The 71,651-nt window shown below is 45.4% G+C and overlaps 1 protein-coding gene across 2 annotated transcripts; it reads left to right on the top strand.

Annotated features, from left to right (window-relative positions):
* The first annotated feature begins 46,409 nt into the window (after positions 1–46,409).
* On the top strand, positions 46,410–63,775 carry GATA6 (GATA binding protein 6). Of its 2 annotated transcripts, none has more exons than XM_065752618.1 (6): positions 46,410–47,181; positions 49,473–49,639; positions 52,541–52,666; positions 54,049–54,136; positions 54,230–54,336; positions 62,240–63,775. In XM_065752618.1, the coding sequence occupies exons 1-6, from the start codon at positions 46,425–46,427 to the stop codon at positions 62,405–62,407; spliced, it is 1,413 nt and encodes a 470-aa protein (XP_065608690.1). In that variant the 5' UTR covers positions 46,410–46,424; the 3' UTR covers positions 62,408–63,775. The 2 variants fall into 2 exon arrangements, with proteins under 2 accessions (XP_065608690.1, XP_065608689.1); XM_065752617.1 differs by having other exon boundaries at positions 54,230–54,363.
* Positions 63,776–71,651: the final 7,876 nt, after the last annotated feature.

Raw genomic sequence — 71,651 nt, 5'->3', positions numbered from 1 at the left:
TATCATTCAGGTATCACTCCCTGGTTTGAAGAAACCCTGCTCTAATATATACTGAAAAACGAGCAAAAGATGGCAGGGCTGAGTGGACATCTGGAATAACAGTAGGCTGCTGGGAATTTTGTGGATCTTCCCACCAGTCAGAGCTGCAAGACAGAAGCAAGACTCGTGGCTTCTCTCAGACAGAGACAGTTCATTCACAGATTACTAAGTCTTTTAAATGATCTGTCTCCAGGCTGTGCTTCTTGAACTTGAGTATCTGTGGACTGAGGCCCAGATGCAGAGGAAGAAATAAGAACAAGAAATATGCAAACTAGCAACAGCTAACCAACAGATGGATGCTTGGTAACCACAGGATATAATAACACCTGGGTGGAACAATTTTTCCCTTCAAAAATTCTTCACACTTCATGGAAAATTTCCAGTTCTGATGGTGCTGGGTACGATGAAACAAATCATTAAGCCTTCTGCACTTCATGTGAATGATGAGGTTGAAAAATTCTATTTCTGCTTTTGCCCCAAGTAGCTGCATTTTCAGTTTAAATGTTGTGTTCCAGTTTCCTGTAGCCATCCCAACAAAACCCACCTGAATTTTATGATTTAAAATAATTCAGGTTTTCACTTTGGTATCGGAATGAAGCAAATATTTTTGATGGTAAGAAATATGCAGAATGGAAATAATCTTTTCTAACCACTTCTAATGAGAAAGAACAACAATCCAGGTCTGGCAGAGCTGTTACACCTGTAATATCCCTCAGATAGGACAATGGCTAGTACATACCTGCAGACCTAGGTAAATGTTTAGCTTCTGCCCTGATACACAGAGATGTTGGTCTCCTAAGGATGACGAGGACTTGCTCTCAGGGTGCATTCCTACAGCATGCTCCGGTAGAGACAAAGTATAATGAAGACAGTTCACAGAGAAGATTTGGAATTCAAATTAGCTGTGTACTGGAAGTCAACAGTTTCCCATGCAATGCTGCAATTGACGAAGAGAAATAAAATACTTAGGTTGTGCAATTCAACCTCTCTGAAGTGCTGCCATTTCTGTCCTGCTTTCTTTCTGCTAAACACAGAAGCCAGAAAATATGGCCAAAGTAACCTTGAGAATGTCAGGGTTAAATAAGCCCAGGGGCACAAGCTCACAAGTAGGCCTTTCCTGGTGAACAAGGCAGAACTCATATGTAGATGTGAAAGGTGTCCCTCTGCTCCATCTTTCCATGTTCACCAGCATTTCCTTCACATTTTGCTGGAATCTGGCAGTCTGAACATATTGCCTTCCTAATACTGAGCATTTCCCCTCCACTAGCAAAGGATTACCAACATTTATCACAATAAATGTTCCCCAGCTCTCAGAGAAACATGACTTCACAGACCCTTACCCCTCTTCCTGTTAGGACCAGTCACATTGCTGCAGCACCTTGAGATGTGGACTCTACTTGTCTTGCTGTCTCGCTTGCATGAAGGCTACATTGCAACATCTAGGATGCTTATTAAGCAAACACCATGGAGTACAGCCAAATGAGCTCATGTGATATCCCCATAGCAGGTCAGGTGGAGGCAAGGGACAAGACCTGAGTTGCAAGATTCCCATCCTGGTGGACTCAACTTTCTACTTGTGGTGCTTTCCCAACACCCAGCTTCACTCTGCATCCACATAGCAACAGGCAGTGCTCCTGAATGACCTTGTCTCTTGGCTTCTTCCTCATCCTATAGTGGTTCTCAGATCTCCAGCCTATTGGCACCACCTTAGTTGCTTATAACTGCAGTCTTCCCTCAGGAAGCATCAAGCACCACTTTGCCTGCAGATTCCATGCTCACCTTTGCCCAACATCATCCCCCCCTTCCCATTCCCTCCTCAATGGGTGCACTTTCAGCTTCAGTCTTTCTGCTGGTACTTGCTGCATAACAATGAAGCAAAGAGGATGTCCTGCTAAAGATAACATACAGTGTATAATCCACTACTGACTATCTCACCTGTTAACTCTTAGCAATGTTTTGCAGGCTGTAGCTTGCCCCAGAGGAGTCTCTTCCTCTTGTTCAGAAGCAGTAATGATGTGGAGCTGGCTGTCATCCAGAGCCTACAGGACATGTAGTCTGAGCAGGATTAATCCTGTGCAATTGTCTATTTGTAATGGTTCCCTGCACAGTATAGATATCTGAACTGCTCTCTGTGAGAAGGTTTGTTGCATCCTAAGAGGGCTCAGGACTGAGCTGTGGAGCGGCCTTGATGGGTTATAAGTGATGTTAGTTAGATCACTGCAAACCCTACAAAACAGATCAAGCACCTCTTCCAGGAATGAATGACTTCTTTATTTTTTTTGTGTGTGCACTACTGAGAACAGAGGCACATTCATGGTTAGTGGTGACTTCCATTGTCCAACGACTTACCTATGTATGGGTCAGAGGAAATGCTGTAGCCTTCTGAATCCGTGTTTAAATAATACAGAGAGCTACTGAGGTTTCTGAATTGATTCTGAAAGTCTGAATTTCAGTGTGAGCATGCACATCCTAACAAAAGAACATTTTGAGTTCTGCACTTCTCCTTCTTGGAAAATCAGTTCAGATGTTCATTGCATACACAGTTGTAGGTGCTCATCTTCTATGCTGTGATCCAAATACAGGAAAGTCTTACTGGAACAGCAGTTCTGTGTTTTTTTTTTTTCAGCAGGAATAGGATAAAATATGACTGCTGGTTACAGCAACATCTGCAGGATCAGATCCTGCAAGAGATTTCTGGAATGGAAAATGCAGAAAGCCTGCTCTTTGCAGAAGCTCTGGAATGGAATAGAATGAGAAAACAGGAACAAAGAAAAGTGTAAGAGCGCACCATGAAAAATAAGAAGTAGACTAAAATATAATATGTAGCCTTAAAGTGAGCCAAAAGAAAAGATCAGAACTGAAGTGAGAATCGTGCGCTCTCCTCTGAAGTTGTATAGCCATGCCACTGAAATCCCAATACGCCACTTCTGCCTGTAGGCTTGCTGATACCCAATCTTTTCCTTGTGATTACTTATCTCTGCTAAGGCCCTTGTTCTACAGATATTCAGGTGTGTGAGTTCAGTGGCATTTACAGAGTGTTTCTTGAGAAAATTACGTTTGGAGATAGAACCTCTGTCATGGTTCCTGTAAACAAAAAAAAAACAAAAAAAAAAACAACCAAGCAGTTAAGGTTAAGAAACGTTTTACAGAAATAAAACTATTTTGATTCCAGTTAAAGGCAAAGGTGTGGCTCAGGTTCATTTTTCCAAAGTCCCTGCAGCATTCTTTTGAGCTATAAATGTTGATTCTTTATGGGGTAGTTGTGAGCAAGGAGGACAGAGAAGAGCCCAATCCCAGGGTTTGACTGTGGGCTGTATGGATATCAACTCTCATGTTGTTCATGTGTTTCCAAGGAGAGCTGGACCTCCATGTGTAACTATAAATGTTTGTCATTTGATTCAACTGGTGCATTTTCTATTAACCACATGCTGCATGTTATACAGTTGTAGTAAATTAACTGAGAAAGTAACTCAAGGCATGCCAGGACCATATGTACTTGCCCAGCTCAGGGCTAGGCACATTGAGGAAAGCTTGTCACCTTGGACCCAAGGCTTGGGCTCTTCCTGTGACATGGTTCATTTCAGTCAGATGTAGGATCTGTGTTCTGCAGTCACTACCTGAGGAAACATTATCTTGGGTTAAAGTAGACATGTCCAGCCCATAGCCTGCAGGCCACAGGCAGCCTCAGCCCAGCCTGCCTTGTGGCTGCACTCTGCCCCAGGGCAGTTTATGGTGTTGGCCCATGACATCAGAAGTGGATTCATATTTACCTCAGTAAGATTCAGGTGTGGTTGAGCACCAGAGAAAATAGCTGTAGTTTTAATATCAACTCTCTGAAATTGTTAGCTTTTTCTACACATCTAGAAAGGTTAGGTTTCTGATGCTTCAGAATAATTATTTCCATGAGAAGTGCTTGTTTCTCGGCAGTGCGTGGTGATGGGACAAGGGGACGTGGCCACAATCTGAAGCATAGAGAGTTCCGCACAAATGACTGAGGGAACTTCTTCCCAGTGCAGTGACGGAGCAGTGGCACAGCTGCACAGAGAGGTGGTGGAGTCTCCTTCTCTGGAGACGTTCCAGACCCGCCTGGACGCCTACCTGTGCAACCTGGGCTAGGGAGCTGCTTTGGCAGGGGGTTGGACTCGATAATCTCTAGAGGGAGGTCCCTTCCAACCCCTACAATTCTGTGATTCTGTGACACTGGTGGTATGACAGTAGAGGCTAAACCTTCCCACCAGTATCCTGTTACATGTTGTTGCCATGTGACAGATGACAGCAGCGGTGCAGGCTGACAAAGTGGCATCTAATGTGGAAGTGCATTTGAAGCAGAGGTGTGTCACTGAATTCCTTCATGCAGGAAAAATGGCATACACTGATGCTTGGTGAATGTTTGTAGAAACCAACCAGTGGCTGTGAGCACAATCAGGTGGTGGATGGTGCGTTTCAGCAGTGGTGACAGTGGGTTGCCTCCAGTGATACAGATGTTGATGAGCATGGCATACAGGCTTTTGTTCATTGCTGGTGAAAATGTATAGCAAATGGTGGTGGCTATGGTGAAAGATAGCATTTTGTAGCTGAGAACTTGCTCTATCAAATAAAGTTATTGTGCTCTTTGTATTTGTTTCTATTGTCCTGAAATAAATAGGAGGCATTACTTTTGGTGAAACCGTTGTATATGCAGCCCAAGGCAGTTCCACTTCACTCACTGCAGCCCAGGCTAGCCAAAAAGTTGGGCAGCCATGAGTTGAGGTATTCCAAATCCAGGCTATGTGGAGACCTTCCAGTGCATGAAGTTTTCAGAGTAACGTACTCCTGATGAGCTCCTCATCTTCCAGAGCAGCAGATTCCCTGCCAAATCCACGTGATCCCCTTTAGAGCTGTCTCTGGGGTTCTCTGAGCACCGTGCCTGGTCTTCAAGGAGAATGGCCAACGATCCTTAATTAGTCTCTTTTCTATTTATTTATGCATTTATTCAGACTGCATGTTCATTCACATTGTATGTATTGAGCTTTGATCAAATCCCAAATCACCGTCTGTCTGCACACAAGTATTTATCTAAAGGTATGGGTTTAAACTGATTAACTTTATGATTAACTCAGACTGGTGCAAGCCCCAGTGTAGGCACCGATATTGGCTTAATACCTTACTCAGAGCGCTCTGAAGTTGGCTGAGGTCTTGTAGGGATCCTCTTCTTTGGGAGTAAAGTGTTTGCACAGTGGCAGGACTGAGCTTTGCTGGGTTGTACAATGGCTGAGCTCAACTGATACGGTGCTGAGGTGCTGCAGTCAGCGTCTGCTGGAGATCTTCAGGTGGAGGATCTTGGCAGTGGAGGCTGACTTTGTTCTTTCAAAACTCTCATCAAGATAACACTGTTTCAAATCAAGGTGGGCAGAAGCTGCCGACCGAGCGATGTGTCCTCACCCTGCTGTGGAACAAACTCATTTGCTTAGCAGAGTGCTTACAGATGCCTGGAAATGGAAACAGAAACACGCCTGTTCTCCCTGGCTGCAAATGAAGTGCTTGCATGTATCCTCTTTCCCTGGGTTGGTTTTCCTTCTCGGGTGGATCCAGGCTGCCTCCTGAGCCATTCGGTCCTCCTCACCCATGGCAGACAGGGCCGGCAGAGAAGCACCCGGCTTTATCAGCCGCCTCTCTTCCTTGCGCTTATCACCAAACGAGCTCCCAGTTGGTTTTGTTTGACTTTGCCGGTTTATTGGATTTGCTGCTTCCCTTCTTCATTTTCATATTAAAGGCTGGCGCGGGGCTGTGATCCCGCTCAGCACAGCACTGGTGTGCAGGGCTCTAATTGCTCAGCTGCCTGAGGTCATCGCCGGGAGCTGCACCGTGTGTGGCGACGGCGCTTCATATTTTCTCCCCAGCCAGATTAAAAAAAAGAAAGATTCAATTGGCTCTGGGTCTGTCAATAGTGACTAATCAGGTGCTGTACAATTAATTATGGAGGGGTGTCATTTTAAAACAATTCCAAGGTGGGAAAGAACAGGCCCAGGCCCTTTACCTGTTGGCACTGTTTGTGTTGCTAAGCCAATCCAGGCTGCGTCCTCCATTTCATTTACCTTTTAAACTATTGCCCCCGCATAAGTAAACACTTTCTATAAAGTGTGTGTGCACGCATGTGTGTAAGTGGGTGGAGAGTGATCTGGGAAGCTCTCTACCCTAGAAAAGATATTAATGATGAAGGGAAAGAAAAAAGAAAAGGAAAAATCATAATTTGGCAATAATTCCAGAGAATAGCAGAAGATTACAACAGGTGAATGAGACATTGATAGCATAACTGAGGCTGAATCCCCATAACCTGAATTAGTATGAGACAGGGTGATGAGAGGTGTCCTCACTGTGCAGATGTGGGGCTGCCCTGGTGCCTCATGCTGGGCTTCCCTGGCTGCTCCAATACAGGAAATTGGAAGTGCCCTGTCACATCGCTCACCTTGCTGATCCAGGAGCTCCACAGCCAAAAGCTGTACCTGCAGCGGTGTTCTGCTCCATGGGCAAAAATATGGATTCCTGAGTGTGTCAGTATGTGACTGCTTGCATACTAGAAAATAGATTTTAGGAGCAGAGTTCCAAGGTACATCATAGTGCATCTTACTTTTTGTTGTTTTTAACTTTTCAAAATTAAGGATGTTGCCCTTCCCTTACTTTCCTTTTTTATCCGGAATCAGATTTCACTTCATTGAATAACATATTTCAAAGGAACAGATTAATTAAATATCAATATACGTGCACATTTTACTTAGAAGACTTCTACAATGTTATTCAAAGCTATTTTCACAGCTTTGCTTTTAAGTTTCACTGCTTAGACTTCTCTCCCTCCCCCAGTACTAGGCAAAAATACATCACATTGGCTTTGTTAATGGTGAAAGATTTAGTTCACTTAACCTCAGTTTCTTTCAGTGTTTTGATGACTGATGCCCTGCTTTCCAGCCATGATGAAGTGCTGGGGCTGGAACTCCTTGTTGGAAGACCTTGCAGTATGAAATGAGCAGGTGCAGCCCACGGAAGCTGTGTAACCAAGGTGCTGCCATCTGGTCTAGGACAGAAACCTGATTAATCCAGTATCCTGGTTTCAAAGCAAGGAGAAGTTGCAGAAAGATTTATACTGAGCGTGTGAGAAATAGGAGGACTGCTCCCAAAGAAATGCCTCCTGTTTTATTATGTTGGCCCATGACATCAAAGGCAGATGTTGGTGGTATGGCAGTAGAGGTTCAACCTTCCCAACTATATTCTGTTACATGTTGTTGCTGTGTGACAGATGGCAGCAGTGGAGCAGTCTGACAGAATGGCGTCTGATATGAAAGTGCAAATGAAGCAACAGAGTGTCAGTGAAATCTTTCAAGTGGAAAAATTGGCACCCACTGACATCGTAGAAACATAGAATCATAAAGTTGGAAGAGACTTAAGATCATCTTGATCTGAACCTAGGGGAGGTTCAAGCTGGATATCAGGAAAAAATTCTTCTCCAAAAATATGGTGAGGCAGTGGCACAGGCTGCCCAGGGAAGTGGTGGATTCACTGTCCCTGGAGATGTTAGGAAAAGGGTGGATGTGGCAATGAGGGCCATGGTCAGTGGGCATGCTAGGGGAGGGCTGATAGCTGGATGAGTTGATTTTAGAAGTCTTTTCCAGCAATAATGATTCTATGATTCTATGTTTCTATGATTCTATGTTTCCCTATTCAGGCAAGGAGAGCAGTGGCACAGTGTGATGGGTAACACGGGTTTTATGGCCAAGTGAAATAATGGATGTTGGAGTGGAGGTTACAGTGTAAACATGCACTCAGATACCAGAGTAATGAACATAGCATAAATATTTAGATGTGTTCCTACGTCTAATTCTTGGCCTCATAATTCTTGTGTCAAATAGTTTATAAAAGACAAAACTTTATTTCAGTTACAGGCACGGCTTCATAATTCTTCAGGTTAATTAAGGCAGCCAAATGTGCTTCATGCCTGTCTGCTGTGGCTTTGTAACTGTACAAAGTTGTGTATCATTAAAGGCTTTTCCTATCAGTGACTGTAACAGCGGTGATTGTCAGCACATATGTATCTGAGTGTTTAGCTGAGGTGACAAGCAGCAGCAACGTGCGCTGTCTCTATGTCTCATACAAACGTTGTCACTTGTATGTACACAGCAAGTAAAGGAAGAATTAAAGGTGGTGTTAGATCCTGTTATGTGATGTGAGCACATCTGAAACACAGGTAGCACAGAAGCAGTTGTGTGCCCCAATGCCAGCCTGTGTCTGTTTCTCCCTCCTTCAGCTGCCCCTTGCTGTTCTCTTGAGGACAGTGAATGTCCCCCAGGCTGGGGTTGGCAGGGCTCAGGAATGCCCCTGGCAGGGCTGCATGGACAGGCCAGCACCATGCCACAGAGCATCTCCTGGAGCCTGAGGCTGAGCTGCTCCTGATGTCTCAGTGCCTCCCACGTGGGATTAGCTGAGTGCCAGGCAAGGAATCCCCCACTGCCAGGGGAATCCCAGCCTGGCACTTCACAGTGTTTTTAAGGATGGCAAAGAGCCTTATCGAGCCTCCACATCTGCCCCAGATGCTTCGCATTCCAGCAATGTGCCGCAGATGTGCCGAACCCTACAGCATGAACACTACAGCATCTCACTGTCCCCAGGGCCAGCATCTGCCGGTGGGCTCCAACCCAGGAGCAGTGGATTGGAACAGCTCCACTGCCAAGGATGTCCCACTGAGTCAATAGCAAGTGACACAGCTCTGCCCCTCACCTGTTTCAGCTGGACCATGTGTTGGGTGCCTCCTGTGCAGAAAACAGCAAAGTTCATACAAACAGACAGTAGAGGAGGTTTTCCAGTGCCCAGGGGGCACTGAGAACACATTGACCATCCTTGGGTTTCAGCTTGAGTTGCTCTGGAGTGGGGCATGCCCTGGGGAGCACCATGCTCCCAGAACACTCAATAATTCAGCATAGCATCTTCCCAAGTGCTGGTGTCTGTCACACCCTGTGTTTCACCACTTCATCACTGCCCCAGCGCAACTCGCGCTCCATCCCTCTATCTTCCATTTGTCGGTGCTGTGCCATTTTGGGGCTTCTTTCTCTTTAAGAGGAAACTCAGCGGAAGCCGAGCTATTCAATATTGTTTCGTATTATTTGGTTGTGAAACAATTTAATTTGTTTATGGCTCTAAAGGTCAGATTTGACTGTTGCCCAAATTTCTAAAGAATAAAGAATGAATCAGGCTGAAGGGGACTTTGTGGTATGATAAAATGGAGAAAGAGAAGGGGGCTAGTGAGAATATTTAACTGGAACAGCAAGGCAAACTTACCTTCAGCTCAGGTTTAAAAGCCTAGTCAATCATTAGACATTTTTTATTATTTACCTGGTGCAAAATCCCCCCAGGAGAAGAAGTAGAAAAACTCACAGGCCACATTCTTGCAAATTTTGGTTGCTTGTGCAACGATATACATTTTTTTTTCTGTAATTAGGGACATTTTGAGTGGTATGGATTGCATAGGTGCATTCATAGATCAGAAATAAGGAGGAAGCACGCGGTGACTGCAAATCCAAGCATGGGATATTTGTAGCAGAGATGAGAGCAGGGCCAGCCAGGGACTTTGAGAAGGAAGGTGATTCTCACACAGTGAGCAGAAGACAAAGGTTGCATTTACACCTGGCCAGAGGTTTAATCATCTACCATTTCCAAACATTGCAGGCTCACAATCTGTTGTGTCTGAGATCATAAAACATATCACAAACTGGAGACAAGGGAGCTGGGGCTTGATTGACCAGAGCTTATCTGTTCTTTTTTCTTCCTTCTTATTTTTCACTCAATTTTCTGCTTAAAAAAAAAAAGTGTTTTTAAAAGGACTTGTAATCCCTTAATTCATACCTGGTATAGCAGGAAACATGATGCAAAGTAATTCTGAAAATCAGGGAGGGAATGAGTGATTTCTGTTCCTCCCTGCCTCATCACTTGAGGTGCCGGGGAACCCACCTGGCTGCCCAAAGCTCCCTCCCAGGCTTTCAGTAAGAAGAGAAATCGAGGAAAAGTGACCAGAAAGTGGAGAGAAATATCCAAAGACGAGTGTGTAGAAACCACTCACAGATAAGTTTTCTAGGTCCTAACTTAAAAATATCTGAACCACCTAAACCTGAATTTGTACGTGGCTTTAATCTCTCCTTTTGGTGTGTGGATGTTTGAATTATGGCAATGTTTTAAGGAGAATCTGGATGTGGTGGGAGGGATTTTTTGGAACATTTGCACCATTTTTGCACTTCTCATATGCAATTGGTTTCTTCTGTTCTCATAGCCCAGTGCTGCCAGTGAGGCTGGCAGGTTTGTTGGGTGACACCAGTGACTCCCATTGCAAAGAGAGGCTTAGGGAATACTATTGCTGCCTTCTTCTCCTGATGGCCTCTGCAGGGTCATCGCCCTTAGCTGAGCAACTGCGGCCAGGCTGTGGGCAGAACTGGGGACTTAAAGCACATGGTATTTCCCACTGATAGTTGTGATGAGCTGTAGGAGAGTGGAATGGCCAGGGCATGGCCACAGCTCCATTGTCCCTCCTGAGGGTTGGGCCTGTGGTGTTTGGGAGGGACCTGCAAGAGATGTTCCTTTGCACCTCGTTTGGGTGCTTCAGAGCTGATTCATCAAAGCACTTAGCGCCAGGAGGAGGAACCCGCCCTGTTGGGATGAAGGTTTGCACTGCTGACTTTAAAGGGGGCCCCATTTAACCCTTTATCGTCAGTGGGGTTTGGGCCCCTGTTTGGAGGTAAGCACATGATGCTGCTGGGTTGGAAGGGGACACGAATACCTTGAGCATCTTGAGTATCATCATCGTGGTGCTTTTGTGAGTGTTCTGCCTGTCAGAACTGTAACCACTTTAAAAAATGGAGTGGGAGCAATGAGAGCTTCCCCATGATAAGCTCATCAATCAAAGCAGGATGGAGGGCCATCTGCCCCTGGCATGGCCAGGTGCCCTCAGGGTGTCCCTTGTCTTCCTGGGGCTGCCCTCGACCTGATAACAAGAGTGGCATCTTTGATGTCACCTGGGGCAGCAGTTGCACACAATTGCATAATCAAGGTCGCTGGAAAATTACACAAAACTTTGCCCACGTCTATTGGAAAAATCTGAAGCACTTGCAAAAAAAAAAAAGAAAAGAAAAAAGAAAAGAGAAAAGAAAAGAAAAGAGAAGAGAAGAGAAGAGAAGAGAAGAGAAGAGAAGAGAAGAGAAGAGAAGAGAAGAGAAGAGAAGAAAAGAAAAGAAAAGAAAAGAAAAGAAAAGAAAAGAAAAGAAAAGAAAAGAAAAGAAAAGAAAAGAAAAGAAAAGAAAAGAAAAGAAAAGAAAAGAAAAGAGGAAAAACCCTAACCCCAAACTCTTATCAATGTCACCATCACACCACACTGAATGGAGTGCTGCAGTGCTGAGCTTTCCCTTTACCGTACCCTAGAAGTTTTTATGAAAAAATGTAATATGGGCATATAGGCAATTAAAAGTTCTCACTGACAGCCACATTAACTCAGCTCTGTGGTTTTCCCTCTCTCCTCTTCAGATAACATTTCAGTTACATGATGATAATGTGAGAATATAAGATGCAATCATCTCATACTTCGCATTGCTGAGTGCTGGCTGTCTGAGGGTTTTAAGGGGTGAACTGGATTTCACATGCCCTCAGGAGCTACTAAGTATTTGCTAGGCTGCTTGCAAAACAGAAATAGCTACACTGCAAATTTGTATATGAAAATGAAGAGTTTTCAGAATTTGTCTAGGAGAAATTTCTGCTCTTCCCTCAGTGTTTTCCTGTCTTAGTAAAATTTACATTGAAAAGCACTTCCCCCCCTCCCCTTATTTCTTGCCCTTTTGTCTTACCATATTTCTCTGCCTTCTCTTTTTTATTTTTATTTTTTACTGTTCTCTTTTGTTTGTGAGAAAAAGATTGTGGAGGTAGCTTGCAGCCAAGAAATTAGTAGCATGAAAGACGCCAGGGCTAGGAAGCAAAGCAAGAAAAGCAAAAACTGAAAACGTTTTACAAAATAACTAGGAAAAAGCTTTAAAAGGCTTATAAAGCCAGAAAGGTCTCATAGGTGGTGAGGAAGCCACAGGCCCAGCCCTGTTTGTCCAGCTGGGATGATGACAGCCCAGTTTCCCAGCTGCCACCAAATGCTCTCATCTCCTGGTGATTCAGCATCATGCCATGGCATCAGGTACAGGATGAAGCTGTCTGCAACACTTATCTTTCCTCTTTCTGTCACTGGATAGGAGAGGGTGACCAACATGCCACAGATTTTACATCACCAAAATCAGTGTGGCGCAGAGATTCAGGAGGATTTGCACAATGTGTCGTGATGCCAAAACTCTCGAGCTTTTAAGTCTTAAGGCTGAAACGTGCATTTCTGATGAGACTCTCTCACGTCATAGTCCTGTTCCTGTATTCTGAGTGGATTTCTTCCAAATTCTGATCTGCTGAAACTCTCCTCAAAGCCTCTTCCACCTTCACTGACTGTTGGTATTTCTGGTCAAGAGAATATTAAGGCAGAATCTCTTAGCTTCTTCCACAGACCCACATAAATTAAGAACTCAAAATGTCACTGCTTTGTAAGTTCTCAAGCTGTGACATGCCAGAAATGATCTTTTATCCTAACTATAAAAGTAGCTCAGTCTTTTTGACTTTCACATCATAACTGGAAGAGTGGCCTGCATCTGTCTTCCTAATTTTAGAAATTCAATGAGCCCTTTCTCCCACACTGGGGAGAACTTGTGAGGAAGCTGTTAATAATCATCCACCTTGCTTTCCTATGCCCTGATGTATGAATGACTGTCCCCCTTAACCACATCCATAAACCAAGTGGCCTAATGAAGGTACAGGAGTTTAAGTGTGGACACAATTCATCCTTACTGAGTTTGCGCTGTGCTTTAGAAAACAACAGCAACAACAAAAGTTGGTCCAGGTAAGCCACCCAGAGCAGGGTCACCAGGCCCACGTCCATGTGGCTTCTGAAGGTCTCCAAGGAGGAGACCCCAAAGCCTCTGGGCAACTGGTGCCAGTGCTCTGTCATCTGCACAGCATGGAAATGCTGCATGGTGTCCCACCTCTCTCAGCCTGCCCTCACAGAAAAGGTGCTCTAGCCCCATCACCATTTTCATGGCCCTACACTGGACTCTCTTCAGTATGCCCACATCTCTCACACTGGGGAGCCCACAGCTGGACCCAGCACTCCAGGTGTGACCTCACCAGTGCCAAGGAGATGGGAATCAACAAGAATCTGGTGAAACACACTCATGGTCCATGGGAGTGGCAGGATGGCTGCTTGGCTGTAGACAGGATACATTGCTGGAAAGCCAATAAGTTCAGCAAGGCCGCTTGGCTGCTTTATGCAGAGATGTAATGGCACTGGCTGGAGTATTCTGCTTCTTTACATACCTCTGTCACCCGCAGAACATTTCCTGGATCAGCAGAACTGTTCATCAGCTATAATTTTTGTTGAAATATCTCGCTTTAAACTCAGAGAGCACCAATGGAGGCCTCAAATCTGTAAATCAGCTGCACTTTGGAAAAGAAATCATTGCGGTGGAGTTTTGCCAAGCTAATATTCTGCGATCGTTCATTATTTGGTTTTCACTTTCTGAGCTGATTTAAAAAGACGGTGCTCTAACTGTACCAGTTGCCTCCAAGATATGAGCCTGATTTACACTTTGAAGATGTGGGCAGCCCCTTGGCTGTGTTTCCAGGTTGAAGATGTGCCACAGTGAGGAGTTTTAGGGCAGCAAACACAGTACCTTTGGACAAGATCTTGCAGGTTACTTCAGCTTACCTGTTCAGTCTAGAGAGGTATTGTCACTGACACAAGCAGTGATCTTTCCATGAGCTATGGTAGTGACTTACAGAGAAAAGATGGTAAGACATTTCCCACTGTGATTTCCTAGTGGGACTCTGGAAGAAAATACAGTGGAATAAGTACCTACGAGAGTAAAGCAACACCTGAAAAAAGGATATCAGATGAGATGCAATGGAGACATGGCATTCACATCTACAGTCCAGAAAATGGAAAGGGTGAAGAGGAAGCACCATGGGAAGGATGGGAAGAAACCAATGGAAATGAAATAGTTATTTGAGCGGTCAACCAAAATGCAGCTCAGTGAAACCAGGACATCATCCAGGTGTGGTTTCACCAGTACCGACAGCAAGGACTTCCAGCATTTTTTCTTGTGTTTGGAGGTTTCTTTGGTTCTGAGGTATAGCAGATCTGGTAAAAACAAAACAAAACAAAACAAAAACCTAATTCAAACACCAATCCTGAACCATAAATAAATGTTTTTAAACTTGGTTGTGTGCTTAGCAGAAATCAACCTACTAAGAAAATCTGATTTTTCAGCCTTCTAAACATTTCTTATTTTTCTTTGACCAGAAATGCAGGGAAGAAGTGGAGAGATCAGATTTGTTTAATCACCATAGAAGTCCAGAGCTTCACCTAGTTTAACTTTATTCGGGTCACAAATAACAAAATATGGAAGTTGAACTGCTGTCCCATCCTATTTTTTGCAGTTCCTGTAAGTCTGCACAATTAGACAGGCTTTGAGACGAGCTCCAGATTCTCCTTTGCTCATGTGAAAGCCTTTCAGGGCTTCCTGAAGGTTATTACAATTATGCTATAGTTGCATTTAACAAATACCTACCACTTCCAAGAACACAGCTATTTACACGTCACAGGCTTTTTAAAAAAACAAAGGGTCTTCCTTCAAAGGAAAATGGGCTTCCTTGTTATTATTGCTGCATCCTTGTTTCCCTGTCTTGGTGCACAGGCAAAACTTGCATACAGGATTTCTGTCTTGGGTACAGCAATATAAAATTTAGATCTGGACTGTGTGGATATCTGAAAAATAAAAAATTGGGCTTCTAAAATTCTCGCCTTTCACATTTGTTGTGGCATAGTACTAAGGAGATTTAAAATAGATGAACAGGTTCACATAAGAACAATTACACCGTCTTTCGTTTATATCCTCTTTAAATTTGTTGTGTTGCCAGAAGCAGAATGAAGAAGCCTTTGTGTAGGCTTGTTCAGATCTCCCATGCTGAGATTGCACAGACCTTAACAAGGTACTTGGAGGAGCAGCTGCTGAAGTTGATAGGACCCTGTATATTCCAGTGTCTGTGGAGTTTCAGGTACACCTCTCCAACAGTAAACAGGTAAAACCAAAGCTCATGTGTGCCTGTGGTTTCACCTCCCAAATTTCAACCTAAGAAATTAGACTGTAACCACCAGTGAGTCTCTTCTTGAATCACAGACGATCTATTTTTTTTGCTAACAGGCAGTAGGTCACTGCAGATATCTGGCACTCACGCATGTGGACACGACACTTGGTGCTTTTCCAGGGAAGACACCAGCTTACAGTAAACTGCTGAAACATATGCAATAATTTTCCTCTTATTTTTACACTGTGAAAAATCAAACTCATTTATGTGAGTGGGGCAGGTACCTGCAATTTGTGATGCACTCAGCGTAACAGTAATGTTAACCACCCCCTCTGGAAATCTGAGTGATAACAATGCTGGCTCAGCCCTGATGCTCCTGCTGGCCCCACAGTTCATGTCATAGTCATTAGCAGCATGCCCACCATCCTCTTTCTACAGAGTTTGTTGCAGTTTGGGATGTATCCTTCTAGAGCTTCATCCCTTGAGACTGTTATCTGCATCTCAACCTCTCCATCCCTATTGGAGCTGCATCTTCCTAGCACCTTCTTCACTTTTACTGCTTCCAAGAAATCCTCCTGATGAGACATCCAGGAAAGGGATGTGGTGCCAGGGGCATTGTGAGCTCCCCAATGGGACAACTGCCTGCATTTTACAAGAAGGAGCAGCATTGTGCAAGGGCAGATGGCTGAACCTGCAGAACTAGTTTCAGCCATAAATGCTCAGAGCACCTTGAATGTTTGGTGGCTGTTTTTTTTTTTTTTTCCTGAAAGCTGAAATATATTTGGGAAGTACTTGTTCAAACTACAGACTCAGTCAAATATTAACAAGTGGAAAATGAGGGAAAAAAAAAAGAAAAAAAAAGACACTTTGAAGGGCTGAAGCTTGTGTGGGTTCTTGCTGTATTTGCCAAACTACAATCACTGGGGCCACACTTGCGACAGGCTAAAACGTTGCTGTGAATAGAAAGTACATCATAAGGGTTCTCAAATATGAAAGTGGGGCTGGAACAAAGGGCAGGCACCAGACAGACTTCCCCTGCTGCGATTACCAGCGTGTCACCCTGGTGCCAGCAGTCTGGTGGCGGCAGCGGGCGGCCTCTTCGCACCGAATACCACTGGGCAGCTTTGAAACCATGCTCAGCCCCGCTCCATGCAGCGGAATGAGCTTTATCTCTCCTATTCTGAGAGTGTTTGCTTTAAAGACGATTTACCACACTTGACAATTACCGAATTTCCTAAATTGAGCCCGAGGCTTGATTGCTATTCTGTACTTTACTGAGTGTGGAGCAGTGTCTAGGAGGTCTCTTAATCGATGGGTAGCATCTCCAAAACAATACCTACACATCAGCAATGGATGTGACCAGTTTGGGTGCTAATGAGATTTATTCACTATTAGTGTTGCTACTCCAGTGCTACATGAACACTCTTCCTCCACTTGAATGTGAGGTAATACAAAGAGGTATTGTTTCATGTTTATTTTGTTGGGAAAATTACCAAACATTTATATTAGAACATTTGACAACGGTGTCAACAACGTTTCCCTAGATTGCTGCTTAATATATCTTAATTATTTGTTTTCCATGTGGTGTTTCTTTTAATCTGTTCTTATTAAAGTCTTCCACGTTCCACTAATATTGTCACTGTGTTTCTTTTGAAGGAAACAAGTGTGTGTACTGAAAGATTAGATTATCCTGCCCTTTTTTTCCCTTTTTTTTTCTTAAAAAAAAAAGAAGGAGAAATGTCTTCAAAATGAAGTACATCAAAAGTAAAAGTAGGTGACAAATGTTAATATTTGCAAAGTGCTTCTGCTTTGATCCCGCATTTCTATTTTTTTAGGAGTTTGACAAATGTGTCCTGTGGTTTGGCTTCAAACCTCTTTGCCTAGTGCTTTACTTGACCCACAATCCATTTGATCTTCCACTTGTTTTTTCTTCTGTCCAGGAGGCCTCTGGGCTCGATAAAGGATAGTTCTTATCTCCCACTCGCTGCTGTTCAGAGGCATCATTTTTTATTTTCTGTTGGATTAGGATATTGCGTCTGTTTGCTTAGGCAATTTCTAAAGAGATATTCATATTGCTGTTATTCTTCTTGATGGTTGCCATCCCATTTTCGAGCCAGTAACAGCTAGATCCAATCAGGACCTGGATGCGCCCACTGATTCTGGCATGGGATGTGAGGCAGCAGGGCTGGTGGGTTCCATCACACAATTTCTATGCATACTGTCTCCAATACCAGAGTAGAGAGGCTTTCTATTAGTTAATAACCAGATCCTGTTAGGAACTCTGTGGACAACTTGTTGGGGTGCAGGGATTCTAATGATCTTAGTACTGCCTCAAAACCTAGTCGACCAATTCTGATCCTGACACTGGTATCGTCCCTTATGTGCCTGACCTCCTGCATCTCTATATAGCTTTAAAGAAATGGAGAATAAAGCACAGCCTGAAGTGGATGAGTGCTCACCTGTGTGCCAATGTGGGAAGCTTCCCTACGAGTAGAGGTGCCCCTACAGTACTTCAGGTGGTGGCAGCAGGGTTACTGCTACCACACTTAAGGACAGCCCTCCTGCCAGGCTCCTGAGTGCTGGGTGTTCATTTTAGGATGCTATATTCCTTGCAGGTAGTGGGGCTTCAGTGTCTTGAACTGCAATTCTGTCCCTAGAAAAAGCATTGCTGCAGGTGAGATTAATTCCACTAACATAGCAAGAGATATGTGTGCTTTAAATAAGGGTGGACGTGAGGAGAAGGGGAGCTTGCTTACCTTCACCAAGTGGGGTCATTAGCTGGGGGTGTTAGAACAGTAAAAATATCTTTACTGCTATATTTCTTGTCTTAATGTGAGTGTGACAGCTGTCGGCCCTCTGTCTCATTCCTTCTCCTGCAGAGCACATGCTGTGGGAGCGGGGAAGGCACGCAGCAAGGCATGGAGATTTTCATGGGTATGGTTGGGTGTCCATAAAAAAAAAAAAAAAAAGAGCAACATGAAAAATCCTGAGAATGAGGAAAATGGTGATGATGGCACTCAGAGATTCAGGGAGAGCCTAGCTAGGTAAACACTTCATCACTGCACTGGCCTCTTCTGTGTTTGTCTATTGCTTTCCATTCTCTCATTTTTAATGCAGAACTATTTCCTTTTGCTCTTACAAATATAGGAATCCTTCTGCAGGCAGCTTTGTATCTTCTAACACTTTAAACTTAATCAGATACTCTACCTTTTTCAGAATGCTTTTCTTCTGGTGAGAACAATTTTATTTTATTTAGAAAAAAAACAGCCACCAGGGTACTGCACATTTTTATTTTAAGGAATATCTGCAGCCAGATCAGCTCTTGCTTTCCAATGCTGTTTTCACAGGCATTTCCTGAAGACAGACTATCAGATAAAATGCTGACTTTAGCCTTTTCTTTATCCTCTGTGTTGGGTATTATTTTATTCCTCTTGTTTGTTTTTGCAGTTTCTTTTTCTGGGTTTTACTGAGAGCACTCTGCCAGAGGATCAGGAGGTTCAGCACCAGCAGTGTGTCAGCTCAGAAGCTGCGCGTGTCTCTGCTGGAGCCATCCCTCAGCTTGCTTTATGATTTATGGCCAAACTAAGATAAACAATTAATCATAATTAAGGAATGAATCAGATAAAGAAATTTCTCTGCTTGGGGCATTCTTGTAGCCAAAATCTGCTGTAATGTCCCTCATTCCATCTCTCAGCTTGTAGGAGTCCAAATGGAAAAGTAGAAATAACCAATGCTTGGTGCTGTGCTAGCTTCACAGAATGGTTTGGGTTGGAAGGGAACTTAAAGCCCACCCAGTCCCACCCCGTTCCGTGGGCAGGACTGTCACCCAGCAGCTCAGCTGCCCAGGGCCCCATCCAATCTGGCCTTGAGCACCTCCAGGGATGGGGCACCACAGCATCTCTGGGCAGCTGTGCTAAGTGCCTCACTGCCCTCTAAGTAAAGGATTTCTTCCTAAAATCTCTTCTAAATTTCCCCTTTTTTACTTTAAATCCATTCCCACTTTTCCTATCACTAATAGACTGTAAAAAGTTGGTTCCCCTCTCGCTTGTAAGCTCCTCTCAAGTTCTGGAAGGCTGAACAAGGTCTCCCCTGAGACTTCTCCAAGCTAGTCTCAGGGTGCCAGAATTGTCATCGATCTACCTCTGAGCATGTCTCATTAGTCCTGAATTATTCAGCAGCTTCTGAGTCTGGAAGACTGCCACTTTTCCTCAATGGTTGTTAGCAATGGGATGCAAGAAAATGTGGTTTCTCCTTAAGCACAGTCTTACCTAGTGGAAACAAACAAACAAACAAACAAACAAAAAACCAACATGCAAAATGGAGAATGCAATCTAATAAACACTATTGTATTTTAAGAAGTTTCTCCTCTCCTCTCTAGCCTTCCTACTCTGGTGCTCTCTCTCTTACATGTGTACACAAATTTCCCAGCATTTCCTGGGGTGACTCAGAGAAGAGCAGGTGTAGTGCTCATGTTCTGGGCACTGGTGGGCTCAGCAAAAAATTGCCTGATTTGCCTGAAGATGTGAGAGGGAAAGGTATACACAGGATGGACTTGGGTGCCAAAAAGCAGCCTCTCCAAGGAACTCACCTCTTCCTTGGGTGAACTGTCTGCTGCATTGTTTTGTTAAACTCCACACAATAGGGAAAGATGTCTTGTAAGAGACAAGAGATGTTAAACCACATCTAAGAAGCTAATTGCTCAGGGTCAGTGATGGCTATAGAGATTGAAAGGCAGGAAGCAATGTAACTCTGTTTTAGACTGGACACTTACAATAGGATTAAACAGGTCACCCTACAGAGGTGTCCTGTCCCTGGAGACACTCAGGTTCAGGCTGGACTGGGCTCTGAGCAACCTCATGTGGCTGTAGCTGTCCCTGTTCACTGCAGGGGAGTTGGACCAGATGGCCTTCAGAGGTTGTTTCAACTCAAACAACTCTATGATTCTATTTCCCCATAAAAAAAAATCCTAGCTTACCTAGATGCATCACACTTACAAAGCCGACAATCCAGCCTCCAAATACTTTACATTTCTCACACAGCCCATGACTTTAACAGATTCTTTGTTCCTTAAACTGCTTTTGCTCTGCTGGAATGGGAGTGCTCTGGGATTACAAATATATGGCAGGTGTGGCTGTGCTGCGGTGAGAAGAAGAAAAGAGTGAGGAATGCAGAGAGATGGACCCAGTGCATCTCTTAGGAGTGGTCCTGAGCAATAGTGCTCTGCACACCTGTGTTGCTGCTCTGCTCACCTCTGATGTTTTGCCATCCACTCCAAATTTTTCATGCTTTCCTGATGCAGCCAAATGGGCATCCCAAGAGTTCAAAATCTGCTCTGTGTCTGTTGCAGTAAGGCCCTGCTTTCCTATGTCTGATTTTAGAGTTACATGTATGGGTAAATCATGTCAATGCAATGATGTGGATTGACCCCTGTCATGGGTATGGACTAACCCTAATCCCACTAAGGATTTGGTCTTTGCGATGCACTGCTGCACCTCTAATCTATGCCTCTGCTCCTTTCTTTGTCCTGTTTCAGCCCAAATGTGACTCTTTCTGGCAGGAGGCTGCCCAGCAATGTGTCTCAAGCAGAGCCTGTCCCAGGAGGGGCAATGCCAGCCTTGGTTGTGGTGGAAGGCTCACATTCACTGGTTCTCCCCCACACCGTGCAACAAGTGGAAAGTCTGCCTTTTGCTTTTGCATTTGTGAAAGTGTGACTGGCTTTTTGCCCTGATGCTAGAAGAACTGAGAGCCTCCAGGGAGGATGGAATACCAGGAGGAAAAGTACGCACAGCAGCCTGTGGAATGGAAACCTTTGTAAGTGAGGCAGTTTGGTGTTGTTACAACACCTGTCAAGAGTAGGAAATAATACCTTGACCCCTTCCTAGCGCTGCTCAGGCAGGTGCTGATACAGTGATGGATGTTACTTACACAGGGAGAAGGGGGAGGCAGGAGGAGGGGCTCATTTTTTCTACAGAAATGCGTACAGTAAGAGGTGCAGATTTAGCAGGTCTGGAAATGCTGGAAAGGGCATTGAAAGATAAACATGTCAGAAAGGATGTTAGCAGGAGGCAAAAGAATATAACTTAAAAATAAGTGAGTATGTAGAGTTAATTTACAAGTCCAACCTGAACCAACCTCATATGGAAACATGAAGATTGAACATGCATGGATAGTTTATATGAACAATTTTCCATTTTAAGGAATGGCTGTCATTTCTCGGTCTGGATAGGATTGGCTTGCAAGGTGTAGCACTGTCAAATGATCAGGCAACATTTGTAGCCTGCCTTGAAACGGGAAATACTGAAAATCCCATGAGAATTGGTGGTGGGTTTTGTAGACACAAGAGATTTGGTCTTGATCCAGCAAGGCAAGTAGTTGTGTCTGACCTTCCATGTATGAGTAGCACCTTTATTCTGTGGGACTACGCAGAGAGATACCCCACACAATCTTTTCTTCATATGGTCTTATTAGGTATCCAGCCTTTTATGAAACATCCAAAATGAAGACTGACATCTTGTGAAGTTTGTTCTCACTTTAGGCTCCCTAAGTTTGCTCCTTTGCCCAATGCTACTAATATAAGCAACAGAAGTAAAACTGATAATTTTGGTTTCATGTCAGCCTTTCATGAATAGTTTGTGGATGTCTTCAAACAAGTACTAACCAGAAGTGTTATCTGAACCTTACATATTACTTGAGGCATCTACTTAACTATAACCAGTCACTGAACAAGGAAAATACTAGAAAGGATTAAACTAGAAAATACTAGAAAGGGGTAAACAGGTAATCTATGGTCTGTCCCTTTTGCTGTTAAGTTTGTCTTCCTGCTTGATGGTGAAGATAGAAGACTCTTTCTGTTGTCCTCCCCAGCAGATGACCAATGAAGTCCATAACCATAATCACTGGGTTCCTCTGCACCCCAACCTTTCTCCTTGTCTCATTCTCTTTCTCCTCATCTTCTGTTTGCTGCTTTCTGTAGCATGTGGAGCAGAGCAGGTGAAATTACCTTCTTTTCCCCATCATTCTTATCTTCCACTTGCCCTTGTTTCCTCAGAAATGGATAACCCACTTCTGCCAAAGAGCAGTTCTGGGTAAACTGGGTCTTTTGTACAAGACTCTCATAACTATCTTGGGGAAATTGTCATTGTGGCCTTTATTTAGGACAATAGTGTGACTTTGATCCCATCCAAATCTGCAGCAAAACTTTCTGCTTTGAGCATGACAGCACTGGCAGTTTGGCATTCTGCCTTATTCAGCTCTCTCCTGGGCTTAAATGACAAAACAACATTTAAAAAACACCCAAAGGGTTGTTTGTTTGTTTACTTTGTTTTCCCCAGAATAAATAGACTTCCATGAAGTGTACCTACAAATTCCAGGAAGCCATCTCTTTTGTAATCCATCACACACAGTATTTTACCCGTCACACACTGCATACCCAGTGTGTTTCTTCTGGAGCAACCGAGGAGGTTTTATTTTTGCCTTGCTTCTCCCTTACCTTCCCCCACATCCCCACTTTTCCTCTTCTATTATTACCTTAAACAATGCCTTATTGGAAAGTGTATTCCTCCTGAAGTTGCTTTGTTAAAAAGCAAAACAGAAACCACATAACAACAGCAAATAACAAACTTCCCCCAAATTTCCCACAGAAACAACTTTGACTTTGAAACTGGAAAGCACTGGCACATGGTGCTGCTGGGCCTAGATGTTACATCCTGGGTAAACCACAGTTACCCTCTGGATGCTCTTCTTATTTTTCCACTTGATGCTCTTCCATTGAGCCCCAAGCCTTTCAGTCTGATACCAGCATCCACAGAGACCAGCTAATTGGCAAAGAGAGACTGGAGTGTATATCAAAATCATATTTCCTCTGCTTCCTCACTCCATGTCTTTCTACCCAAAAGATGCCAAATTGGGCCAGAGCTCTAAAGGAAGGTGCCTATAGGGAGAAAGGTGCAGTGGAGATTATATTCTCATAGGTTTGTTGATGAAGGGATTCTGAGAACGACCCCTTGAGTTGGAGCCACTGGCATATATCTGGATGAATTTTTTCCCCAAAGAGCCAGGAGCTTCCTGGGAAGAAGAAAAGAGTATCCCACAAGAGTAGAACTACACACTCCTGATTAACCCTGGTGCCTTGTTGCAGGCAGGGGACTGGTGAGCTCTCCCCTTCAGGCAGGACCCTGAAGATCCCTCTTACCCTGCAGCCAGACTCACAGCTGGTTACTTTATTGTGGTCACCCACAAAATGACCACACCACAGGAAGGTGTGGGCTGCTGCCCTTTTTGTGCTTCCTGGTGCTTATGACGGAGTGAAAGAAGGGAGCTTAAAGGAAAAAGAATGCAAAATCCATCTCCATTTCTTTTTTAAAACATGCATGTCTCTTGATTGTAGAATCATACAATTGCTAAGGTTGGAAAAGACCTCCAAGATCATGTAGTCCAACTATCCACCTACCACCAATATTTCCCCACTACATCATGTCCCTTAGTGCCACATGAAAACATTTCTTGAACACATCTGGGGAGGGTGACTCAACCACCTCCCTGGACAGCCCATTCCAGTGCCTGACCACATAATGATACATCCTTACAAAATAGTTGAAGGCTATATTCATTTTCTTATTTTTGGAAGGACCTTAGGCCTAGCAGATTTATTATATCATTGTTTCTAGAGGAATTTCCATGCTTTACACTGTTCTTTGGGCCCAGAGCTGTGTAGAGTGCTCAACCACCCTCATCTTACTGTGGTGATGATGAATATGTGTTAATTTTTTTAATATCCTGCCACATGTGTGGTGTTGACATCACAGGAATGACTTCTCCTGGCTGATACTCCGGGGTGAATCTGAACTAGCTCACACGAGCACCGTGAAGCACATACAACTTGTGTACAGGCAGTTGTATATGGCTTTTTCTTGCATTGTCCTACCAATGACCCCTTCTGTAATCAGGGAGAAATCATGCTCCTGAAGAGTGGGAGGTAGTGCTGCTTCCATGCTGGCCTGTTCCTGGGCCCCCACTGCACAGACATTGCCAACAGTAACAAATTGCTCTGAGTTATGTGCGGCAGTTTAGTGATGTGGACTGGTTATTTATTAGAGAGGAAGCTGAGACAACAGCAAAGGGCAAAAGTAGGAATTTAAAAAATATCCAAATCAAATGAAATGGATCTGCTTTGGTGAGAAGGCTGGTCTTCCATTTCTCACTTCTGGATCTAACTTCACTTATTTAATGGAGGAGTACATGCAGAATTTTGAATGCAAACTCCCTACAGATAAATAAACGTTCCCAGTGGTTGTGTATGAAGGTGACAGGGTTGGACTAAACTGCATATCCAGAGGTGACAAATTAGTCTTTCATTGTTTTGTTAGTCATAGTTTCCTAGGTGTAAACCTGGCCGTGATACTAGTTGCCTTGCTCAGAGGCACCTTTCAATTTGAAGAAGTTTAATTAAAAATAAGAGACCTCCTCCCATGCTCTTGAAAGGAAAAACCAGCGTGAGTGAGGACACTGTTTGGTGGAAGTCAGGTCAGTGGAGGTCACTGGAGCAATGTTGATTGCCAGGAGCAGAGAGCCAGATACTGTGTTTGTTTTGACTTAGAAAAGAAACATCTTTGTTTAATGTCATGAGTCTATAAATTCAGGGTTTCAAAAATGAGAGAGGAGCTGTTGATGGTGACTCTTTAATGGCTGTATTAACACGCAAAAGCAATGCCATTAGACTACTGGTCTGTGCACATTTCACCCTCAGTACTTCTGCTTGATGCAGAGGTCTGAAATGATGAAGATGCTTTGGAGAGGTACCTGCTCAGCGGGAAACTGCCAGCTCCTGAGAAGCGAAGGGTTTTGCAGGCAGACCAAGATCTGGCAACAGTATGACCTGTGAAGAAGAGAGTGGAAAGAGATGTAAACACCAAGGAAAGAAGCAGGCTATGTTGAATAAGAGCCTCTCTCTTTCCTGTGTCCCTGCTTGGGAAGCAAAATTTACTTCTGTGAAGTAAGTGTGGCACATTTCCCTGGGAAAAGAGGCCTTGGGATTGGCTGCTGCCATTGCTCATTGCTTGAGGCTGTCCTTCCAAAATCTCACAACACGACAAGGGAGCAACTTCCCCACCACGCAGAAGGAGTACCAGATAGATACATTTTAATGTAGATGATGACCAGCAGATGCCACTGGAAAAATAATTCTAGTAGCAGCTACAAGCTGCTGCTTGGATCTACCTAATCATTCTGGGGACTATGTCTTCAGGATCAAAGTCTGCAATAAAAACTGAGATTGGCTTGATTCATGTTGAATCGGCTCCTCCTCAACAAACATTAAGGAGTGTGCATGACTTCCACAGGCACCACCCTCCACAGGCAACTCCTATCAGACCACTTGTGTCACTGAACTTGGTTTTGTAACCACAAAGCATACTGGAGTATCTTTTTCTTTACTGCTTTCTCTATTTTTTCTTTTTTTCCTTTTCTTTTTCCCTATTGTCTGATTTCCTGAATAATGCGGCATATGAACTCTTTTAATTTCCCTTCTTTAGCCTTTCCCTGATATTTCTGCATTTCCTTGGATCAGAGGCGCACCGATCAGTTAAAGCAAAAATAGGTGGATCTTGGATGTGTTTTACTTACCAGGGAAGAAAAGTTGCTGGAAGAGAGAATACAACTTTTTGAAGTGCTTTACAAGTACAAGGTCCCAACATCTTTTGAAAGGAAAATCTGGTGACATCTGAAAAGTGGATGAAATATCAGAAGTCTAGCTCACTGCTGAAATGGTATTTCTGTTACTCAGCCACCATGAACAGACAAGTATAGGATGCTTCTCACCATCTTGTGAGCATACAGTGAAAATTTATGGGCAACTGCTGTGTTTCCAATCAAATGTTATGACTTTAATACATGTGTTTGGTTTTTTTTTTATACACATGAGTAACAATATGTCTAGATCCGCTCAAAACTCCAAAGCCAAATCAGCTTTGGGATGGAATAGAGGAATTCGCTTTTCCTTCACTTTCACTGCTGGGACAGACAGCCTTCCTCCCTTATGAGGTAATTTAATTTTCACATTATGCTTTATGGGATATCCTTTATTTACCTAATGTTTTCCTGTCAAGTCTTTTCAGACTATGAATCTTGTATATTTTATATACACAAAGGTGACTTTTCCTTCCTTTAATGACCATGGCTTATCAGTGCAGGCAACCGATACTGGACTCATAAATATGTCACTCTCCAGTCTGCAGCTCCCTTCTGCTTCGTAAGACTGCTTCTTGCTGCTCACTCCTCCTTTGATCCCTGTGTCTCCATGGTCCACTCATCCCCTCAGCTCCGCTCAACTCACCATTGGCCAGTATAAATAAATCACTGATTTAAGCTATAGGTGAAAATCATTGTGAAAGGAGCACGCAGAGGAATGTAATACAAGGTCGGTGGAGCCAGCGCCTTCCGACTCCAATTAAATATTTCCTGTAAGTCGGTGCCAATTGTGCATCTTGTAAGAACATTTGAAAGCAGGAGCTTGAACTCTAAGGGACCCTCTCGCCTCAAAACCTGTTTCCTGTTTAACAAGATTTAACAAGCAGAATCTAACATGCGCCATCAGCAACAAAAGTCATTGTAAATTGCTCCGATGTGCAAAGGTATTGTGTTTCCTCTCTGCCCTGAAAGCCTTACCAGCTCTGCCAGCCTGTCAGCAGGTGGCTGCGGAGTGATACCTCAGTGCCACAGGACATCACAGGCTTGTGTAGGCTCAGCAGCTTTGCTGAGAGAGGAGTAAAGGAAGGGTGAAAATACAACCTTTTCCAAAGGGATCAAAGATCATTGGGTGGAAGCTTCAAAGCTTCACCCCACCCCACTCTCTGAGGAATTTTGTACTTGCTGTCTGTGTTAATACTACCAGCCTTTGGGTGTGCAATCAGTTACAGGCAGAGAGGCTGTGATGACCTCAACTTTTAGGGAGCCTATGTGATGCCCATTTGTGACTGTGGCTGCTATGAGAATACTGAAAGTATGTTCACTGTAGCCAGGCACTCAGTACACATGCCTTAGAGCTGTACAGTGGTAATAAACATCTATCTATATATCCATATGTAAAATAAATATGTTTTAAAAATGTATATATCTCTTTATATATTATAGATAGACAGATATTTACTTTACATCTATCTATCTATCTATCTATCTATCTATCTATCTATCTATCTATCTATCTATCTACCTATCTATCATCACAGGTACTAACTTCAATGTGCTATGTTCTCTGTACCTCTTGCTATAAGCCAAATAGTCAGGACTTGGGATATATCTTCCAAGTGCTCCTGAGATAACTATAACGATGTCTGGGGCAGAAATCCTATTGTTTGTTGTGAATGCTAGAAGTATTCATACACCCTAAATAAGCAAATCTGACTGAAGTTTCCAAGTGCATAGCCTGTGTCACACCACTACCTGGGATCAGCTGCTACTCCCACCTGTGACACCCCAACATCAGCCAACAAACAGGCAAGGGTCTGTGAGCAAAGATCGGGGTGAATACTAAAAAACACAAGATAAATGCTGTAAAATGAAGTTTACTACAGTGCAGGTAGCTCCATCTTCAATACTATTCACAAACTGATAAATACTTTTCAGCCATGGATGTCAAAATGAGAATCATTTTCCTCAAAGTGGTTCTGAACTCAAGATGTAAGACGTGAAAACAGATCACCTGTTGTCAGAGTGGAGGAGAAGCTTAGAAATCAGACACAGGATCTTCAGCTACATGTTGAACAGGCCATTCTTTATTTGACATCCATCATTTAGGGATGTAACACAAATAGGAGGAGGAGAACAGAACTTTTCTGAAGGAGGTTTCCTCAGCTTTGGTCCTGGCCTCCTAGTTCACATGTGGCTGTGGGACCACTCACTTCATATTTGTTTATTTGATTGCTGCATTACTCCCCATCCAAGCTGAGCTGAGAGCTGCAAATGCAGCCTGAAAACAGCAGACAAAAGGCTTCAGCTGCTTCCTCCTCCTCTTCAGTGGGTCCAGACCTCAAAGAGGAATTTCTCACATTTCCCATACCTTGACCTCCTCCTCTCTGTTGCTACCTGGGACCTCATCAAAAACATTCATGTCAAATGGAGCTAACAATTGCAACATTTAAACAAAAGTAAGAAGCCAGTTGATGTGTCCCAGTCTATTCTTTGACAGAGGGCCTATTAATATCCCCTGCACGCTGCCAGTCATGGAAACATGGCAGACACTGCCCAGCTGTGAGAAGTTATTCACATTGCCTGGTGTCCGTCTTCAGCCTGGGCCATGCTGTGTGTGTATGTGTGGCTTGAGATTAGAGAGGCTGCATCACTGGGAGGCATGCTGGTGGGATTTGCAGCAATGCTTGCTCAGGAAATTGACAGTTTTCATCCCTGTGGCCACTGCAATGGCCATCATGGCGGAGGCAGCCTTGAAGAGCTGGTCTGGGACACTGTTAAAAGAGCTGAATAAAAACAAGGCATCCAAACATGAGGCACGAGGCTGCCTTACCTCTCCCTCCATTTACAAACAGTGGACTGTTGTCTCAGACGTGGACTGGGAGATGAGCTTTGGGCTTCTTCTCAACTTGCATGAAACCATTTGGGTAGACATCAGAGAGAAACAATATTTCCTTTCCAGATCACAGTGTAAGGGAATGCTTTTAACATAATTGCTCATAATTGTTAGCACTGTCAGCTGAAATGTTATTAGAACCACACCTGGGAGGGGTAAAGAAGGTGTGAGGAGAGCACCTGAGGCCGCTCTCCTTCACTGCAGTGCAGAGAAGCAGGTGATGCAGCTTGTGCTAGGGTTGGTGCAAGCTGATTGTTTGATATGGAGATGAGGTATGGCTGAAGAGAGGAGACCTTACAATCCCCATAATCTAGATATAAAATCACTTTGTTGATACTTTGGTACCTATATGCCAAAGCGGCTAGCTTTATCATCTTCCAAAATCACGTGTAAAACCAGGACAGGGTATGATGCACTGTTGACTTGAATAAAGCCACCCGTTCTAGCTGCCTTGTGGTAGCATGGGCACAGAAGTACTGTATCCTGGGATCTTGGGATCTGAGGCAGCAAATAAGAGTACCAGGGCACTTCTTTAGAGGAGGAACACATAGGACAGATGTGAGACTCCTGCTTGTGAAACCAGCAGTTCAGACACACAGCTTTGGAGGGGACCCACACAAAGTACTTGTGTACAAAGCAGTGATACTGAGAAAGACTGCACTTCATCCCTGTGCATGAAAAGGCTTTCATTCACAGTGTATTTGCACCAATGGGCTCAAGTAGTGACAGCTACAGTACATATGTTTCAGGCACCATTAAGGCATACCACTGACCATAAGCTCAAACTGAAGTGGATCCCTTTCCATTAATTACTGTGTACAACATCTGACAGAAGCAGCTCCCAGTATAAGGAGTCAGAAGTTTCCTTTGGAAATATAAAGGTAAATAATCATTAAGGCTGGAAAAGATCATCTAGTCCATCCATCAGCCTATCTCCACTGTGCCCACTGACCATGTCCCTCAGTGCCATATCCACACAGTTCTTGAGCACCTCCATGGATGGTGACTCCAGCACCTTCCTGGGCAGCCTGTGCCACTGCCTCACCACTCTTTTGGAGAAGAATTTTTTCCCAATGTCCAATCTGATACACACAAAAAGGAAAGAAACATGTACTGCTTTCCTCTTGTACAGAAGGAAAACGGAGTCATGTTTATACTCATTTTTAGAGTGTGTTTTTATACTGTTTTTAGTGTGTCGCTTGGATTTATACAAAGTCTCTTGTACACAGCTGGGCGTTAAAATCAGAATCTGTATCTTATGTTCCTGCTTGAGGAGAATGGGAATAGACAAACATTTCCAGACAGGCGGTGGAGTGGATTAGCACAAAAGAGGATGCAGACCTCAGTCATTCAGCTGCCAGCAGAAAGGAGGGGGAGTACAGTTAGGCAGCTGGTGGAGAAACAGGTGCTGAGAAGGTATCCTGGTAGCCATGCTGTCATCCTGCTTTGAACCCTCAGCTCCTCAGTAAATCTTCCCTTTTGGAAATCTCTCTTCAAAGTTTCACTTCCTCATGCTCCTAAAATAGTTTTTGATAAGCAACTTGTCCTGCTGATAAAGCTCTTTTGGTTACATTCCTAGAAATCTATTTTCATGTTTTCTCACTGTGCTTCAGCTGCTTACATTCCCATTTGGAAAAAAATACCAGTGAAAAAAAATAATCTAGTCAAGGCTTAACACAACACAAAGATGAAATGGTTAGGTTTAGTAGCACAGCAGGGCCTTGTCTGTCAACTGAAATTCCAAGAACTATCATAAATGCGTGACGATATAACACACGTCTTACCTCTCACTGGAGAGACACGGGCACTGCACTTGCACAGTGGGCTGAGCAAGCTGGCAGGGTACAGGAGGACACCACCACCAAATCACCTTGTGTCCCAGTCTGTATCTTGATCATCCCCACTATACGGGAGAGCAGTGGGGAAACACCGCTCTCCTGTCAAAGAACTTCTGTCAGAAGTCCTCCCTCAGCTTCCTGGTGCCTGCAGCATTGTGTTGTCCTGTACCACTTGTCTGTTTTGATGCATAGGTGTGAAGATTTGCCAGGGAGAAAACTGACCATTCTCCTTTGTAGAAAATGAGTTTTTTAAGAGACTCTCATATAACCTCCTGGGAATTGATGAAATAACTAGTGCCAGTTATGAGACTGATGTTAGAGGCTGTTTCCACACAACATACCAAAACTGTTTCCTTCAGTAGGGAATGTAGAATGAAAAGTGTGCTAAAAGTGGCATGCTCACGGCAACAATTTTAATTCCTCTGCAGTGTGGGGCAAAACTGTAAGCTTGATTTGAGAAAGGGCTGCCTGTAGCCCTCAGAACAGTTCATTGCAACCAACTGCAACTTCTTTCAGTAAACCCATTTCCTCACTGCGCCAAGACAAAGATTAATCTGGGGGTCAGAGAAGGGACCTTCTCCTTCAGAGACGGTGGTTGAGAAGACCTTGTTGGCCTTCAGGGGGCTCAGCCTTATTGCTGCTTGTTCCCTAATGTCCAAATATGAAATGCTAAATGATATTCCCAAGGCAGTAGGCAAGGGACACCTGTGTGCACACATGTAGGAGGTATGGAGCTTCTGAGTGCCTCCAAGAAGCACAAGATGGGTTGTGCCTGTTTGTGTGGGTCTGGTGGATTGATGGGGCAGCATCCTTGCTGCTGCAGGAAGATACAGGCATTCTCTGTGTGGAGATGTGGAATGAAGCTCACAAACTTTGACAGTGTTCCTTAACAGATAGGCCATTGCAGTGCAGCAACCCCATTAGCAAGCAGCATCTTTCTGTTTGGTTTTCATATATTTCTTCCCACTCAAGTCTGACACAAACAAAAAACACTGCCCCCAGCTTAGCCCAAAGGTGACCTCTTGGCTATGCAGCCTCAGAAGTCCCCCAACTGCACACACCCTAAACAGAGACACACATTTTTCTAGAGTCAAGAAATCTTTTGTGTGGGTTTGCAGTAACTTGCAGGCATTTGGGAGGGAATCAAACAGGAAACAAGACCGCGATTACTCTAGTGTACACCAGATCTCAGCAAAGTAGCCTTGCACAGTGTCTCTGTGCCCAGAGGGCAAAAACTAATTTTTCTGGGATCAGAGAGATCCACCATGCCATAGGGCATTCTATAAAAACACATTAATTTGGCTTGGCTGCAAACCATGGATTCAGTCATCCTCATTTGGGTCAGTGGCAGTTTAACATTGTTTCTCACAGGTTCTCCCTCACTGAGTGTCATGGCAGCACAAGAAGGCTCCATCCCAGAGCACACTTAGGAGTGACATTTAAGCCATTTTAGAATTTAAACTTTTAAACATCGATGTCAGTGTGATTTCCCATGCTCCTGAAGTTGGGTTCTGTGCCCGCTAACCATGTTCCTCAGTGCCACATTCACATGGTTCTTGTACATCTCCAGGGTTGATAACTCTACCACCTCCCCGGGCAGAGTGTTTGTTCCTACTCATCTTAACCCTAATAATTGCAGAATCTTAATCATAGAATTGTAGAATCATAGGGGTTAGAAGGGACCTCAAGAGATCATCGAGTCCAACCCCCCTGCCAAAGCAGGTTCCCTACACCAGGTAAATATTAAAACAGGGAATCAGGAAAGTCTGCAGAAATGAGTCACTTTTTGTGTTTGTTGCACATACTAAACACAGAGAAGGAAGAAAATTTAGAGTCATCAAAGTACAATTTCCAAACAGACTTGCATCATTAAAAAGCCATTTAGCTCTGTAGTTCAAGGTTAGGTTTGTTCCCAGAAGATGAGGTAATTTAGTAAAATAATAATACTCCCATAAAACAAAACCCATAATAGAATTCAGACTTAGCGGTTGCAAAGGAAGGAAACTGTAACTTCTGTCAAAGCACAGGGATGAGATTAGCATTAATAAAGCATTCTTGACAAAGCAGAGTGATAGTATATGGGGGAAGGGACATCCAAGTAGCTCTCATTTCCACAATGTTTCCTCCCAGATATGGCCTTTTTAATTAGCCATCGGAAAGAAAACTGAAAGTGCACTTTCTCCTTCTCAGCTCCTGCCTGGCTATTAATCTCTGTGTCGAGAACAGTGCCACCAGTCCATCATGTTGTTATGAGCTAGTGGAGACGTAAAAGGACTACATTCATATTCCTTATCACAGCTAGAGGTATTTCCTTTGTGTTGCTAGTATTTTGATTAGTTTTGGCTGTGTCTGCAGGGAAGACACAGTTTATATTTTCCACAGCTCACATCATTTCTAGAAATAAAGCTTCTTTTCCAGCTCTCAACGCTGTTTATTGGCAGAGTTTAATTGCTGATGGGGTTCACTGTTCAGACTTTTTTAACTCCTGTTGGTTTCATGACTAAGTTTGAGGCTACACATTGATAGTGAATTGTTCCCAGAGCCAGTTGGTGATTTTCAATGAATCATTTATTTGAGGAATATAATGTTTCCCCCTCAGAGTTCACTGTCCCCTTGGCAGATGTGGATGACCACTCATCTGCAGGAACGCAGAGGTGCTCTTCAGGGAGTGATTTCAGAGCTCTTTTTTCTGGCACTAGCGGCACTTCCTGGTGGTTTTCCTACAGGAAAAGCACTTGGGGAAATCTGATGGCAGTGGTGCAGAGTGACAGCCTTGCGGTTGTCTGTGGCTTTTTACCACACGGGAGGGAAAGGAAAGAGCAATGTTCTTCTTCCCCTCTTCAGAAAGGGAATGTGGCAGCCCTCAGGTACCCTGACAGCAACCAAAGCCTCAAAGAAGAAGGTCTGTGCAACAAACACTGCTTCTTGCTTGTTCCTAAAACCTCACCAAAGAGAAAGAAAAAATACATATTTTGGTGCTTTTCAGAAGAACGGGCCTTGCCGAAGGGGACTGCTGGGAAACGTAACCCACCCTGGTGTAAAACAGGCTGAACACACTTGCACTTTCCTTTTTGAGGCTGCTAGTTTTACGTGACTAAATTAGTCGAGGAAACCAGATTTAAAAACTCAAATGCTGGCTAGGTTCCTGCTGGCTCATGGGAAAGTTCTACTCCATTTTATCTTTTGTTTCACTCCAAAACCTGAAGCAAGCAGAAGCTTTAGGAGTGCTAATTGAGGATCGGCACAAGCCTGTAAATAACTTCATGACAACTTGTATTGTTTGCATGTGGAAAATGGAAAAAAAAAAAAAGAAAACAATAGCAAATGGGCCACTGATTCATGGATTCCTGTCACCTCAGATGTTTCCTACTTTGGCGGGCTATGAGTGTGGCTCCAAATGAAGAACCAAGGTACAGTTCAACATGAATTTATTTTCTGGAGCTGCTGCTAATTCTCTGGGTGCTCTTACAACCTGCAAGTTCTGTCTCCCTAAGCCACACAGGCCAGTGGTTGCCTACAGGAGTGACACAGGCCTGTTATACCCAGCAGCCCCAGGACAGCTTTTTTCTCCTTGCTGAAGCATGCAGCATCTGCCAAGCAGCCAGCCAGGAGCCTCAGGGACACAACATGCCACTATTTGGGACACCACTGTCACCATGTCCCAATTGGGCATGGGAGAGCATTGATGCTGGTACAGAGGCAGCTAGATAAATAAGCTAACCCTGTGTTTATGAGAGGCATGGAGCAGATTCGTTCCGCTCTTTTCACATATGCTTCACAAGAGCCTTTGTTCTACTGACAAAATCTCCCCATGCTCTACAATCCAGGGAGCAATAAAAAAGGTATCTTAAAAATGTAGCTATGATGCCTACTCAACAGGGCTTTAAATCAAAACAAAGTCTTCAGTGAGAAAAAAGGGCTTCCCGCTCTGGAAAAATTCCTGGTCTTGTGTTTCCCAAAATGCTATCACAAAACATTGTTATCTTGGCTCTTCCTATCTCTGATGTGTCATTGGAATGGCCTGAATTAAGTTACTATCTATAGAGAATGAGGCTCATGCAAAGCTTGTATCAGTGAAGATACTTAATTGCTCTTCTTTGCAATATTAAGCAATTGGCCCTTCTGTAATAGTTCTCCTTGTCAATGCTGGGATCTCATGACTCACTGTCATGAGGGAACCAAACAGTAACTAGTTCGCTAGCAAATATCTCCGTGTTCCTGCATACGAGAGGACACCTCCATCCTTTCTTGCTAGCTTCAGGAATGCAGCAATCAGATGTACTCCAAAAATGATTGTATTCGAATGAAGACACAAGGTAAGGTCCCTTCCTCCTCTAAGAAAGGCTGCAAGATGCAGTTAATGGTGGCCAAACTTCCTTATGTTATTTACTAATAGTGAATGGTTTATTGTAGAATCACAGAATCTTAGAATGGTTTGAGTTGGATGGGACTTTCCAACCCAAATGGAACCCAAAGGGACCCTCAGTCCCACCCCGTGCTGTGGGCAGGGCTGTCACCCAGCAGCTCAGCTGCCAAAAGCCCCATCCAACCTGGCCTTGAGCGCCTCCAGGGGTGGGCACCGCAGCCTATCTTGGCAGCTGTGCCAATGCCTCACCATCTCTGAATAAAGAATTCCTTCCTAACATCTAACCTAAGTCTCCTCTCTCTTCATTTAAAGCCATTCCCCTTTGTCCTATCTCTAACAGACTGTGTAAAAACTTAGTCCTTCTCCTGTTATAAACAGCAACCTTCAGGTATTGGAAGGCTGCAATTCGATCTGCCCAAACCCTTCTCTTCTCCAACAAAACAAGCCCAGTCCACTCAACCTTTCTTCATAGGAGAGGTTCTCCAACCCTCTGACCATCTTCGTGGCCCTCCTCTGGATCCAATCCAATATGTTTGCATTCTGTTTTGGAAGCCCCATGCATGGTCACGGTACTCCAGATGGGCACAAGGGCAGAATAGAGAGGGACAATCCCCTCCCTCTCCCTGCTGGCCACCCCTCTTTTGATGCCACCCAGGACACTGTTGGCCTTCCAGGATGCAAACTGTTATGGAACAACTGTCTGGGAAGTGTTTTTATGGCTTGCTTTGGAGACACTATAGCCAATGCTGTGTTTTCAGCAGATGATAACGTAGTGCCAGATGGTTGCCTGGGCATTGTCTGTAGCATCAATCATAAATTAGGCCCTTACTGAATGATGACTCAGGCTAGAGACAGTCCTCCATGAAACCTGGTTGTGGAGCAACTGTTTGAAAGAGCTTAATCCCCTCCATTCCTTTCAGTTAGTGTAAAGGTGGTGCTTGGCTTCATAAGTGTAAAAAGTGCATTCCTTAATGACAGCTAGTATGAACAAGCTCTCCTGAAATAGAGAGAACTGACACCTTTATGAGATTCTCCTTACAATAGCGCAGTACTAAAATTTGGGAACCCCCTTCAACACTTGGGAAATACAGTTAGAATTGAAGGTATTTAAGAGGCTGGGGATAGAATTAAAAGCATACAGAATAGGCATCACTTCATACACCCTTTTCTGGTAGGCTTCTTTATGTGCTGCTGGTGCTGCAAGGGACAGGCCATGAAGGGAGAGGGGTCTTGGATGGTTTTGCCCAGTGATTCTCTCTCTTCTTACTGCAATTTTCTCAGGTTTCTCCATTTCTCCATCCTCTACTATCTCTCTCTTTTACCTTCCTTCCTTCACCCTTAGGCACCAAAGGCTGAGTAACACCTCTCATCCTTCATTCAGAGTACCATGCAGTGCACTATAAGCCTCCTAGTGAAGGTGTTTGCTGCAGAAGGGCAGTCAAACTGAATCACATCTTCCAGAGATTTGCTGTTTTGGTTTATTTTGGGCTGCGTAGCAGCTCATGGCATCTGCTCCACAGTGACTCCTTTCTAGGAGCCAGACATCTTCAGCAAGCAAATGAAATGGTGGCTCTACCTGTGGCACTGCCAGAGCAGCCTCTGTCTTTCTCTCTATCAAGGTAAACAAGTTCCACCTCCTACCAGAGCTCATTCTGCAGCACACCTACAAAAGGGTGAAGATTTTGGGGGAGATGACTCAATTTGTAAGCCCACAAACCACCCACACATGCCTGACATGATGTACCACATCAGCAGTGAGGGGATGGAGTTGGGAAAAGCACAAGGCAGAGATAAAAAGTTCCCTGCTCATGGTGAGGTGAGGGTTGATAACAGCATTATCCGGGAACTTTCCCCTCCCGCCTACCACTGCCACCTCCTCTCTCTCAAAAACACAAACAAGCCAACCTGATTTACATGTTCATAGCTGGGAGTGATTGCCAGCTTAATGAGCACTGCTATTTATATCGAAATAATTGCACTCCTAACAACTGCTTGGGGGGCATCAGGATGGAGGCTAAGATACTGTGCCATGGTTTGAAGGCCCATCTCATCCAAACTGCAAAAACACTTTAACGTATTTTAGATGAACGGAGGGAAGCTGGACGAAGAGAAGCACTGGAGCAGTGACACTGTGTATGCAGACTTGGCACACTTACCAAAGTGCACCAGCCTGCACCTATTAACTCATTTTGCTAAACAGCTTCCTTTGACCACCTCAGGTGTTGCAGCCCTGTATGGGACATGGGCAGTATTCAGTGCCACCCAACCTCATGGGTTCCCACTGATGTTCCCAGCCCAGCGCACAAGGCAGTCCTCACATGGCAGCTCTCCCCACACTGCTTTGGCTGAGTTTCTGCTGAGTGAATCTCTTGGCTCAGTGCAGAGCTCACAGGGCCACTTAAATCTCTCTGACCCTTTAATGAAGTTTTTAAAAAGGCTTCATAAATCTTCATCACTAAGAATTGCTTAAAGCCCCGCAGGGTTCCTCCAGTGGAATTAACCACTAAAACAAGCAGACAGGTTCAGGTATATTTATCACATTCATCTTCATTATTCCATGAGTTTTCCTTCTTTCTCCTCTTAGACGTAAGCTACAGCCAGGAAAGGGAGAACCAACTCAGCATCACTCATCCAGCAGCTCGTAGCCTTCCACTACAGCTGTGTGAGATCAGTCCTCTTCTTGGGTATGCTTTCTGTGCAGGCAGCATCTGCATGCCCATCATTTACCCTTCCACATTTAAACCGTCATATTGCTCTTCACCTAGGAAAGAACCTGATTTTTTTCCCTTCATAAAGAAGGTCACAACATGTTACCTCCAAAATGGATTGGTTACCTGCCAGCCAGGATGGATGACTTTGGCAATGGTTTTTTGAGAGTAACACCAATCACCTCTGAAACAACTGCCAACTTAGTGGCTATGTAAAGGTCACTAGGAATACACACAGTTTGTAAAAAATTGCCTACATACCATATTGTAGTTTCCAGAGGGAGTGTGTAGACTCTGTATGCTCTGGATGAGTTTTTTGATGCTTCGCCTCTGGGGAATGAGGACAAAAAGACATGAATGAGATTCACAGGTGAACAGATAACCCAGTGGAGGTAAAGTCACTGAAAACAGTGAGAGTGTTCCCTCCTTGTTGTGAAGGACTGCAGGTCTTCATGGTATAACCCAATACAGACAAGCTTGAGCCACCTCTCAGGGCAGTTTCATCACTAAATCATGCTATAATGATCCAGATCATTTTCCAAGTTGACTTTTCATTAAGTATTTTGCTTGTGCCATTAAGAAAATGTAGAGTGCCATGGAAGATCTCCATTAGAGCCATCACGACACTATCTTGGTTTTGTTTGCATTGCAATAATGCCTACCAATCTGAAGGAGGACTGGAAAAGTGCACGTGGATCAGAAAAAAGAAACATGCATGGGCAGGCAAGCTAGGTCTTATAAAATAAATTGACACCAAAGGCTTAAATCTAGTAGAAGCTTGTGTGTCCCTAGTCTAGATTGAGACTGGAATGAGACATGTCAACTGATGAACATGGTGTAGGCTCAAAATCCAGACTGCAGCGTGAAAGGTGAGACACCTGAGGCACTGGTAGAGAGGTCCAAAGCCATGTGAATCACAGCTCCCTGCAATTCTTGCACCTCTGGGTGCTGGATGAGGTCATGTTGTGATGCTGTCACGTATGAACAAGTTGGATGATTGCATTTAATCTCAGGAGTTGTAGGATGGGTTATACTATACAATGTGCTGTCTTCTCTGGAGCAGACAAGGACACAGTTTCACCCTAATGTGGAGATTAGATTTTATCTCACTTCCTGCGTGTTAAAGGCTATGTAAGTTCACACAAGTGCTTACAGTGCTGCATACAACAATTTGAACTAGGTTGTAGCTTTTGAGTCAAGAGACAAAAATCACAGGCAGAGGACAGAAGTAATCAAAGGACCATCATCACCTGAGGTCCATGGTGTGGCAGGAAGCTGGAGAGATAAGAATGGAGGCCAGGGAGACTGCAGCAAGTGACTCATGGCTTTAAAAAAAGATGTAAGAACCCTAAATCCCAGCCAAAGTGACCTGGGAGAAGTTCTTACTCAGTCCTGAATCACATATGCAGCTTAATCCTTTGCATATAAGCCAAATAAATAAGGCTGTGATAAGAGACCTGTAAGGAATTGCATCTGGGGAGTGTAGGTGGCTACTGTCCTGTGGCTAAGACATCATCTCCAAACAAACACAAAACACTAACCCTGTCCATTTAATCCTGTCACTGACCAAATATCAGCCACCTAACATATGTCTTCAGGGACATAGGCCTCATGATTTGGCTGAGCCTTTGCCTACATTGTGTTTTTCTGTGACAAAACTTGTGAGACTGCAAATAGGAGTTGGACTCGAGGATCTTCATGAGTCCCTTCAAACTGGGGATACTGTATGATCCTACAATCTTGTGAAATCTCTTGTGTGAATGAGCTGGTTTGGGATAAGAAAGCAATAATGCTGCAGCACATCTGTACTAGGGACTTGCAGCAGAGGTGGTGTGTGGCTATAAGAAGAGCCAAGAAAGGCAAAGTTTAAGTTCACACAATGAACTATCACACTGTATTCCCAGCCAGCCCCTGCCCCAGATGTTTGTTGCTATCTCTGTCCCTCAGTTGTCACCTCCTCAGCGGTGCCAAAACAGCTGTGTGTAGGACAGCGCTCAGACCAGAGCACTGAAGTAGTGGAAGTTAAAAATAAACCTCTTGCAGGAGGAGGAGAGAGAGAGATATTTTTAACCGTAACCACTTCAGTGGTCTTTCTCCCAGTGTGGTCCCATGTGGAATTAACATGACGGGAAGGCAGTGATTGTGAGGCTGGCACCAGCACAACTCCTCTGGGCAGGAGAGACCTTCCAGGCAGCCAGAGAGGGCTGCTCAATTGCATGGCACCAAAGCCATTGTGGTGGAAAAGGACCTTCCAACATCCAGGTTTAAGTCACACCCAGGTCTCCCAGACTCTCCATTTGCTCCTCAATTCTCGTAACCATAGTTCTAAAACATACTGTATGCCAGCCAGAATTATTATTAATAGAAACAAATAAAGAGACACTGAGGTTTTCCCCGTTTTATAAATGAATATTCATTACAACCATTACAACCATTAACCTCCTCTGCAGTTTGTGGTAGCGTGGCTAGACATCACCCACTGAAATCTATTCAAACACAAAATGCACAATAAACAGCAAGAAACATCAGATGAGATGCAAAGGGAGGGGGGGGGGGTGGAAGCTGCTTTTAATGAAAATTTTTACATAATCAACAAAGAAAATATTTGTACATTCCTTAAATAGCTTCAAATGTTCAAGGAAAAGCATCCGACAAGAGTTCAGAAGGTTGCAGTGCAGATATGACTTGGCAGTTTGAAGAAGAATTCAGCAACTTGCTTTTGTTTTGGTCCTGGTCATTTCTGGGCTTTGATGGGCTTTGCAGTGAGAGTGCTCTGGATGCTCACAGCACCACTTCCATGCTACACTTCAGGCACCACAGTCATTTGCTCTGTTTGAACAAGGAACACATCTGCTCACATTCAGGCGTCCCCATAGGATTGCTCCAGAGAAGTGACGTATCAGCAAAAGTGCCAGCGAAGCATGCAACATTCAGGCAGCTTTTCAGATATTGGTTGAGTTTCAAGGCACTCCTCAGCAGAACAGGGCAGCACAGAGTGGAGAAGTAATGTCCCGATTCCTGGATCCAGGAACACTTCTCCGGGTCTCCAGCTGTGAGTGCTGGGTCACACCAGCTCCTGGAAGCCTACCTGGGTGTACAGGCAGGATTTTAGTTTAAATTCCTGGACTCTGGGTATGCTTAGTGCATCCTTCAAATCTCTCCTAATAAATGGAGCCAAGGGCATAGTGAGTCAGTGTTGTTCTTAGATGATATAATTGTCTCATGAACTCTGTACAAATTACCTCTTCTCCGTATTGTTTCTGCAGTGTATTGTTCTTCTTGAATAATATGGCACATATCCAGTTTATAATGCAGTCAATAAATTACCCTGCTTTAGATCTCGATGGCCCCAAAATGATTAACCGACATCAACCAAAATAATTAAACCATCCCTTTTAATACTGTTGGTAGCATTCATTTAGATCATTACGTTTATTTTTAATCGTTAACGCATTTTCCTAAGAGCGTCTTTCTACTCTGTTTTTAACCAAGAGGGGGGACCCCAGGTGGGACACTTTGCTCAGCTTAAGCAGTCCCTAAGGCTGTCAGGAGGGTGTAGTGACGTAAAGGAAAATGCATGCTGTTACATTTTAATTATATAGGTCAATTCTTATGGGCCCTTCTCCAGCAAAACTCCCACTGGAGCCAGGTCCACAGTGGTGAGGCTTTATTTACTTCTTGAGCTTTACTCAGCAGGATTCTCCTTTCCAAAAGGAGGGCTAATAAAATAATTTAGTCCGTTAAACAGAGTATTTTTGACAGATACTGGGAACCCTCGGAATGTTGAATACCACTACAGAAATATACGGCTGTTCCTTTTAGCAAAGCACAGTCGTAGGGCTGCTGGATTCTGCCTTCACACGAAGAGTGGGATGGACCCACGGCAGCTCTCCTTCTTTCTGCTGAGCAAGGGGCCCATTGCCCCATCCCTCTCTGCTCCCTTTCCAGCTCAGGTCCAACTGCTTGCTTTCTGACCCCCTCTGCAGATGCACCCAAGTCAGCTCTGCATTCAGACAGCCCAAATGCTTCGCTTTGGTCTACATATTTTCATACAGAATGTTTTTAACTGTCTCGTAGGCACAGCTCCCAGCCATCAGTTTCTCCTCTATGGGTGTATTAAAGGAAATGCTGTGGAAGAGGTGTCGCCCTCTGGACCTTGCAGGCATGCACGATTCCAGGCAGGCACCAGCAAAATATGTTTTTTTATTTCTTGCAAGCAGAGATGAAGCTAATTTGTTTGGAAAAGCCCTACCGAAGGAAATGTCATTCAACAATTCTGTTGAAGCTATCAAAAGCCACACTGAGCAGATACAAAAACAGAACACAGCGACAGGCAGTGTCTGGGAGGTGAGCAGCAACTGCTTCTGTAGGGAGAACATGAAGGGTACAGCTTGAAGTTCAGGCTGAATTACATCTACCTTAAAGAGCACTGCCCTATGTAGTTCTTTAAGAACCAAATATCACTGTGAATCTTTGCTGCCACCTCACTTCCCTGTGTCTGTCCCCATCCTCCTGCACAGCCTCAGTGCCCATGCAGCTGCCTGGCACCTGCACCACAGAGGGGTTGGTAGCCTGACAGAGCCCGGTGTGAAAGACTGGGAGCAGCCACCTTGCCCCATGGAACATGCACGTTTCTGCAGGGCTGCAGCAAAAACAAGTAATGCACGCAGATCTCTAATAAGTAAAAGCTTTTATTCTCATTTATTTTCAGGTTTAGTTTTTATTTTAAAATTGATTTATTTCACAGCTAGATATTGCAGCTGTGCATGGCTCAACTTCTGTTTGATCGTTGTGAATAACAGCTTGGTGCAGGACCCAGATGCAATCCTGCTTACAAACCCCTGGAGGCATTCTGGTACACAGCTGATGCTTATCAAAGATGCCTATGTCTTTTTTTTTTTTTTTCTCCCTTGCAAATAGTCACTGTGCAGATTCCAGCGCGTGGATTTAGGATCATAAAACCATCCTGAGTTGTAAGGGATCCATAAGGATCACTGAGACCAACTCTTGAAGACTGGTTACACCCTCCCCGTGTTATGAATGCTGAAATGGAAAACAAAGCCATCGGGATGATTCTCACCTACTCAGCCACCGCTGTGCTAAATCTTTAATTTCTTCCCTGAATTTTATCATCGAGAGTGATAAACGCAGGAACTGATGACAGTCCGCAAAGCCAGCCCCTATGCACACCCGAATGCACTCGCATCCGTCCAATCGGGGCTGAAACAGAGCAGTTTTCACCTTCAGATGCACTCGTCTGTGACCCTTTACAACACCCCGACAGCAGCAATGGGACGGCACCGTGCAGCCTCCCGGCCATATGCATCTTTTGGGACTTTATTATCTGAACATCCCGACGTCCCCCAATAATTAGCAATGAATTCGATGTGCCGGTAACGTTTTCCCAACAATCGAAAAGCGCCGATGCTTTGAGCAGCGAATGGACAAACGCTGCCGTGGGGACGCGGACGGGACGGGAACGGCGGGGACAGCGCGGGGCCGGCAGCACTTGGGGGCGGGACAGAGGGGAAAGAGAAAAGGAGTCAAAAATAAGGAGGGGTGAGGGCTGGAGGAAGGGCGAGGTGTCCCGCTCATCCCGCTCCCGGGGGTGTCCCGCCTCATCCGCACTTCTTAATTATAATTGTAATTACTTTAATCATGGGTCCTCAGCCAGTGCCGAGATCCTCCCGCTGCGATGTGGCGGATTTGGTTTGTTTCTATTCGTTTCTTTTTCTTTTTTTCTTTCTTCCTTTTTTTAATCAATCGAATGAGACTTCCATTTACAGAACGGGCCGTTCTGTAAACCCCAGCGCTTCCAGACGAGAAGCAACGGCGTCCCCAAACCGTGACACTGCTCACGGAACGACAGTCAGAGATCTGTCGGCTTGGAGCAAAGGGGGCTGGGGGTTGCTAAAGTCAGATTGCGACTTTTGTGTGTGTACATACACTTATATATACATATGCACACAGCGTACCTATACACGCAGTGTGTATATACTTATATATATGCACACATATATATGTGTGTATATACGAATGTATATATTTATGTATTTCGTGCTTATGTATATAGAAGATGCAATTATATATCTAAAAATTATATATGTATATATTACATATATACAACTTGCATCTTTGTTTCAGGCTCTTCCCGTAAATCCTCACAAACATTGTTTCCAACGGGACTCCCGTTGCCGGCGGTGCTGTCAATAGAAAGAACAAAAAAAGCCGAAGCCAAAAGCAGAGGCGAAGGCGGTGCCGGGGGCCGTGCCCGGGTGAGAGCGGTGGTTTCTCCCCGCGGTGTTTCTTAGCGCAGGAACGGTGCCCGTAGGTTTTTCAAGCAGAAAACGAAATGTTCTTTCCGGCCTTGGGAGCGCTTATCGACAGGGAGAAGGGAACGCGTCAAGACCCCTCTGAACTACCGTGGGCTTTTAGGGGGAGAGTTCCACCAACCGTCGGGTCCGAGGGGACGGACAGAGCGCCCGCTCCCCGCCCCGGCGATAACGGCGGCCCCGTTGTCCCAGCGCGGGGGGTGGCCGCGATAACAACGTATTTCAAGGCGCTGGGATAAGGGGAGGAGGGGGTGCGCGGGCGGCACGTCGGCGCTCGGGGAGCTGCGTTATCGGCCCGGCCCCACTCACTCCCCGCGCCGCTCAAGTACATCGCGTTACATAAACACGGCCCGGGGAGAGCGCGACGGTCCTCAAAGTGACCCCTCGCAGCCGGCCCGGCCCTCCCCGCGATGAGGTGCTTCCGAGGGGGTTGCCCTAAAGGACTGCAACGCCCGGCTGTGGGATTTGGGGTTAGTTGGTTTGCTTTGAGGGCTCACCGTTACGTCAGAAGAGCCAGGTTTGGGGACGGAGTGACGTCACGAGGAGCTCGCGGCAGCATGGGGCAGGGCCGCGCCGGGGGTCGGCGCCCCGCGTGGGGTCGGCGCCCCGCGTGGGGTCGGCGGCGTTTCGGGGCGGGGATCGCTGTGCGGGGGGTGGAGGCGGGGGAAGAGGCGGCGACCGTATCGCCCTCGGGGCTCCCCCGCAGGTAACGAACACGGAGGGAGAAAGAAAAAGTGTTTTACGTGGCAAAGTCGTGTGGGAGGGAGCGAGGGGGGTTGAGAGACAGTGGACGACTTCCCCGAAAAGGATTTTTTTCCACGTATTAGTACGCCCGTTAACAAACATCGAAAGGTGAAAAGAAATAACGGTGCAATGCAATGAAATAAAAGCAATTAAATTAAAATAAAATTAATTACATTAAAATAAAAACAAATAAAATAAAATAAAAATGATTAAAATAACAACAACAAAAAAATAAAAGAATTCCCAACTCGGTAGAAAAACATCACTACGCACACACAGCTCGGAGGAAAGCCGCAGTGCCCCAGCTGCCCCAGTCCGACAGAGGAACGTTCCTACTCGCTCCCCTCATTTTGCACCCCCAGGCTCTCGCTCCACTCCCCCCCACACACCCCACCACCACCTCCGTCCTTCGCGGAGCGACGCCGACAGATCCGCAGGCGATAACCTCGGGGCAACGCCGTTATTTTAATTTTCCACTCACTTTCCCGCTATCAGTTTGTACACAGCTGAGATAAGAGGATCGGAGGGGGGGAGAAAAAGAGGGAGGGAAAAAGGAGAATGAGAAAGAAGCAGCGGAAAAATGCGCACCGCCGCCGGCTCGCACACGCTTTTGGCCTCACCTGACGGCCGGGGAGGAGCACGCGTTCCCCCTCGCAGAGCTCTGATGCTAAGGAGCAGAACGAAGGGTTAACGGCAGCGACACCGCTGAGCGCGGCCCCCCCGCCCCCCCTCCCCTGCCCGGCCCCGAGCGCTGCGGTGCCCCCCCGGCCGCCCGCAGCTCCCGCGGAGCCGCTGTTTGCTCAGCGCCCGGAGCCCAATCAGGGCCGCTCCGCCTGCACTTTCCCGGCCCGGCGGCGAGAGGCGCCTCCTCTCTCCCATTTATACGCCGCTCGCCGCAGCCGCTGCCCCTCGGCGCTGGATCCCGCCCGGCCCGGAGCCGGCAGCAGGTTTGGGCCCCGTTCTCCCCTGCTCCTTTCCGTTCGCTTTCCGCCGGGGGAGCCCGAGGGAGGTTTGTGGGCAAACATCCGACGGCGGGGCCGCAGCCTTATCTAGGTGCCGGCCCTTATCTGCCGCTTATCGCGGGCGGGAGGGAGACGCGCTCCGCGCCCATCTGCGTGCCTCTCCCTCCGGGTGCCCCCTCTCAGAGACACGGTCTCCTCTCAGCGGTGCGGCGGCGGAGGGCTCGGGGACATCCCGCTCCCTGTCCCTGCAGCCGTCTGCTCCGGCCCCGCGCCCCTCCCGGTGGCTTTCCCCCCTGCCCGGGCTGTGAAGAAGCAGACGGACAGAGGCGATGCGCGAAGTAACCTCAGAGCGAACGCCTTCCCGGTGCCTGTCACTGCGGAACACTGTCAAATGACTCATTCATCGCACCGGCAATAGTAACGACGGCGGTGACCGAGGAAGGGGCTCTGGCGCGCCCCTGTCCCCGTGCCCCCCCCTCCCCCCTCGCAGTTACGGCTCGCAGAAGTGCGGACGGGAGCCGGTGGGTCCCGTCACGGCCGCCCCGCGCTAACGTTGTTGTTGTCATTTCTCTCCCCCCTCCTCTCCCTCTCTCTCGTCCCGCCCCCCCCTCCCCCCCCCCCCCCCCGCGGACCCCCTCCCCTCTCCCTCCTCCCTCCCGTCCCCACCCAGCGCGCAGAGCGGAGCTGCATGGCCGTGGCTGAAGGCGGCTGCTGCGCGGCGGAGCGGTGCGCTGCCTCCTCGTACCCCTTCGCCGCCCGGGCGCCTCCTTCGCCCTCCTCCTCCACAACCGGGACCCCTGCGCCGGAGCCCGGCGGCAGCCCCCGGCCCGCCCCGCCGCACCTCGGGGCCGCCCCCGCGCCCGGCCCGCCCGCCCGCCGAGAGGAGGACGTCCCGCCGCCGCTCTCGCTGCCTCCGGACTCGGAGCGGTCGCCGGCGATGTACCAGACCTTGGCCATCTCGGCCTCGCAGGGCCCCGCGCCTTACGACGGATCTCCGGGCGGCTTCATGCACTCCGCGCCCAGCTCGCCCGTCTACGTGCCCACTACCCGCGTGGGCTCCGTGCTGCCCACGCTGCCCTACCTGCAGGGCGGCGGCGCGGCCCAGCCCAGCCACGCTCCGGCCGGCCACGTCTGGTCGCAGCCGGCGGCCGAGAGCCCCTCGTACGGCGCCGCGGGCGGCGCGCACCCCTCGGGCCGCTTCCCCTACTCGCCCAGCCCGCCCGTGGCCAACGGCGCCTCGCGGGAGCAGTACGGCGGCGGCCTGGCGGCTCGGGAGCAGTACGGAGCGCTGCCGCGGCCGCTCAACGGCTCCTACCCGGCGCCCTACGCCTCCTACGTGGGGCCGCAGCTCGGCCCCGCCTGGCCCGCGGCGCCCTTCGAGAACTCCGTGCTGCACTGCCTGCAGGGCCGCGCCGCGCCCATCCCCGTGCGGGCTCCCAGCGCAGGTAGGGGCCGCGTCGGGTGCGGGGGAGAGGCGGGGAACGGCGCTTCGTTCGGAGCTGTCGCGGGGCGAGCGGTGCTGGGGGGGACGCGATTGTCAGCGCTGGGGTTTTCTGCCTCCCCGAGTGCGCGTGGGTCGGTCTCGTGCTTCGCCGAGCCCGTCCTTAACTATAGGATTATCGAATGAGTTATCGATTTGCTTAATTATTGAGTTACTTAACGGTTTGGACTGCTTAATTGTTACATCTGCAGAGCGCTTCGTTACTTCATTTAAAAAACAAAACAAAACACCACCGCCAGACACTCGGTATCTAGATATATTTTTAAAGAAAGCGAGGATCAGCCTCGCTTCGTCGATGGGAGCCCCGCTGCCGCGCGGGGGTGTCCCTTTCGCTCCGGAGGTGCCACAGCGCTGCCGCGGGCAGGGGAGAACTCTTGGAATCGCAGCGGGGTGACGATCGCTGCCGTGTCTGCGACCTTAGGGGTGTTGGAGAGTGTTTGTAGGCAGAGGTGAGGCAGTGCGAGTGCACACACACATATATATATGCGTATGTATGTGCTTATATACATATCATCTCTCTATATACTTATATATACAGGTATATATGCTTTATATACCTGTGTATGGGGGTAGATTACGCACAGACGTGTATGCACACCCACACTCTCCCGCTCCCGGGCAGCCCCAGGCCCAGCCCCGCTGCCCGCTCCGTTTCCCCGTGCCGCCGCCCACCCCGTTTCGTCTCCGCCGTCTCTCGGTGGCACCGGACGGGTGTCGGACATGCGAAGCCTCCGCTCGGCGCCCGCTCACGGTGGCCGGGGTGAGACGGAAGCGGTGGCGGAACGGAGCAGAGCAAAGCCGAGGATTTAGCAAGCGCTTTGAACGCGGTTTGCCCAAATTACGGCGTAAAGCTAAAGAGGAAATAACAATACGTTAAAACGCGTAAAGGTTTTTTCGGGCTGGAGGAGGCGAGACGGTACACGGGAGGGACCCCGATGGGTTTCGGCTCTGCCCCGCTCCGGACTTCCTCCCGTCCCCACAAAGCCGTTGTGGGGACGGCGGAGCGCGGGCAGGAGCTGCCCCTGGGGGGAAGGGCTCCGGGGTACCGCTGTGTCGGGCACGGCAGTGGCACGGGCGGCCCACTGCAGCCCTCAGGCACCGGTTTCGTTTGCTTCAATTCTAGCAAAACACGATTTGATGCCGTTTACTTAACCTTACTTCTAGGGCTACCAAAAAGTAATCTCAAATCACCGCTTTATTTTGCTTTCCTCGGCGAGAAATACATTTCTCACCAGTTAAGTCGAATAAAATACATTTATTACAAAGAAAAGAAAAAAGAAAAATCCCGGGCAATACGATCAGAGCGGAATTCCTTTCTTTAGGCGCGAAGGGAACTACCAAGGAGAGACAAATCAAACAGTGATTCCAGCGCCCGTGGAGCGTTGCCGCGGAGCGGGGATGGATGAGCCCGGGCGCAGCTCTCTGCAGCTCTCCGATCCCCCCTTTGCCGAGCACTGATGCACGAACGAGGGGCCGTTCCCCTCAGGAGCAGTGCCGCGGGGCCGCCGCAACGCTCCGCGTTTGCACTCAGCGCGGAGCGGCGCAGGCAACGTTCGTATTTAGCGCAGTTTCGTTTGGGCTAGGGTTTTTTTTTTTTTTAGGTTTCTTTTTTTCTTCCTTTTTTATTTTTATTTTTTATTTTTTTGCCCCCCGAAAAGTAGACACAGCGAGAACACGGGGATTCGCAGGGGGAAGGCGTTCGCTTTTACTCTCGCGTTCTCTTTGGTCCTCGCCGTGCTCAGCGCTTTCCCAACTCTCCGCAGCCGTCTGAGCACGGCGAGGACCAACGCCACCGATTTTTCCATTTCCCCTTCTTTCTCCCACCGAGGAGGAATTGAACCAAATAAGCGAAGCGCTCGCAGAGCCCAGGCTCCCTCAGGCCGAGGCTGTACACGTTCTCTGGACGCTTCCCACCAGAAAGCCGCACGGCTCCGTGCTCGGCGGGGACTCCGAGCAGAGCCGCCCCGGGCCCGCAGGTGGGCTCGGAGCTGGGGGTGAAGAGCAGGAGCCCTCGGCTCGCATTTCGGCCGGGCATTGCCGCAAGGCATTTCCGCAGGGCATTTCTACAGGGCGTTTCGAGAGCAGCGGCTACGCTAGGACCGAGTCTGGTGGGATTAAAGGAAAACAACAATAACACAAAAGGTGGTGTGGGGAGGATTTTTAAAAATTCACCTTCGGGGCTGCGGGGGAATGGCTCGGCCGTGCCCCATCGCCGTGCCCCGCTCCTGCCCGCAGAGCTGCTGGAAGACCTCTCCGAGAGCCGCGAGTGCGTCAACTGTGGCTCCATCCAGACCCCGCTGTGGAGGAGGGATGGCACCGGGAATTACCTGTGCAACGCCTGCGGGCTCTACACCAAAATGAACGGTCTCAGCCGGCCCCTCATCAAACCCCAGAAGAGAGTGGTGAGTGTGGACGGAGGGAGCGGCCCCGCCGGGTTTTAGGGGTGAGGGACGTAGGGGCATCACTGAGATGTTCCAATTCGGGGATCAGGGCGGTGGTGGCACAGGTGAAGGACCTCTCTTTGGGACCTTCTGCCCTTACACAGGTGTTTGGGGGTTTATTTTGCATCAGTGGAGCCCATCGGTGAGGGGGTTTGCTGCCAAAAGCTTCCAAAAGGGTTGGAAAAAAAAATAGTAGTTGGATTTGGAAAGCGTTTGTTGAGAGCGCTAGGAATTTCTGCAGACCTGCTTTGTTTGCTGTGAGCTCGATCCTTGGGAACGTAAGCAAGTTTTGTATATAATTCAAAGAAAAGCAATTGTTTAAACGACGATAATAGCCTTTGTTTTGTTTGACTCCTAAGAAATGAGCGGTAATTTTTCTAAAAATATACTCCTAAAATCAGGGGGGGAAATAAATAGTACAAACCAGAGCCCCTGTTTATAACTTGGGTTGGCACTGAATAGGCAAGGAGAGAATTTACCAAGTGGGAACTGCACATTATGTTTAGCAAATCTGGGTGGAGGTCAACAGGGAAAAAGAATCCGTGCCTTGGTAATGGCTGTTAGGAGCAAGCCACAATAAATCACACCGCTATAATCAGAGCTGATGGTTGGACCCTTGTGTACAGAGACACCGTAGCAAAGCGATCGACCCTTCAAGAGCCTTTCAATCAAACCAGCTGCTCCTCTCCGTCCCTATTTTCATAGCGTTAAAACTCATCCTTTTATTTCACAACCGTTTGAATTTAATGCCTTTAGTGGGGGGAGGCAGGGAGCGGACAGACCACGTTCCCAAAGTGACCTCACCTCTGCTTAAAGCGAAAAAGTTAACGTAACGCTGAGGCAGGAGCTGGTTGCCGCTGGGTGCCTGTGTGTTTGTAGGTGGCCGTGCACCGGATCGCGTCGCAGGAGGTGTTGTCTCCTTAATGGGGACAGGTCTGCAGCCCCAGAGCTTGGTTGCCCACGGCACCATGGCCGGATGTGGATTTGGGTGGGCTGGTACCTTGCGCCGGCCCTTCTCCCCATTTCTGGCTGGGGGAGAGGGCTGAGAAGACCTAATCAGAGTCAGGCTGCAGCCTGATTTCAGCCCAACACCTCAGCTAAATAACTCCGAAATAGCTCTGTGCAGCGCTCTGCACCAAGCACACTGACCAGAGCTATAAATCAGAAGCGGCTGCATGCTTGCACCGTTGGAAATATGTAGGTGAGAAGGGAAAATGTTTTGAAAATGCTAAACATGTTTAGATTTCCCCGAAGTTTCTGATAAAATTCCTGTGGCAGAAAAGCCATTTTAGCTTCAAAATGTGCCCCAAACCTCTCGTTTGTTTAGATACAGGAATGAGCAAGCTATGGAAATAAAATTGAAGATTTACACCAGGCTGCATGCGAAAGGCAGAAGGACTTAGCAGAGTGAAATGGCATTTTGCTTGCAAAGAAAAAAAACGTAACAAAAGTGTTAGGACTGACTGTTTTTTTATAACCTGTTCCATGTAAAACTTATATTGAATTGTGGAGCGCAGTTTGAACAGCGTATTTATATGTATGTATTTGAGATAAAAATTTCTGGTTTAGTGAGAACTGGAAAGTTATATGTGCAAATTTCAGCTATGTTATTATTATTTGGCTATTTTTTGTTTTCTTTTGTTGTTGTTTTTTTTTTCTTCATTGTTATAGTTATGCAATTAATAGTGAATTACAGCTCCAAAGTTGCAAAAATCCTATTTAATCTCAAGCTCTTTCTGAGCCATAGCATAAAATGACAAGCTTCCCGTGACAGAAACTGGAACAGCCAACATTCAAGGAGCTCGGTTATTACTCTGGAATATTCTTCATGCTTAAAACACGGCTGTGTGTTTCCCCAGTGGCGGGCGGCTCTGTGGTATCAAAGGTGACCGAGCTGTGCCTAACAACCCAGCAGTAAATGATTCAAGAGGAAGGGCATAGTACCCTCAGCTCAGTCATTTCAGTTATGGGCGCTTTATAGTCAAAATAAGATTAATGCAATTCTCTAAAGCTGACTTTTCCACGTAAACTCATTCGGCTGCCAGACAGAGCCAGTCGCAGCTTTTTTAATATATTTTTTGACAATGCGATACTTTGAAAAATAATAGATTTACGATGTAGCTGGAATTCTTTGCTTGTGATGAACGTAAAAGAGATCACTTGTTACAGAAACTTTTATAACCCATTCACCTTCATTTCACATGTTTATGAGGACTGCCTTCACTTATGATATACAGCCTGAAGCCATAAAGCGCTGGGTTATGCGGTTATTTCTGATACCGGGTTGCTTCATCTTGGCTCCAAACTCCACGGAAGAGTGCCATAAATGGCTTATTTGCAGTGTGGACCTTGTTGTCCCACACCAGCTTTTCTGACCGCTGAGGGAAAGCTCCCCTCTGTAAAACGCATTCCCGAGGCACGCTGGTTTTCGCATGATAATAAAGCACAGGATGATAAGGAAGCCTTTCCATAAAGGTGACACTTTTTGACGCGTTCCCTCTTCTGAAAGCCTTAGTTTCTCCCCCTTGCCCAAGCCCAGGTTTGTTGCTTGTGTCCTGTGGAGCAGTGTGGCCTCAGTGGTGGTGTTCGGTGCAGCAGCATTTGGGGTCTGTCTTGCTGGAGGCATACCTGCTGCTCTCAGCAGAGACCCTAGTTGGTGGTTCCCAAGTGCGAGATGGTGGCTCTTCCCACCATCTTTCCAGCCTTGAAAATAGGATAATCTTGCGTCTGTTCTAGGTTATCCTTCAGAAATGCTATAACAAAAGCTCCCACCATCCCCGTTTTTTGAGTATAAACTGCAAAGGCACCGGTTGTTTGCTCCTGCCTGCCTGTTTACGTGTGTTTACCTCCCCTTGCCCACAGCCCTCGTCACGGCGGCTCGGCCTGTCCTGTGCCAACTGCCACACCACCACCACCACCCTCTGGCGCCGGAACGCTGAGGGCGAGCCCGTCTGCAATGCCTGCGGCCTCTACATGAAGCTTCACGGGGTAAGAAAGTCCCTTTTGGTCTGTCTGCTGTTTCCTCTCACGCCTGGCTGCCCTGTCCCCCAGGATTGGGGTGAGTGCTGGTAGAATGTTCATCCTCCCAGTGGCTTTGGTAGTATTGGTGCCATCGGGCTTCCCAAAGCCAGGAAAAAGTTTCTGTTGACTCTAATAGTCTTGGACTGTGGAGTTAAAGCAGGATAGAGGCGTATAAAATTGATAAAATGGTGTTGGAAAATTGTTCTCCCCTTTTAGCAAGTTGTGGTCTTGACAGTGCCTGAAGGGAATTGTCATTGCAAATTTGTACAGATCTGTATGAAGAAACTGCCTTGGGATAAGCAGCAGAAGTCTTTTTGTCACCAGTGGGGAAAAAAACAAAACAAAACAAAAAACCTGGACTTTTAATATGACAGCTTTTTGTAATCTGGACAGGCAATATTTTAAATGTAATTACAACCGTAGATTTGCCAACAAGACTTTAAATGCAATTTCAGCCTTGGTAGGCAGTAATACAGGAAGAAAATAACTTGAATGTGACGGAATTTGGTTTGAGGCTTGGAGCTCATGGTGATCCATTGGATTATGTTAAGGCTGAGCACATTTCTTTGAAGAAAGTGGGTGTTAGGAGTGGCTGGTACGTGGTCCAGCCTTTGGAAAAAAAAGTAAATTTTATCACTGGCTTAAACATTATAATGATAGTAAGCACATGGCTGAACTGTATTTCCCCAAACTCATGTTATCACAGAGTTAAAATACATTTTAAGCCAATGTTTTCTGTATAATCATTATGATTATACAGAAAACACAAAGCTAACTTTTGAACTCACTTTCTCCACAAACAGAGATTTGAATACTCTAAACCTGTATCACATGCAGAACTGCTTATAAGAACCACTGCTACGCTGATTACAGCGTGAAGAATACTTCTGTCCTAAAAAGCTTACTGGTGTTGATCTGGTTTGCATAGCTGGTCTGCAAGAAGAGGAGAGTTTTTCCCCTCATTTGCATTCTTGCTTTCCAGAACAAACTACTGAAGATAATCCCCAGCTGGCTGGAAAAAGGAGTCAGGGATCAGATACACCCAATCCAATGTAATGCCATACGACCTATGGCCAAACAGTGCTTTTTACCTTAAACTGGTGCTGTTAATCTGTGGACCTACTGAGGCGTCGGAAAAGCTGTTTAGCCTACATCAACAAAAACATTTCCCCACTTCTTTATTCCCATCAAACTCCTTTTGAAACAACTCATGGTTTTGCCCAAATAAAATATGAAGCCTTTTGGAATTGCTACATCGAGACTGTTTGCTCTTATAGTCTAGTTTTGATTTTTGGCGACTAGAGCACATGCGCAGCTCTAAGATTGGTGTGGAAATTTATTCTTTTCAGGTTCCCCGACCCCTTGCTATGAAAAAAGAAGGAATTCAGACGAGGAAACGAAAACCTAAGAACATAAATAAGTCAAAGGCATGCTCTGGTAAATATGAAAAGATAAGATCGTTGAGATGCTAGATTTTTTTTCCTCAGTTGGAAAATTCTTGTTTTTTAATGCCAGACCCTGATCTTTCAGGTAACAGTACTACTGCAGTTCCTATGACTCCAACATCCACGTCTTCTACCAACTCAGATGACTGTAGCAAAACCGCTTCCCCAAGCACACAGCCGACAGCCTCGGGGGTGAGTACTGACGCAGCATCTGTACTGGTAAGCAGGCTGATCACTGTGCGGTGCTATCATAGCTTTTATCTTATCTAGCAGAACAATAATCTAAATAAACTTTCCACTTTTGTTAGCTGATACTGGAACAAGATTTTCGGAAGATATTACGTATAGCTGTAAACAGATCGACAAGCTTAAGTACTTTACAAACCCCTTAATTAAGATCTATATAATTTTTATGATTAAGTTAAGCATGGCTTAGCCCAAGACCATTTGTTTTGAAGCGTTTTGCTTATTCTTTTTCAGTGGTCTTTCTCTGAAACAAAACCAACAAATCGTGCCCAATTGATCCTTTCAAGAAACAATTGAGCGCATGCTGTTTCTTTCTGAAATGCTCTCTGATAAGAGTTTGTCCCGCTGTCTGAAGGGAAGCATAATGGCTTTTGGTTTAAACTCAGCTGTGTTATTGCTCCCAGACCTAGCTGAAAGCAGGCAGAGGATTCCAGCTGACTGCAGTCTGTGTGGATCAGGGTCAGGTGCTTAGCCTCCGACAGCCATGAGCTCTAGTAGTTTTGATCCTTATTTTAAGTCACACGCTCGTACCGTCTCAAACTGCCTTTCTTTGCCGAATTATCACATTTGATAACAAATACTACTGTTAAAATTGCATGCCTTAATACAGATAATTCCTAAACTTTTGGCTATGCATGCCCATATCCACACTGCTTTTGATCTTCGTATCCTTTAATCTGCCACATAATTTCTTTGAAAAGCTCTCCTAATGTGGCTTTCTCTAGTCTTTCCTTTATTAATGAAAAGAAGACATTGTTTATAATAGCTATTTTTCAGTATGTCCCAGCACTCCCACATCCCAGTTCCTATCAATAGCTTAATTACTGATGTACAAAGTTTCATTGTATAGAGAGGGAAAAAAGACAACAAAAAGCATTTTTGCAGATGCAATTGTTTGTGGGCCAGCAGGGCCACCCAGTTTCAGAAGCACTGGGTTTTTGGTTCTGATGCTGCCAGGCAAGGATATTATTAATAAGGCTCCTCTTTGACATGGGAAAACCCTCACAGTCCAATAAAATAAGCAGATCATTTAGAGGAAAAAAAAAAAAAAAGAAAAGAAACAGTAACCAAAAAGTGAGCTGTTCTGGGGTTTGTGCTCCCCACATTGAACACTGCTTCAGTTTCTCCCCTAATAATTGTGAAGGGAATAAAAAAAATCAACCAGATTTTCTTTACCCTTCCCTTTGGATGCCTACCAACCTGAGGAATGTTGTGTGATTTATATAATGGGCAGAACTATCAGCAAAATCTACCCTGAGCCTCGAGGTGCGGGCTGTAGGTGGTGCAGCTGTGCACTCCTCTGGAAGGAGGGGCCTTACAGGAGAGATCCCATTTTCCCCGTGCTGCTGATTTCTTGGCTGGATGTTGTCTGCTTTCCTTTTGACAGGCCTTCTCTCTAGGACAGTGTGTCAGAACTGGTATTAGCCATTTTTTCTTTTATCATTTTAGTGGGACAGCTTGTGATATGATTTTGTCAGGAGGAATTGTGTGGGTACAAGAGGAGAGTGAGCTGGGTGTTCTCAAGGCAAAAGATGAGTTGGGAGATGATGGCAATTATGAGCAACTTGCAGAAAGACTGAGACTGCTCTTAATTACACGAGGGCATCCCCTGGTGCCGGGATAACCCTGGTTTTTGTGTAGATCAGGCTAGGAGAGGACAGTTGCAGCTTTTTCTCCACTGTGGTTCCCCCAGGTGTGGCCTGCATGTACAAAGTACTTGCAAAATACCTCTCGTGTGTAAAAATTCTGTAAAAGGAAGCAATGGAGGTGAGCTGTGTCTTCTGGTTTTGCTCAGGCATCAGCAATTCAGTGGGATGGAGGGCTGAAATTTGCTCTGCATCTTTTGGAAAGGTGATCACCAGCTGCAGGGGAGGCAAAAACATTGCTGATAGGCGAAAACATCATGAGCTGGGTGCTTTGAAGGCCCATTGAAGCTGTCAAGAGGGAAACAAATGCAGCATTTTAGAACATGGAAGCCTTTAATCTGATCACGTGCCCAAAGCACAGATTCTGTGTTGGACTTCTATTTTCCTTTTTTTCTTATTTTCCACATTTGAGCTGACACGTTGATAGCCTGAAGGTTCAAATCTATTCTTAACACAAGCAGTGCACAAGAAGAATAAGCTTTTTCAGGCCACATCAGGAGGTAAAAGCCCTCGGATGGATGAATCCAAGCTCTCTAATCTTTGGTTGCTTTAACAAGAAGGATGACGTTGCTGAAACGCGGGCACCTGTTCAGAGAGCATACTTGTCCACTCCCTGTGCGTTACACAACTGACATGGCAACTTGTTGTTGCCTTGCTCTGTTTTTTCTTCTCTGACCCTTCTGCAAGAAAGGGAAAAATGCCAAATTGACATTAGGCAGGAAAAAAAAAAAAGATGATGTTTTAGAAACTGTTGTCTGAAATTCACAGCCATGTTGTTGCTAAATGAAACAGAGAAAATGAATTCCTCTACTGGTACAAAAGTAATTTATTATGTCTCTTGTGGGAGGCTGCCAAAAGAGCTCCTAGTTATGTAAAAATCTAATGGAAATGAAATTCAGCAGAATTCATTTGTGTCAGTAATACTAACTTTTTGCCCTACCTTTCTTTATCTCTTTTAAAGTAAATTAAATAGGGGAGGGCTAAAAAAGAGAAGGGCAGCAATTACTCAACAAAATGTCTTTGGGGCTCTCTATTTCATGAAGGGAACTTCATACGATGCCAATTTCAAGACAAATTAACAAGAACCTTAAATGTTGATTTTACATTCTAGCTGAAGTTTAAACATTTAAAAGATATGATTAATGAATTGCTATGGGTGCAAAGTTGATTTCAAACATCTCAAAATGTAAAAGTGTTTGGACCGGAGATATTTCGTTGCCCCATTGTAAAGGAACTATTTGCCAAATTCACATCTGGATCTAGGATTTAGGCCTATTTCTGTTTTCCTAAGCAGTATAAGTACTGGGTGTCCTGTGTTACTAATATGGAAAAGACCCAGCTACATGATATATGAAGTTGCCTTACATCCCCATAAAAAGAAGACTTGAAGGTTTCAGGCAGCTTTCATCTGCATCTATACCTGCTTTCCCTTTGTTGCTGCTGAAACAGCACAGAGAAAAGCTATGCAGAATAATTTGCTAAATGAAGGGCACGGTTTTTAGTGCACACCCATACATTTTCATGCAGGGGCTCCAACTGATGTGATTACCAGAAGGGCTTTATTCCCTTATTAGGACAAAAGGCAGGATGAAAACTGTTGTAAAATCTGCTTTTCATGGCAGGGCATGGTGGCTCCTTGAGCCAGAACTGATGTCAGTAGAGGCTCAGCAGCACCAGAGCAGCTCCTCTTGCAGAGGACTTCACTGCACCATTTGCCTCCAATCGAAAACTATCTCAGGAGGACCATAACCACATACCACAGAATAACTGTAGAATAACTTAGGACAGTCGTCTTGCAGGTAAAACATGTATTTACTTCCCTTGGAGGCTGACCTTTAGACAATGGCTCAGGACTGGCTTTTCAGTGTTGTGGTATGGAAAGTGGCAGAGCTGAAGGAGCCAACCTTTGCAGTTGGTAAGCAGGAAGATAAGTAAAGTTCTAGCTGTTCTCCAGATGACAAGACAGTCTGGGCTGAATTCACTGAATAGCTTCTTGTGTACTTGTTCTGTTTTGTTTTCAGAAGAGGGTTCATGAGATTGTTGGAGGTTTTTATATTTGCTTCTAGGCAGCGGATAGTAGGACATTCATGCAGGTAACAGGGGAACCATCGTGAGTGTGGTATCTCCCAGAGTGTGGATGAGGCATGACATCTCAAAAATATTCCTAACTGCCTGGATATTGGAAAGTTGAATGGCTGAGGGTCCTTCAGGCTATGCGATGATGAGATTTCAGTTAATGTAGAATAATTTGTTAGCTGCTTGGACAGCTTCGATGAGAAAGACTCACCAGCATGGTCGTTAGGACTTTCACCTGGAAAATGAGAACACGGTGCCTCAGTCCTGGTATGAGTAAATATTTAAAGCAGGTGGAATAAGATCAGTAGGAGGCATGAGGAATGTGGCAACCTAAAACACCAAATAGTCTGATAGTCAGGTCATTATGCTGGGAGATATGAAATGTCAGTTTAAATCTTCTCTGTCAGGGAATGGAAATTAATCCAGATCTTTTTCCTCTTTTCCGTTAGTCCTCGCTCTTGGACAAAATAGGATTCTGTTTTCCTCTCTCCACTCTGTTTCATAAATCTAGCTGTTCATTTTCTGTGTGCGCACGTATTCAAGTGAAAGCATTTCTTTTTGTATCAGATGGAACAAAGCAATCCATCTTTTTTGTTTCAGTGGGGAAAATCAAGGAAAAAGGAGTATTTTTTGTTCTACTCAAGCCTTATACATGCTTATGGGCACATATATTTTGCTTTGTTTCACTTAATGGCAAAAGCAATAAAACCAATTACTCATACAGCCCTTGACAGCACTGGGGTCATCAGCTTTCCCAAAACATGTTGGAAGTTGCCTCCTTTAGGAAATTAATGAAGTATTAACCACAGATTTATGTCACTATAATACAAAAGGAGAGATTAGAAGATATGTAAACTTACACATCTGCAATATAAACAAAAGGATCAATTAGACTAGCAAGAAATTACAGCTCTGTGTAGCAAGGGGGTCACTAAATCAGGGGAAAGCTCTGGTTTTGCAGTACTGAAACCCCTGTTCAGAAAGAAGGGAAAGAGTATTTGGAGAAAGTGCTCAGAGTGAGGATGGCAGTTACTGAAGGGAGGCTGAGACTGGAAAATGAAGGGCTCACTGCCATTTGCCAAAATACATTATACATGGAATACGTTTTGCAAGTGTGTTTCAGCTGACCACGGTTATTATTTAAGTGCAGCAAAGCTACATTGTGCTAATAGAAGAGGAAGGGAACAGCCTGTTGGCTGAGACACAGACCTAGTGTGATGTCCAAAATTCCTGGAGTGTTTTGAACTTTTGAAAAAGAAGGAGCAAAGGTCTGTCTGATGGAACAGAGGTTCAGACCAAGGCTTCAGCCACCCCTTCCAGATGTTAGCACAACTTCCTGACTTGTGATTTTGCCTTTCAGCACCCTCCTGTCTTGCTGGTCTCCATGGCGGGCAGATGGTGCAGGAAGGAGTGGGTAGAATAAAACACGAGTTCTCCAGCTAGAGATGTTTTCCTAGTGCTGGGCTGAGCAGCCTGTTTCTGGTCCGGGATGGCAGGACTGGGGAGGATGCGAGTATCTAAATCCCTCTGTGGCTCTGGCTGTGAGTGTGGGGAGCTGATCCTCTGTGGAGAGGTCACCTCTGATCCAGACAACTTCCCTGCAGCCTGCCCCATAACCGGCTCCTGCTGGTTTGTGTAGAAAGAAGGTGGAATCCTTAAGCTGCCTTCACAGATACAGGTGTTTGTTTGAGAGGCAGGTTCTTCCCAGTGGACTTCAATCATTTTATTCCTTAGGAAGTTGAGTTTCATGGATTATCTATCTTATTATCAGACACCAACAATAAAAATAAATCCATCATTTCATTGATTGAGCCAGCTGTTGCAAATTGGAGTAGCCTCTTGGCTTCAGCAGCATTGTTCAGCTCATTTATTCCAGCTGACAAATGTCCTCTAATCACAAACCAACCTTCTGCTGCCTTTTCTCTGCTGAAGCTGGAGGTAGGCAGGTTCAGGTCACCCTTGCTCAAAGTTTCAGCCACCTCCTATCCATGAGTTTGTTTTCCATGTCTCACCCTGGGAGCTGCCTGAGCTGCCTGGATTTATCATTAAATTACCAGGGTGGAGTTTCCAGGCCTAGCTGTCCTGCCCAGGTCCTGCCCATGCTGGCTCAATGGGGCCAGGATCCGGCCATGGTTGGGCAGGGATGGTTGGCCTTCAAACAGGACATGCCTTTGTGTCTTCCTTCTGGGGTGCCAGAGAGAGGAGGAGCTGATAACCGGGTATGGAAAGGGCAGAGCACTGTGCCCCACCTTTGTGGGGATGAATCAGGAAAAGGGTGCACTATATTTTCCGAGCCCGGAAAAAATAGGCACCGATAAGATATTTGCCTACCGGAACAACAGCAGCAAATATGGGCAAACAGGAACCTTTCAAAGCAGCTCCCAGTGTTTCTGGCTAAAGCTGAACAAATGTTGTTCAACTCTCATCTAAACTCTTCTTCCAGTGTGGAGACACTCAATCTGTTAAAAATCAGATATTTGGTGCCAAGATTCCACACAATTAATTTGAATTTTAAAAAAGCTGGATTGAGGTAAGACCCAAAAATGGACCCGAAGGGTCATGTGAAAATTGACGCGTTGAATTATCTGTGCACAGAGAAAAAAGATATAGAGGTTAGTTGTTAATGAACAGTAATTGTGTATCTGAAATCGGAGCCATTTTGTCTGTTCTCTGGAGAAGTGGTGGTTTCTCCACTCTCTTCAGTAACAGCTGACAAAACTGGGTGCAAGAATAGCAGCTATCAAAGATAAATAAAATATTGGCCTTGGTTTGTTTCAGACAGAAGTGACCATTGGCAATGAGTACCTCTTTCAGGTGAGGTTTCAGCTGGGTAAGCAACAAAAGCTCTGCGAAGTGCAGCTCGGAAACTTCCTTTGAATAAGCAAAACCCCACTTTTCCTATGTAAGAACTGCTAGATTGGCATGGCTCCAGGGGAGCCAAGAGCTCTACTCTTGTAAAATGATTAAATATGTATACTTTTCACTTAAACAGCAGGCAGGAAGCTTCTGCAATCACGGTTTAGGATAGTCTTTTTTTGTTGTTGTTCTTCTTTTTTCTTTTTAAGGAGTCCTGTCCGAAGACTATCCATTAACAAGTAAATTAAGGTTTTAAAGTTGACATATCCAAGAGTTAATTTTGCATGAAGTCAGCTCTTAAACATTTCCTTTATCAGGTGAAAATGTTGTCCCTTCTCTGTCTGGCACCGCAAATTTTTCCTCTTTAGTGGATCTGCTCAGCCTCATGGAAAAAATGATTGTTTCTTTGTCTTTGCAACTCCCTGTTTCTCTGTTAAAATAAATGAACTGATTACAGCTCTGGTCAGAGTTTCAGCTTCATGCCTACAAGGGTTCCCTGTTGCTTTGTTTTGGGGGTATAAGTGGTGGCAGGTGGCACAGAGCAAATGGTCAGAGGCATAGTTGCTCTGCTCAAGATAAAAGGGGCCTCTCCCATAGTGGGTAGCCTTGTGGGGATTAAGGGGTTGTGGTGAGCATTTTGGAGGGTGAGGAGTGGCTTCAGATGTCTTAGTCTGTGGAAGCCAAGGAAATCTGACCTCCAGGAGGTGCTCAGCACCCATCGCTGGATGCATCAGGCTTCTCCTATGGAGGGAGCAAAACTAGAGGTGCCGCCATACTTGACTCACACGTTTGGTGCTGGCTTCTGTGTTCCTTCATTAGGGAGTGGTGGGATGCATGCGCTTCATCATACACACCTCCTCCCTTACTATCTAATTTCCAGACATTTTCTTGCTTGTCGTGCGCTTTCTTTTCCACCTTGCTGTGAAGACAGCCACGTACTGTCAACCTCATTAGGTCTTGCCAGCGTAGGAGAATAAACAGGCTGCCCCCAAAATACTGATTCAGTTACAGCATTTTGGGGCAGGTGATGAGAGGTTTCCTGTGGGGTCTCCTTGGGATCTTCAGCAGCCACCTGGACATGGGCCTGGGCAACCTGCTCAGGGCGGTCCTGCTTGAGCAGGGGTGGGCCCGCATGCTGGCCTTAGCCATTCTGTGGTCCTGTGTGGTTCTAAGAGCTGGGCACAAACCTTGGCTTTTCACGGATGCTTAGAAAAGCAGTGCAAAGCTCACCCTCTCATTGAAATCTGCTTTTCCTTTCCATCCTTCTCCAGGCAAGCTCGTCAGTGATGTCCGGCCCAGGAGAGAGCACCAGTCCCGAAAGCAGCAACCTTAAGTATTCAGGTCAAGATGGGCTGTACACAGGAGTCAGCCTGACCTCCACGGCCGAGGTGACGGCGTCCGTCAGACAGGATCACTGGTGTGCCCTGGCTCTGGCGTGACCCGCTGCCAGCCAAGCTGGATCCCGGCACTGTGCAGCAGCCCCCAGATGTCCGAGCGGGGTTTCTTCTGCGGAGCGGTGGCAGTGAGAGTGCTGGCTAGGGACGCTCCTCTGAAATTGTTTCCGTGCCTTGGTGGCAGAGGCGGCTTTCAGACCCCCTAGGAGGCTCTGCCGAAGCATCCTGATCCTCATCTATGCAAGAAAACTGTAGGGAAATCAAGTGCCCACCGGGGGATAGCTAATACAGCTATACGCACTCAAAAAAAAAGAAAAAAAAAGAGAGAAAAAAAAAGGAAAATGGGAAAAAAAAAAGAAGAGAGAAACCTAGACCTATTGATAGATTCCAGAAACACATCCTCTACTCACCCAGCAGTGCTGCCTTTCTGATTGTATATTTGTTTTCACTCTCTCATCACCTTCTCCTCCCAAGAATTTGACAGACGTTGGGCAGGCTTGAATTATTAAAGATAGCCAGATACTTTCTGAGGACTGTTGGTAGCGTGTACTGCTGGAGTCAGTGCGGGCACCCATTTGACCTCTGCGCCCGTCCTGTGCCTGCCTTGCTCTGCTCCTTTGTTCCAGAGCCCAGCGACGCCCGGGGAGGAAATCACAGCCTTTGGTACAAACCTCACGGGGTCGAGCTGGTGAAGGAGATTTTGTTGTTAAGATATTTACTCACTTTGCAAGACTGCGCTATAACTTTTGAAGTACACTGTGACTGAGGTTTATGAAAGTTCATATTTTGTGGCTGAACTGTGTAGAGTCAGTCAAAATTTGTAAACAGGGTAGCAATCAGATATTTTTTCTTCCATATATACAATAATTTTTTTTTTTAAGAAGTGCAATTTGCGTTGCAGCAATCAGTGTTAAATCATTTGCATAAGATTTAACAACGGTTTTTATACGAATGAATGAATGTAAACATTTTAACTTAATGGTACGTAAATAATTTAAAAGAAAAACTTAACTTGGCATCCTTAGGCTTTTTAGTGCAACAAAACCCATCCACTTTCTATATTTCCAGTTGCTAAAGCAGGAGTTTCAAAGAACAAGCCTTCTCTCAGGAAAATTGCCCTAGCCGTTTGCTCATAAGTTTTGTACAAAAAAGCAAATGCATCCCCAGGTTGGTTATTTTTTGCCATTGGATGAGTATGTACTGGAAAGAAACAAATTGCAGTGAAACTTTACTACCTAACCGATACATATGTAAATACTCCATATTTAGGCATCTTTAAAATTTAGGATGCGATCTGTATAGTGTGACTGACACATCGTTAGGTTGGTTTCCATTGTTTTTTAAATGGGATGGCATTTGGAAAGTTGTTTCATCAGAGCTTTACAAATAAAAGGGTATCATCTTTTTTCTGTACGCTGTGCCTTCTCCTTTGTTCTAGCCACAGCCAATAAGCTGTATTAAAAGCTACGGATGCAGTCAGCGTGTCTGATGGCTGCAGTGATGTTCTTAAGTCAAAGTATCCACACTGCCTAGCTAAGCCTTTGTGATGCATGGCATTTCTAGTGCTCCCCTCTGTGTGTCTTCTAGCAGTGTGTACAACTGGGGTCCTGCACCTCCCAGTACAAGCAGCTCTTGTTCATACAAGTCGTATTTCTGCTTGTGAGGACCGTCACGGTTTTGCTCGGCCTCCGCACAGCAGTTAATGTGTCGAAGGCAGGTCTCCTGTGTGTGTAAAAATCATCAAACCGTGTGGTAGAGCACTTGCCTGTCTGCTGGCATCCTCTGGTGGTGAAGTCTGACGGGCAACCACAGCTGAAGGTGCTGAAAAAGGAAAGACGTTTATAGCTGCTGAGGGAAATAGAAAGCTTCTAGCTGGCTCTGAGGACCAGTCCTCTGCGTCACTTTGCTGCTGGGAACAAGACTTTGTGTGTTTTCCAGCTACATTGGCAGTGCTGCTGGGCAGGGATGCCGACTGCTGTCACCCCATGGGTGGCTGCAGTGTGTCTCTTTGTCTTCCTCAGAATGAGATCCATTTGGGGTGAAGTGGGACAGCTCCTCTGCTTGTGATGAAGCTGTGCTGATGTGCACCAGTTTGTTTTTCGGCCTGTAAAACCTGGAGGGCTGAGGCTTCCTGTGAGGAACAAGGGATGGATGCAGCCCTCAGAGAACAACTTCTAGTGAAAATAGTTGAACTGAGCCTTTCCTGGGGTTTGGGCTGTTCCAGACCTGCTCAGTGGCCCCAGTGAGGCTGGACCACTTAAGTTCATTATGCCCTGAGGGTTAAATGTGGTGGTACAGCCCAGCCCTGCTGGCCTGGGGATCACATGGGCTGAGACCTCATAACTTAACAGATGTTTAGCCCCATCCATGTGGAAAATGGGCTGTGCAAAGAAGCACTGGATTTAAAAATCAAAGGCTGTGCAAAAGAGGATGAATCTCTTTCCTTCTGAAGCATTTGTTGACTGAAATGCCCTTTTTTGTGGTTTTCCAGTGCTGACACTTAAATGGATAAAAAGCTGTCACTAACGGGTGCTGAGCAGCCTTCAGACTTAGCTGGAATCTTGTATCCAGTTGTTTTTTGTTTTTTTTGTTTTTTGAAATTATTATTTATTTTTTGACAGGAATGAAATTTGGTGTCAGAGCTGTTCCTTGGAGTTATCCTAAAACAGGGAGTTCAGACCAGCATGTCCTAATTTGGGGTTGCTGACCCAATGGTAAACTCAGCTGGCCGCTGACATTCCCGCTGGCAACCTATGGATGTCATGTTGCTTTGAAACTCTGTGGAAACATTTAAGAGGGCTCCTGGGAAACAGTTCTGCCTTCTCAGTACCACCTTTACCCAGGGTCTGACTTAGGATGGTTCTCACAGATAATAAGTCTTGCAGGGGACAAAAAGATGTGAAAAGAGTTCTCTTGGATCTGAGGCTGAAAATGTTCTTTTAGGTGATACAAGGAGTGGGGGATATGTGTGTGTATATATATATGTATGTATATATGTATGTATGTATATGTATATAACTTTGCTTTTTAGTCCTGATGAGCTGGCCCAGCTCTGGTTGTATGAGCTGGATTTCACTCTGGCTCATACATCATCAATAGCACTGATACTGATAGACGACCCGGCCAGATGCTTTCCTTACGTATCCCTGTTTTTCTTCAGTGACAGCCCCTGGGATGGGCTGAGAAAGAACAAAGAAATTTCGGCTGTGAGTCTCAATTACTAGTGAGGCTGAACAAGCCAAACTGACCACAGAGCAGCTCTCTAGTGCCAGGATAAAGCTTCAGAGTTGACATTCAGAGCAAAACAAAACAAAAAGCATACAGTTATATGTTACCATAGTGTTTTTTCCTCTAGAAACAAACAAAATTAAATGGCCAGTGACTTGAGGCATCTTCTTTGGGCTCCCACATCAAATAACACTGAGGCATTGAGAGGATATGCTGGTGTGAGATGTATGCTGCAGAGGTATATGAGGCTGCAACAACTGCTGTGTTTGGTTTGAAGCAGAGGTAAACAGGCCTGGTGGAGGCTTGGAGGTGTTTTGTTACTTGTGAGAAAACATAGGACAAGGGCCTGATGTGAAGTGAGGAGGCAAATTAGCTCATTTGGTTTGGTTTTCTTCCTGCAGAACTAGATAGAGCCAAGTATCAGTCCTGCAATATTTGCTATATAGAAGTTGGGTAATTCACCGTTCTACATAAAAAGAATACCAATTTGCATTCCTTCCAAGAAAACAAGGGTTTCATGAATTACACTCTGTCCCTGTTACCAAGAGCCTTAGCTGAGCACAGGATGTAGAAACCCAAAATGGACACGAGCTCTTCCTGAGTGCTTGCAGCTCCAGATCTTCCTTTTTCCAGCTGTCCTGAACTTCATTCCTCACAGATCCTTCACTTCCTAAATGTGTATACATTGGAGATTCCAGGGTTGTGTCAAACATACTGAAATCAATATTAAAATATAGGACAAGGGTTATTGCAGTGGGGTGCGGGAGAAAGAAACTGAGGACTTGAGGGGCAATTCCAAGTAAGCCTCTGCTCCACATGTTGCAAAAGGCTTTGAGGTCTTTGTTACATGTTAGTAGTGTTTTTAAATCACTTCTTACCTTCTTTCCTCAAAGACGTGATTAAATTTGCTGTAATAGGCAGGACAGAGGTGGAGAATTCAGGTGCCCTGTTGGGTGTGCAGATAAACAGGAACTGTCAGAACAGTGCACTATCCAAAAGTGCAAATAAATTCCCCAAAACAAACTGGAAAATACTGAGTAAGAGTAAGAAGTTATCGGATGCCACATTTGGAGCTGGCATCCATATTTAAAAAGGATGTTGAAATTTGGAGAGTGTAGGGGAAAAGAGCCACAGAAATGATTTAAGGACTGAAGAAATTGTCTGGCCATGACAAATCTCATGACCACAGACTGCTGAAACTATCCAAAAGACTAAAAGGTGACTGGTTTAGTGAGTACCTTCATGGGAAGAAAAATCTTGGTACCGAACGGGCTTTGATCTTGCAGCAGAAAACAGTGGTTTTCCTCAAGTGGTCAGAAGGTGAAGCCAGATAAATTCAGGTTAGAAATTAGCCTCAACTAAAACAATGAACATTTTTAGTGATGAGATGATGGCAAGAGAAGAAAACAAGTGCTCGATCTCCTGACATCTTTGCAACAACATTGTCTAAAAGATTGAATTTATCTGGGCAAAAGTGACTGAGCTCAGGACACTAAGTAGTCTACATTTGCTGCTTTGTGATTTATAGGCCAGATTAGTTCCCATTTGGCCTGAAACTGTATTAATTTTGGGATGAGACCCAATGCTGAGAGCCTGAATTTTTTGCCATTAAGAAAAACCCCATGGCACTTTTCCTGAGAGTTGTGGTAAACGCTGTGGTGTCTTGACCCATTTTCAGCATAAGTAATTATTTTTTGCCTACCTAAAACATCCTACTTCCTCTCCAAAACTGTCCTGCATCTTTATTGTTTCCTATTAAATACATCCTACATTTCACAGAAGAAAAAGCAGTGATTCAGAGACACACAAGTAGAACATGAAAATATTCTATGGCCTAACACGCAGGCAGGGCCGTATTTCCTGAGCAGTGGCATGGAGAAGTGCCAGCGAGGCCCAAGCAGGCATAGCTCCCAGCACTGCCTGTACCAGGGTCTGCCTCAGGTTTGCATGGTTTGGGCACTCTGTTCTTCACAGAATAAGTTCTGTCTCAAGGTTAATTTTATTTTATTTTATTTTATTTTATTTTATTTTATTTTATTTTATTTTATTTTATTTTATTTTATTTTATTTTATTTTATTTTATTTTATTTTATTTTATTTTATTTTATTTTATTTTATTTTATTTTATTTTATTTTATTTTATTTTATTTTATTTTATTTTATTTTATTTTATTTTATTTTATTTTATTTTATTTTATTTTATATCATTGGGGTCATCTTGCCAAGCCTGGAACAGTCTTCTGAAGACAGCAATAGTAATGGAATCATAGAATCATTTGAGTTGGAAGGGACACTTATAGGTTATCTGGTCCAATGTCACTACATGAACAGGGATACCTGCAGCTAGATCAGGATGCTCAGAGCCCTGTCCAGACTATCCTTGAGTGTCTCCAGGGATGAGGCATCAACCATCTCTCTCTGGGCAACCTGATCCAGCGCCTCACCACCCTTATGGTAATAATTTTTTTCCTTATATCCAGTCTAAATATCTCCTCTTTTAGTTGGAAACCATTTCCCCTTGTCCTATAGATTCATAGATTCATAGGTACATTAGGTTGGAAAGGACCTACAAGATCATCTAGTCCAACCATCCTCCTATCACCATCCCTACCCAACTACTAAATCAAATCCCTTAGCACCTCATCTAAACGCTTCTTGAACAGCGCTAGGGACGGTGCCTCAACCACCTCCCTAGGCAGGCCATTCCAGTGCCTGACCACTCTTTCAGAGAACAAATGTTTCCTCAGGTCTAATCTAAATCTTCCCCAGCGCAACTTGTGCCATTCCCTCTCGTCCTGTCTTATTTATCAGGGAGAAGAGGCCCACCCCCTCCTCACCACAACCCCCCTTCAGGAAGTGGTAGAGTGCAATAAGGTCTCCTCTGAGCCTCCTTATAACACAGCAGTGTCCTGTGGTTTCCAGAAACTTTGACTTGTCTTTTATCAATTAAAAGTTAGAACCCAGAGCCTGGAAATTAATATTTCTATTTCATCTAATGGAAAACAACAATAAAAATTGCTTTAAAAATTGTTTGACAAAATGTTTATTCTTCATTGCAACCACCGAGGGATTTCTTCAAGGTTTTAAGTTGCATACTGGCTGCACTCAGCATTGATGTGGAGAACTCATGCTGTCTGTGTGATTTAGCAGCTCTCAGAAAATTAAAAAGTGTGACTTCTCCCAGAGTACTGTTAGGATTATCTGTGCACTAGATAGAAGGAGGCCAGTAGAGCTCCCACTTTATTGTCCCAGGCTTTGCTTAGAGTAGTGATAAAATTCCTGGGACTAAATAGAAGCTTTGTATAAGCAGGAATTTCAGGAAAAACAGCTTGTCTTTCTAAGTCTCCACGATCAGTTTTCAACAAGAAACTTCACATACGGATCCCAGCAGACTTAGGGGCACTGATCTTAACAATTCTCTGTGGGTGAGTTCATCAGGAGGAAGTGGACAGGCACCAACAGCTGTGTGCTGTATCCGTTCTGCAGCATGAGTCGGTCACCATCCTTCTGCCTTTAATGTGTGTCCAGTTCGCCTTGTGCAAGTACCTAGGTGCTTGCTTCAGGTTCTTGTGATAGGGTCAAATCCGTCACACCACAAAACCATTTCTTATCTTAAGCAAAGGATTAGCACTTCTGAAATGAACCACATGGAAAAAAAAACATCAAGGTGAAGCTGAGAGCTCATATTTCACACCTGTTATGTACCAAGGTGTGTATGATGTTCATGTACGCTCTGCTTTCCTGCCCCAGGCAGCCTAAAAGGTGGTCAGTATCCTTTGCTCATGATTTAATGCACTTCATCTGTGAAGAAGCCTCTGTGAGTGAAATGTTTACTCTGAGGTTTCAGTCTTTGCAAAGTTCTGGACTTGCCTCTAGGTCTATAGGCCTCCTAACACCCCCAGCCCAGGCATGCTCTTGCCCCCTGCAGTTAGGAGCTCAGGCCACTGTGGGTGTGTGGCAGAGGTTAATTCTGGTTTATAAGGACCTTTAAAAGACAGGAGCCTACACTACAGTAGGCTTTAGCCTACTTCCTATATGCAGGCAAGCATATAGGAAGCAGCAAGCTGTCAGCTTCAATGTTAGCTACAAAGTTAAGGAGTACATGCTTGATACCCTTGTAATTATTGAGACTACTTATGGCAGCTGCCTAAATCAAACCTCAGCTGCTGGGACAGGCCTCGAAAAAACACAGAGGAATTCAGGCTAGGCCTCAGCTTCTCCAAGTGATTTGAGTGGGATAGTCTGTGTCCAGGGACTCACCAGCTGCCAGGAGGTCTTTGGTATTAGAAGCTCAGGCTATCAACTGTAACTGGGGGGTACAGTGCCCCCTCACTGCTGGGACACTGGGCACTGCACCCATGTCCTCCACCTTGGCTGTGGTATGGGAGAGCCATGCCTACCTGGGGTGTTACTGAGAGAGCTTGTATTTTGGGCTCAGCAACTCTGTCCTGGCCAGAACTCGCCTGTTTAGAGTAGAGAACCAATGGACAAACCATGAGCATGTTCTACCTTACATAGCATAAGTGAGAAGGAGGCAAGGAAGTCACGATTGGATGGAGCTCTGCTAATAAATGCATTGCAACAGAAGGCATTGGGAATATGTCATTACACCCAGGCAGATATTTTTTATAGCAGCAGAAAATACAGGTCTTGTTTGCCCTTTGCACCAGAGATAGGGATAGAATAACAATGACCACTGTGGAGATAATCCTGATTTACACTAAATAAATTATACTACTTGCAAGCTGATTGCAGGTATTGGCCTGAGGCACACAGTCCAAGTTCCCAGCTGCAGCAGGGGAGAGAGTGGGGCTTGGCTGACGCCTCTGTGCCTTTCTGCTGCTTCAAGAAGCAGGCTTGGGTGGAGAGGAGAGGGAGAGGAAGAGGCTTCCTTGGCCATCTGAAGAACAGGGATAATTTAACAACCACATATACAGTTAGATTAATTTTTGTGCTCTGTGTATGACTGGGCTCCTGAGAATTCGATGTGTAAGCCAGAGGACAGGACAGCATCCTTCTGTTAACAAGTACAGAGCAGATAATTAAAAAGTTGATGTTAAAGGTTCACTGTTTCAGAAAATCAGCAGTGGACCTGAGGCATGTAGTATGTATTTAATTAGCATTACTCTTTAAAGTAAGTGATACAGTGAAAAATCTCCTTGAGTTCTCTGATAGCATATTTATTAGCTAATCAACAGTGCTATTATTTCCTTTGAAGTATGCCCTACTCTGCTGTACTAAAGTGCACACACTGATTTACTGGTAAGGGTAATTAAAGGGCATGTCATAAACACCACTGACGTCATGGAATACTGTTCTTTAACCGTCTTTCCAGTTAACTCTTCCACGTGGAAAAACAGATATTTTGCAGCTGACCCTCACCTGGTGTTGAGCATTCTCCATCTCACAGAGTCACAGCACTTTTGGGAACTCAGGGCAGTGGAGGATGTGGGCTTGCGTTTATAGCTTCCCATGGCCATGAAGTACATGAGTTTGAAAGCCTTCCATTTATCAGCCTTTGCAAAATGCATGGCAGCACTGCAGAAACTTTTTCTCAGAAAGATCTCATGCAGGAATTTCAAAGAGAGCCTTCATCTGGGTAACCTACCCAACCCAGCAGTGAAGCCCCAGTGGGGTGGTGAGCACTTCAGAGTAAAACCATTTCCCACCAAGGGAATTTGGTGGAATTTGGTGGAAACATAGCCCCCTGGCTGGATGACATAGTTGGTGTGCACCTTTCAGATTTTTAATGGATACCTAGTCTATCTATCAGGGAAAGGCCAGGTAGGTAGGAAGAATTGTATCTAAGCTATGCATTTAAAGCTATGTCTTCAGTGATGAACACTGAAAATTGGGGGTGCTTTCCATCCATCAGGCTCATAAATGCTGTACTGGCACGAGGGTGCATGAGTGAACAGGGGAACTTTAGCACGGGCTTTTCCATCTTCTTGTTTGCTTTCTTGCCTCTCTTCTCATCTCTCTATCTTTTTTTCCTCTCTTTCCCCTTCTCTCTCTCTTGTTTTGTCTGGTGGATTTTGTTGCTGTTTTATTTTCGTTTTTT

This window comes from Cyrtonyx montezumae, unplaced genomic scaffold (assembly GCF_038088225.1).
Source record: "Cyrtonyx montezumae isolate F1298 unplaced genomic scaffold, pur_monq_1.0 scaffold_8, whole genome shotgun sequence".
Lineage (NCBI taxonomy): Eukaryota > Metazoa > Chordata > Aves > Galliformes > Odontophoridae > Cyrtonyx > Cyrtonyx montezumae.
The sequence above is the reverse complement of the archived record's forward strand: the minus strand, read 5'-3'. Positions and strand labels throughout refer to the sequence as shown.

Excerpts from the sequence above, each read along its gene's own strand:
- GATA6 (XM_065752617.1), top strand. The coding sequence starts at position 46,425 with ATGGCCGTGGCTGAAGGCGGCTGCTGCGCGGCGGAGCGGTGCGCTGCC. Across the intron at positions 49,640-52,540 it reads TCAAACCCCAGAAGAGAGTG|CCCTCGTCACGGCGGCTCGG; the intron begins GTGAGTGTGGAC and ends CCTTGCCCACAG. Across the intron at positions 54,364-62,239 it reads CTGACGCAGCATCTGTACTG|GCAAGCTCGTCAGTGATGTC; the intron begins GTAAGCAGGCTG and ends ATCCTTCTCCAG.